General features: G+C 42.4%; 2 protein-coding genes and 3 non-coding genes across 5 annotated transcripts; 3 read left to right on the plus strand and 2 right to left on the minus strand.

Moving 5' to 3' along the window:
* Positions 1-14376: 14376 nt before the first annotated feature.
* TRNAG-CCC (transfer RNA glycine (anticodon CCC)) lies at positions 14377-14449 on the plus strand. Its single transcript has one exon. It is a non-coding gene; the product is annotated as a tRNA-Gly (tRNA).
* Positions 14450-31703: 17254 nt separating this feature from the next.
* TRNAK-UUU (transfer RNA lysine (anticodon UUU)) lies at positions 31704-31775 on the plus strand. The gene has a single exon. It is a non-coding gene; the product is annotated as a tRNA-Lys (tRNA).
* Positions 31776-38047: 6272 nt separating this feature from the next.
* Positions 38048-38119, plus strand: TRNAK-UUU (transfer RNA lysine (anticodon UUU)). The gene has a single exon. It is a non-coding gene; the product is annotated as a tRNA-Lys (tRNA).
* A 6664-nt stretch (positions 38120-44783) lies between these two features.
* Positions 44784-45113, minus strand: LOC112390645 (DNA polymerase epsilon subunit 4-like). Its single transcript, XM_024731673.1, has one exon. The coding sequence runs from the start codon at positions 45111-45113 to the stop codon at positions 44784-44786; it is 330 nt and encodes a 109-aa protein (XP_024587441.1).
* Positions 45114-46603: 1490 nt separating this feature from the next.
* UCHL1 (ubiquitin C-terminal hydrolase L1) lies at positions 46604-58797 on the minus strand. Its single transcript, XM_024731703.1, has 9 exons — positions 58443-58797; positions 58311-58322; positions 57744-57872; positions 54823-54973; positions 52750-52835; positions 52624-52671; positions 51704-51770; positions 50753-50811; positions 46604-47021 (listed from the first exon to the last, which is right to left on the minus strand). The coding sequence occupies exons 1-9, from the start codon at positions 58473-58475 to the stop codon at positions 46935-46937; spliced, it is 672 nt and encodes a 223-aa protein (XP_024587471.1). The 5' UTR covers positions 58476-58797; the 3' UTR covers positions 46604-46934.
* Positions 58798-67692: the final 8895 nt, after the last annotated feature.

Genomic DNA, 67692 nt, shown 5'->3' on the forward strand with positions numbered 1-67692 from the left:
TGGGGCTCAGGAGTCGCTGGTGCCCGAAGATGTACCCAGGGTGGTGGCTGGCACAGAGGGATGGGAGATGATTCTGAATTGGAGCTCTGGTGGTTGTTCTGCCTTTGTCACCTGAAGCAGTGTGGAATCTGGAGAAACCTGTCATTTCTCGGAGCCTCTCTTTTCTTTAAAATGGGGATAATAACTCATGCCTGGTTTATCTTGCAAAAGAGAGAAGGAACGTGAAAATAGTTTTGAACTTTACAATGCTTTGGGAAAGTCAAGTTCTTCCTCAACTGCTCAGCTGCTTGTATTAGTTACCAATCCTGGGCTGCCTAGAGATTACTGTAGCAATTCCATCCAAGAGGGTTTCTAACCTTCGTTCCATGTCTGGTTGGTGGGGTAGTCTATGGGGTTGCTCCCCAACTTTTCCTGGTTTCTCCCTTTTCTGGGCACATGGTAGGATTGCACTTTCCCGTCTTCTTGAAATCAGATATGGCCATGTGAGTTGGTGTCTCCAGTGAATTTTGAGCATTAAGTGATGTGTGTCCCTTCCAAGAAGAAACTTGAAGAGTGGTTTGGGGGGTCACCACCTCACTTTCCAACTGCAGGGTGATGTGGAAACACACGTGGTGATGCAGCCTCAGAACTCCTGTGTCTCTGAGTGACTGAGGTAAGCAGATATATACACACCTACAGTGGAGAGTAGCATGGATGAAAAATAAACTTGTTATAGTTAGGACATGAGATTTGGAGGCTATTTATAACCACAGCAAAACTAAGTCTAGCCTGATAGATGCAGCTGGCTAAAATTAGTGTAGTATGTGTATTAAAGAAAAGGATGGGTGACAACAACACGTCTTCATCAGAAATAAAAGTAACAGGGGTGTAACAGGATGTGGATTCAAGATTCCCCTTCAGCTACTCCCTCCATGACTCAGCAGAGACTTATACTTTCTCATTTAAGACCAGAAGGACAGCAATTTCCAGGCTCTTGGCTCTTTTTGACCCTTGCAAAGAAGTACTCCCATCTCTTTCAGAGAGGGTTTTACACCCAATAATAAATGGCCAAGTCAAGGATTGGCATGATAGCTATTAAAGCTGTGTGCCAAATATTTCTTGTTCTCCTCCTTTCCAGGAATATGGTAAGATTGTACCACCTATTCCTCTTGGGATTGGGTGGGGTCATGTAATTAGTTTGGGGCAATGAGTTATAACCAATTAATTGTCAGTGCAAAACCCTCCAGTTTTTCCCTCTGGTCTGATGACCCACAGTGTTAGAGATGATAGCTGCTCCTTCAGCAGGAGAGCTGGAGTTCCTAGATATGACTAGCCAATCCCCCCTGCCCAGTCCGAAATGGACATGTAATCTTACATGAAAAATTGTTTTAAGCCACTGAGATTGTGGCTTGTTTGTTACAGCAGCATAACCTAGCTTTTCCTGACTGATATAGAGAGAAATCCTGAAATAAAGTTACTGTTTCCTTTGAAATGATCACAACCATCACGAGCCTCAAGTGAAGTTATGCATTCCTCTCCATAATCTGGCTAACTGAGCAAAAACAAAATAAAATAGAAACAAAATAAAAAGAACACTGAGTCCTCAGAGGCTTTATTAATGGAGATAAAGTCCTCTGGGGAGGCACTTACATGTTCCTCCAGTAAGCGTTAAGTCTGGTTCTCAGGTACCGTCTCATCTGTGGCTTGATCACAGGAACATCTCTGAAGCTGGGAACACAGAGTTCCAGAAAGGATGTTGTTTTTCCTCCTGCTTGCAGTTCCAAGGTTGAGTTCCCAGAGGTGAGTTAACAAGTGAATTTTTCTTATTCTTTATTATTATTGAGATATAATTGACATATAACATATTAGTTCCAGGTGTACAACATAATGATTTGATATATGTATATATTGTGAAATGGTCACCACAAGTTCACTTAACATCTGTCACCATACTTAGTTACGACTTTGTGTGTGTGATGAGAACTTTTAAGACTTACTCTCGTAGCGACTGGTAAATATGCAATGCAGTATTTTTAACTATAGTCACCATGCTGTACATTACATCCCCATGACTTATTTATTTCATAACTAGCAGTTTGTACCTTTTGACCACCTTCACCCATTTTGCCCACACCTCTACCCCTGACTCTGGCAACCACCAATCTGCTCTCTATAAGCTGGGTTTTTGTTTTTGTTTTGTTTTGTTTCTTTAGATTCCACATATAAGTGAGACCATACAGTATTTGTCTTTGTCTATCTGACTATTTAACTTAGCATAATGCCCTCAAGGTCCATCCATGTTGGAATTCCCTTGTTATGGCTGAGTAATATTCCATTGTATACATGTACCACATCTTCTTTATCCATTCATCTGTTGATGGAAACTTAGATTGTGTACTTGCCTTGGCTATTGTAAATAATCCTTCAGTGAACATGGGGGTGCATATATCTTTTTGAGTTAGTGTTTTTGCTTTCTTCAGGTAAATACCTGGAAGTGGAATTTTTGGATCATACAGTAGTTCTATTTTTAATTTTTTGAGGAACCTCCATACTGCTTTCCATGGTGGCTACACCAATTTACATTCACACCAACAGTGCATAGGGTTCCCTTTTTTCCACATCCTTGTCAACAAGTGAATATTCAAGGTCTGTTAGCGTTCGTGAGCTTTTCTAATCGTTTTCACAGTGTTTACCGCTTACTCAGTATTCCATATGTGTGTGTTTTCTTTTAAATGTGTTTGTTCTTCTGAGAAATAAAAAGAAAAAAGCTGCCTTATGCAGTCAGGTGATCTCTAGCCAGTGATCAACTGTTATAACTTTGACCTTGGAATCCCCACAGAGGTTTTTTTCAGTTGCCTTGTGCAAAGTACTTTATTTCAGGTGCTTGGAAGAATACCTGAAGAATTACTCATCAACTGAGGTTCTCATCTCCATATGAAGCATTTTTACCTCAGCCTTTATTTGGTTTTGTTTCTGAGACAACATCTCTGAAATTCTCAATTCATTGCCAAGCACACTTAAACTTTACTTATTCAATGGACTGATCCCTGAATTTTTAGAAACATTTATTTATATGTGTTTTCATCTGATTAAGGAGAAGTTCAGAAGATAAAGAATGTAATTGCCAAAGAATATCCATCTATAGCGGGAGAAATGTTCTGCCGTGATGTTCAGATGTTGACACAAGTGGTGGAGGAAACTGTTTACAGATTCTTTGAAACTTAATTGAATAGCTGCTTTGAGAGAAAAGAGAGGCACCTTCAGATGAGGCTGTTATGGGCATACTCAGTTGTCAGAAGAAGCTAGGCTACTGAAATCTGGGATGCAAGTAGATTCACGGTTCTTTCTTCTGCCTTCCCTCCTTCCTTCAGCTGGGTTACTCCACTCAACCTCCTGGTCTCCAGCTAAATGTTTCTCCCTCAGCAAACCATCCCTGACACCCTAATAGGTCGGGCCCTTCATACACTCTCTACAGAACTCCATCTATTTCCATCCTAGCTCATCATGATCACTAGTAAGCATTTCTATAATTGTTCATTGTTTATTGTTCACCCAATAAATCATAAGCTCTGTGACAGCAGTGGTCACATTTGTATTGTCTGCCACTATTCCAGTACCAACTTACCAATTCAACAAATATTTATCAAGTGTCTTTTATGTGCCAGGCCACTGTACTAGTTCCTTGGGATGCTTGGTGAACAAAACAAAGTTTCCTGACCTGATGAAACTTACATGCAAAAGCAAGAACTCAAACAATAAATGATCAACATAAAGTACATGGTATGTTAAAAGATGAAAAGCGCCATCGAAAAAGGAAAAGGTAGAGCAAGGTCAAGAAGGGAAGCTGCTTGCAGTGTTAAATAAAGTGGTCAGCTTAAGCATCACTGAGAAGGTGGGATTTGAGCAAGACTTGGAGAAGGGAAGGAAGTTAGCCAAGCAGATACCTGGTTAATAGTGTTCTCGGCCCAGGATCAGGTAAAGCACATTCTTTAAGGCAGGGGGGTGCCCGCTTTGTTCTACTAACAGCAACGGGGCCAGTGTGGCTGGAATGGAGAAAGCAAGAGAGCAGAAGGGAAGGTCAGAGATGCTCAGTAAATGTTTGTCAAGGGAATGAATGAAAAAACAAACACTTGTGTTTAAAATGTGCTTTGCAGGATTTTCACATGCTTTGTGTATTTTCCCATAGGTGAGAAAAGTCTCTAGATTCATTCAGTCCACAAACTGTAATCTCATGTATATTAAGTGGCAACTCTAGAAGGCATTGTGCCCTTCTACTGCCAAAGAGGAAACATCTGGCTGTGTCAAGGGATGGCCATGCTCTCAACCCTAAGTCTCTGGGCCCTCCTAGACTGGATTCACACAGCAGAGGCTGAAGCTGAGGAGGATAAAGTTGATTCTGTGGCTCCACTCAGAAGCCCACGGTGCTGACAGTCCACTCCACCTTCAAGGCTGACGTGATGGGAACCAAACTGAGACCACACACAAAGCGTTCAAAGAGGCCAAGAAGCGTTATCTCACTCAGTACATTGAGCAGATGGAGGAAGAAAGGAAAATGGGCTCTTTGTGAACAAATGGCTTCCCCGCACTGAAACTCACTCTCTGGAAAGGTTCTGAAATTCCATACATTAATGGTATATATCAGTGGTTTCCAAGCGCCACTGCGGGATTTGTTGTGAGATGCTTAGCTAACTCAGAATCTCCTAAGAAGTTTTCTCAAAATATGGATCCTGGGAGCCTACCTTTGGAAGATCTGAATCAGTGGGTCTAGGTGGGCTCAGGAATTCGTACTTTTAACCTCTTCCCAAGGGATTATCATGGGCAGCCAAGACTGAGAAACACTGTTGTAATGTTCTGATCATGTACCTGCATCTGGCCAGAAAACAACATCTCTTGCTAATGGGGTAGGTTTCTACTGGTGGAATCTCAGCCATTGGTGATCAAAAGAAGTTATGTTGAGGTAACAGGGATGAGGAGGCCTGCTGGAACTTCTGTAATCACAGGCCTGAAAGGCCATCTTCACAGTGCAAATGTCCCATGGGACAGCAATGGGAGAATCTGTCCCCCTTCCCAGGTTTCTCTGAGCCTCTACCAGCAAGTTCTTCCAATGTGGTCACCAGTTTGAGCAGCTGGAGAATTTTATGCATATTGAAGAAATTGTAACAGGAGAAATAGGAAGTTTGGGAATCTTAGAATTTCTACAAATAATCTAGTAAGAGGTGGTGAGGAAGACGGGCAAGGGTGCCAGTCCCCAAGATGGCCCCCAAGGATCCCTACCTCCTGGCAGTCATGCCCTTGGGTAGTCTCCTTTCAACGTGCTAGGGTTGATCTATGTAGCCAACAGCATTCAGCAGCAGTGATGGTATGTCACTTCTACAATTAGGCTATAAAAAAAACAAAAAACAAAAAACACTGTGGTTTTCATCTTGGACTCTCTTTCTCCCTCACCTCTCTCACTCTGGAGGAAGCTAGCTGCCATGATGTTAAGACACTCAGGAAACCTATGGAAAGGGCCACATTATGAGGAACTGAGAACCCAGCCAACAGCTGACAAGGAACTGGGGCCTGCCAAAGAGGTGAATGAGGGGAGAAATGGATCCCCCAGACCCAGTCAAGCTTTCAGATGACTAAAGCCCCAGCCAACAGTTTGAGTGCAACCTCATGAGAGACTCTGAGCCAGAACTACCCCGCTAACCCACCCCCCGACTCTTGACCCTCAGAAACCATGTGAGAGAATGTTTGTTGTTTTAAGCTACTAAGTTTTGGAATAATTGTTATATAGCAGTACATAATACAATAGTGAGTTCAACAGTTCACCAGAAAATTATTCATGTAATCCCAACTTAGACTTTTCTTTCCAGTTAAGTCACATAGCATTTCAATAAACTTTTACTGAAGTATAACATATATGTTAAAATGTATACAAATCCTGGGGCTTCCCTGGTGGCACAGTGGTTAAGAATCCGCCTGCTAATGCAGGAGACAGGGGTTCGATCCCTGATCTGGGAAGATCCCACATGCCGCGGAGCAACTAAGCCCGTGCGCCATAACTACTGAGCCTGTGCTCTAGAGCCTGTGAGCCACAACTACTGAGCCCGCATGCCACAACTACTGAAGCCCGTGAGTCTGGAGCCTGGGCTCCGCAACAAGGAAAGTCACCACAATGAGAAGCCCACGCAGTGCAACAAAGAGTAACCCCCGCTCGCCGCAACTAGAGAAAGCCCACATGCAGCAATGAAGACCCAACACAGCCAAAAATTTAAAAAAAAAATTTTTTTTAAGTATACAAATCCTAAAAGAATACATCCCTTTATACAGCACTCATATCAGAAAATAAAATATTACCAAGATCCCAGAAGTCTCTTCCAGTTACATAGCCACCTTAAAGGTAACCAGCATGGCACACAGAATACTTTTGCCTGCTTTTGAACTTTAAAAATTAATTCATACAATATATACATTTTTTTGGTCTATCTTCTTGAACTCATTATGTTAGTGATATTCATCCATGTTACTCTGTGCATTGAAAGTATCTGTTGAATTATATTGATTTGTAAGAGTTAGTTTATATTCTGGATACCAATCCTTTGTCAGTTATATAAAATACAAGATGTCTTCTCTCATGTTATGGTTTTTTTAGTCTCTTAATGGGATATTCTTATTTACGTAATCCAATTTATCACATAATTTGTGGTTTGTGCTTTTTGTGCCTTGTTTGAGAAACACTTGCCTACACCAAGGTCATGAAAATATTTTCTTTGTTTTCTCTTAGAAGCTTTATTTTGTTTTCCCACAATTCATATAGCATTGATTGTTGCATATCATGTAGGATAGAGATCATAATTCATTTTCTTCTCTGTGGATATCCAATTTGATTCAGCACAATTTACTGAAGACCATTATTTTCCTTGTACTTTATTGTCCCTTTGGCATAAATCTAGTGACTTTATATGGTCTGTTTCTGAACTGTCTATTCTGTTCCAGTCTCTGTCTACCCTTGTATCATCACTGTCTTAGTAATGGTAAGTCTTGATATCTAGTATGTTCTCCTTAAAGATTGCCTTGGCTATCTTGGTCTTTTGCACTTCCATATAAATTAGAATCATCAATTTCCCATACACAAAATCTGCAGTGATTTGGGGGGATTACATCAAATCTACAGATCATTTTGGGGAAAATCGGTGTTTTTAAAATTTGAAGTCCATTGATTCATGAATATGGTATATTTCTCCATTTATTTCAGCCTCATTTATTTTATTTCAGTAATATTATATAGTTTCCAATGTACAGTGTCTAGCATTATTTTGGTTTTTTTACTTTTTATTTGGAAATAGTTTTAGACTTATGAAAGAGTTACAAAGATAGTACAGAGCTCCCACATATCCATCACTCAACTTTGCCTAATGTTAACATCACAGTACATTGATCAAAACTAAGAAAATTGGGCTTCCCTGGTGGCGCAGTGGTTGAGAGTCTGCCTGCCGATACAGGGGACACGGGTTCGCGCCCCGGTCCGGGAAGATCCCACATGCCGCAGAGCGGCTGGGCCTGTGAGCCATGGCCGCTGAGCCTGCGCGTCCGGAGCCTGTGCTCCGCAGTGGGAGAGGCCACAACAGTGAGAGGCCCGCGTACCGGAAAAAAAAAAAAAAAACCTAAGAAAATTAACATTGGTAAATATTATTAATTTAAACTGCAGACTTTATTCAGGTTCCCACCAATTATCCCACTGTCCTTTCTCTATTCCAGGATCCACTTCAGGTTACCACATAGCATTTAGGTGGCCAGCATGTTTAGAGAGCGGATTCCTGTCTGTGGTCAGCATCTGCTTATCTCCCTTCCTTCCCAGGCACTCCCATCACCACTGGAGCTTCTGCTCTTCTTCTGCAGGGCTTCCCCACATCCCATCTAGCAGAAGGATGGTGAGCCAGATAAAAGGTACAGCTGATGATACTCCACAGTAGTGGAAAAGTTGCTGCACAGAACACTTCTCTTCCAGAAAACTGCATACCTCACTCTGTTGCTCCATTTGGGTCTCTGTTCAAACGTCCTGCCTCAGAGATGTCTTCCTTGAACATTCCATCTAAAATAGCACTGCATCGCTCTCTAACACCCTTACCCTGCTTCGTTTTTAATCCATAGGACTTATTACCACCTGACGTGACATTACACATGTTGGCATGTTTATTGTCTGTCCTCCCCAGTGAGATGTAAGCGCTCTGAGGACTAGGAAAGTTTTCTCTCTTGTCTCTTTTGTATTCTCAGCATTTAAAACTATTCTTGGCACCTGGTAGGCACTCATTAATTTTTTCTTAAGTTACTGAATGAATGAATGTGCAGCTTTATTCTCATGGAGAACCTTCAAAGAGGTTTCAGGGTTGGGGAAAGTGTGTGCAAAAGTACCGTTGTAGAAAGCCTTGTATTCTCCTGGAAGGGAATAGAAAGAACAGAGTATATGGAGTCAGAACTCACTTTGAATCCTCTCACTTACCAGATTTTAGCTTTTTTTTCTGGGCAAGTTACTCTGAACTTAAATATTCTCATCCACAAGATGGATCCAGGAATACCTACCCTCTCTAAGAATTGAAGGCATTAATATATGTGAATTGATGGTCACTTGTGCAAGCATTCATAAATTACTGGTGAAACAGTCTGTGTGCATGGCTGTACCGTGGTAAGGTTTGGGGCACGCTTTGAGGTTAAATATCTGAAACGAGGCCAGAGACATGAAAACCGGGGTCTCATATTTGCAAAGGGCTTTGTCTCAAATCTTAGCTCCATCACTTGATTAGAGATTAAAAAGAAATGAGGGGGAAAAATATCCAAAGACTCAATAGAAACAAGGGAGCAAGTAGAGCAGCAGCATAGAAGTGCTTGAGAATTGAGTGGGCCACGTGACAAGCTGGATGCTGGACCAGCTGTCTCAGGGTGATTCTGTGGCAAGATCAGGATAAGAATCCATGTGTTTTCCTCCCCTACCGGCCAGTCTTCCTTCATTTCAGCCAACACTGTCTGCTCTTTATTTATAGTCTAGTTGAGAAGCTGCAGCCCTGCTTAAATGTCCATATAAACTCTTCATATCCACAGCACATGTTTGACAAACAGAAAGTAGATGTCTGAGTATAATAAACCAAGTAGTTCATTAAGAAAAAAAACCCCATGTGTTTTAGTTGGAGCTTAAGTCTCTTCTGGTAGAAAATGGCAGGACTGAACTCAAACCAGCTTTAAAAAAACTTTTAAAAAAATTAGTGGTTCATGTAGCCATAGAGTCCAGGCGCGGCTAGGAGCTCATGTGATTCAGTCAGGACCAGTTTGTCTGTTTCTTTGCTCTGTTTCCTCTGTGTTGACTCCCTTCGGCTTTGAGTCTCCCCTCACCAACAAACAATGGCTGCCAGTAGCTCCTGGAGTTACATACTTCCTGATTCACAACCACAGGAGAAAAGCAGGGAGCTCCCTCTCTGAGAACTCAAGGAAAAGCCATGAATCGAGTCTGATTGTCTCTGATTGGCCTGACTTGCGCTCTTTATCTGTGACCCAGTCATTGACTCCAGGTTCTGACTAGTTCATATCTAGTCTACATGCTCTCCTCTGAATCAGAAATGCAACCCCACCTGAAGACCAGGGAATAAGGAGGGGGGTGGTCGCTGTGGGGAGGAACCAGGCTATTTGCCAGAGAATGGATGGATGCTGAAGGACAAAAACAACAGATGTCTACTGGGCCATGTCTTCAAACTCATAGTCTGCATTCTTTGTCCACAGAACAACCATTACTTTATAAGACTGAGGTCATTTTTTTTAGGTTAAGCCTCACTTGTTGGCTTTACTTCTGTAAAGGCCGTATCTTTTGCAGATCTATTCAGGCTCACAGAAAGGATCATTTAAGCATTCTTAAATACATCTGTCCAGCTATGCCAAAAAAAAAAAAATCTGTAACTAAGAAGAAGGGAAACTAATTTATACGGGAGAAGACAAAAAGTAGAGAGAGAAGCATAAACTGAAAATAGACAGAGAAAATGCCATAACTAAGAAAGCATAGAGGAGCAAAGCCCATCAGAAATTCCAGTGTCTATTTGAATATTTTCTCCTTGCTTCTTAAGTTGGGTTTCCTAAAAGCAGGTCCAGGGAATGCTCTCAGGAGAAGGGGAGCGAGGGAAGTAACATAGGGCAGGGGGGCAGCTAAGCAAAGGTGCCATCTCACTTGAGACGAGCTTGAGTCTGATCCCACAGGAAAGCTCTGGTACACAAACTGTACCATTGTAACACCCAGAGGCAAGGGGTGGCCTTTTGCGCCTTGTGCCATTCAATCGTGGGGTGGAGTAGAAGACAGCTCCTGTTCAGCCAGGAGCAACTTTCCAGAGACAGGGCCAGCTGTGAGTTGCTATCAGCCAACACAGCAGCTAGGGGATGGGAGATTAGCAGATGAATAGGATGGGGGAGGGAGTACCGACAGCAACCACTACACCTGTGACCTGTTTTTCACTACACTTTGCCTGTAACTCTCATCTGAGCTTTAATACAATGTCCCACGGTACGACTAATTCTTATGTTTTCTAAGTATCTGCTCCTCTCCACTCACACAACTGCTAATTTACTTCAGCCCCTCACTGTCTATTCCCTATTCTCTAAAAATAACCTAGTTGTGTGGCCCCCAATAAACCATGCTTCCCTGTAGTCACATCTTTGTGCTGTCTCCTCCCACATGGCTTTGACCAGTCAACTGCAGCAGAAATGACATTGTGCAACCTTTGAGGTAGGCCTTGAGGAGATCTCAAGCTTCAGCTTCTGCCTTCTTGGAATGCTCTCGCCACTATGTACGAAAACATGGCCTAGACGCTAAATGATGACCAAGCACTCAGGATGAGAGAGAAAGGCCTTGAGACCATGTGGATAACGAGGCCTGTCCAGCCCTCTGCTGACCTATCGGCTAATTCTGCCATGTGAGTGAGCCCAGGTGAGGCTAGAAGAGCCACCCAAGTGACTCACAAGATTATGAGAAACAGATCATCATTGTTCGAATTCACAAAGTTTGGGGTCATTTGTTATAGTGATAATTAAAACACTCCTTGCTTTTGTCCCCTTACATCCTTTCTCCACACTGCTTCCCGGTTCTTTCCAAGCCTGTATCTGAACATATCTCTTCCCTGCTTAAGAAAACCCTGATGAACCTATCTTTACAAAATCAGGTCTCAGCTCCTTATCGTGGCATGTGGCGTATGCCACAGCTTAGCCCTCACTTACTGTTCCATCCTAGCCTTCAATCATGAAGCCTGCGCTCTAGGCACCATGAGCTTCTACCTTTACTCTGGTCCCACCATGTTGTCACATGCCATCCCTATCCAACCCCACTCGCCCCCCAACCCAGTTCCAAGAATAAACTCTCCTTCCAGCCCTCCTCAGCTCCTTCAGATAGAGTCCACCACTCTTGTCTCTTTGAGCCTTCTTACCTTCACTGCAGTTCTTATCACGTTTCACGTGTGCCCATCTCCTCCTACTGACAAACTCCTTCATTGCAGGGGCCATGCTGTATTCATTTGTGAACCCCCAGAACCTAGTTCAAATGCCTGCCATGTAGTTCAGCCATCAGTGGCGACTAACTGATTGTGAAGTATTCCTGAATATGTGCTTCTTGCGAGCAGGTGTTACTGAAACAGGTTCGTTTTGCCTGCTGCCCAACAAGCCAAAACGCTAAGAGGAGGGGTTTGCAGCAAAGAGCCGGTTTTGTTACAAGGCAGCCAAGTGAGAAGCAGGAAGAACAAGTTTCAGATCTGCCTCCCTGACGGCAAAGGGCTTGGGGTATTTACAGCACAAAGAATAAACAAACAGGGTGGTCTGACGTGTGGGGAGCGTGGGGAAAGGCGATTGGAAGAAAGTGTAGTAAATAGTCTTTCTGCGCAGGTGTAACTAAGCTACAAGCTACTGCCCATGAAAAAATGGAGGCACTTAGCAAGACCTGAGGGTGGAGTTTCCAGCCCTCTGACACCAAAAGGTCACTGAGCAGACACTCACACATGCCTAGTTGGAGGGCTAGTGGTCCTACCCAGTCTTAACCAGGTCAGCTTGAACTAGACACAGCTGACTCCAAGTTCCGGGAAAACAACTTGAGCAAACTTATTGTTTAGTCTACATGCTGCTTGGAGGACATGCAAGTCTTTTATAGCAGCAATTAAAATGACCCTGCTTAGTGAAGGTAGGTGAAATGGATTTGACTAACGATTACTCACGGTTTCACAGGCACTAAATCTCATTCATCTCATGGTGCTTGGTTCAGAGCCTGGAACGTGATAGGTATTCACGGAGGATTTGATTGAATTGAGCAATGGGAAATAGAAAAGTTAATAAGCAAGAAAGCAAAAGGATAGAAAACAACAAATTAGAAGGCAAGGAGGAGACAGAGTCTTAAGAAAGACAAAGTCAAGTAGAAGCTCTCAGGAAGGAAGAATCGTTACATTCTCTAAACACTGATTTTAGTTGGTTCTCAATTTATCCCTCTATTTCTTTTTTCAACATCTTTATTGGAGTATGATTGCTTTACAATGGTGCGTTAGCTTCTGCTGTATAACAAAGTGAATCAGCTATACATATACATATATCCCCACATCTCCTTCCTCTTGCCTCTCCCTCCCACCCTCCCTATCCCACCCCTCTAGGTAGTTACAGAGCACCGAGGTGATCTCCCTGTGCTATGTGGCTGCTTCCCATTAGCTATCCATTTTACATTTGGTAGTGGATATATGTCCATGCCACTCTCTCACTTCGTCCCAGCTTACCCTTCCCCCTCCCTGTGTTCTCAGGTCCACTCTCCACATCTGCATCTTTATTCCTGTCTGGCCCCTAAGTTCTTCAGAACCTTTTTTTTTCTTTTTTAGAGTCCATATATAATGTGTTAGCATACGATATTTGTTTTTCTCTTTCTGACTTACTTCACTCTGTATGACACACTCTAGGTCCATCTAACTCACTACAAATAACTCAATTTTGTTTCATTTTATGGCTGTGCAATATTCCATTGTATATATGTGCCACATCTTCTTTATCCATTCATCTATCAATGGACACTTAGGTTGCTTCCACGTCCTGGCTATTGTGAACAGAGCTGCAATGAACATTGTGGTACATGACTCTTTTAGAATTCTGGTTTTCCCAGGGAAAAAAAAAAAACTAAAAATAAAACTATCCCTCTATTTCTTTTTGAACCAAGTGGTAAGTTTGAATAGAGGATGAAGAGCCCTGCGATGGGGTTTGAGGGCCGATATCACTGACTTTTCTCAGACACCTCCCCTCAGAGGCTCTGGCACAGACCCTGCTCATAGACTGGGTTTTAGTGAGGTGGTGTCAAGATGGAGTCCAGGACGGCACAAACAACTATTCACACTTATTTCCATATGTTGTCTGCTCTGCCACGATAAACTGGAGCCACTTCAGACAGGCCTAGAGCACACACCTTCCTTTCTTGCTGGCCCTGGGGCAAGGAGAAGAGAGAATTCCCAGGGTTTCTACACGTGGCTTTATTGTTCAGAGAGCTCAGAGTGATTTCCATTTTCAATCATTTAAATCAGGGGTGAGGCACGGGTTTGCATTAACTATAGTTCAGGAGAGTCACAAATGGTGCCTTTAGTGAGAAGGAAGATGGGACACTCAGGTATATATAAACAAATCCTTGGACCAGTTGTTCTCAAACGTTAGCTACATCAGAATCATCGGGAGGGCTTGTTAAAACAGACTGCTGGGCTCACCTCCAGAGTCTGATCATTTGCCTTTCTAACAAGTTCCCAGGTGATGCTGAGTCTGCCAGCTCAAAGACCACACTTTGAGCATCACTTCCCTAGACCATGAACTTCTTGTACAGAAGGAACTGGCCTTTCATCTGCATGTGCAATGCCTAGCACATAGGAGGTGTTCTTGTATGCTTTTTTAATTTGAATTTCATGAAAGATAATTACAATTGTTAGAAAAGTTATTCAAAAAGTCATTCTAGGGCTTCCCTGGTGGCACAGTGGTTAAGAATCCGCCTGCCAATGCAAGGGACACAGGTTCGAGCCCTGGTCTGGGAGGATCCCACATGTCATGGAGCAGCTAGGCCCGTGAGCCACAACTACTGAGCCTGTGCTCTAGAGCCCGTGAGCCACAACTGCTGAGCCCACATGCCACAACTACTGAAGCCTCCGCTCCTAGAGCCTGTGCTCCGCAACAAGAGAAGCCACCACAATGAGAAGCCCACGCACCACAACAAAGAGTAGCCCCTGCTCGCCGCAACTAGAGAAAGCCCACGCACAGCAACAAAGACCCAACGCAGCCAAAGATAAATAAATAAAATAAATAAATTTTAAAAAAAGAGTGAAGGCTTAAACACATATAAGTGTACTTACAAATACTTTAAAAAAAAAAAAAGTCATTCTAGGGACTTCCCTGGTGGTCCAGTGGTTAAGACTCTGTGCTCCCAATGCAGCGGGCCCAGGTTCGATCCCTGGTCAGGGAACTAGATTCCTCATGCCTCAACTAAAAGAGCCCGCATGCCGCAGCGAAGATCCCATGTGCCGCAACTAAGACCTGGTTCAGCCAAATAAATATTGTTTTAAAAGCCATTCTATCATGTGTCCGTAATGCCATCTTTTTGTATCTCTTGGCTTAAGGAAAAAACACGTCTTCATAGAGCTTAGTTCTCTCCTTTTATCTCCACCAGCAATTTCTACTGAAGATATCAACTCAGATAACACTGTTTCCAGCAGTCAAATAGAGTCTAGAGATACAGATCATTCAAGTAAGTGCCGGAAAAAGCACTTTGCCTGGTGGTGACCATAAACTGTTCTTGATGTTGTATTGGGTTGGCCAAAAATTTCAATTTTTTTCTTCTTTATTATGCTTTATTATTTCAAGAAAGGTAAAAACGCAACTGAAACGCAGAAAAAGATTTGTGCAATGTACGGAGAAGGTGCTGTGACTGAGTGAACGTGTCAAAAGTCGTTTGTGAAGTTCCGTGCTGGAGATTTCTCACTGGACGTTGCCCCATGGTGGGGTAGACCAGTTGAAGTTGATAGCGATAAAATCAAGATGTTAATTGAGAACAATCAACGTTATACCACGCGGGAGATAGCTGACATACTGAAAATATCCAAATCAAGCTTTGAAAATCATTTGCACCAGCTTGGTTATGTTCATCACTTTGGTGTTTGGGTTCCACATAAGTTAAGTGAAAAAAACCTTCTTGACCATATTTCCACATGCAATTCACTACTTAAATGTAATGAAAACATTCCGTTTTTAAAACAAATTGTGATGGGCGATGAAAAGTGGATACTGTAACACAATGTGGAACAGAAGAGATCGTGGGGCAAGTGAAATGAACCACCACCAACCACACCAAAGGCCTGTCTTCATCCAAAGAAGGCGATGTTGTGTATATGGTGGGATTGGAAGGGAGTCCTCTATCATGAGCTCCTTCTGGAAAACCAAACGATTCATTCCAACAAGTACTGCTCCCAATTAGGCCAACTTGAAAGCAGCACTCGACGAAAAGCATCCGGAATTAGTCAACAGAAAATGCAGAATCTTCCATCAGGATAACGCAAGACTGCATGTTTCTTTGATGACCAGGCAAAAACTGTTACAGCTTGGCTGAGAAGTTCTGATTCATCTGCCGTATTCACCAGACATTGCACCTTTGGATTTCTATTTATTTCGGTCTTTACAAAATTCTCTTAATGGAAAAAATTTCAATTCCCTGGAAGACTGCAAAGGCACCTGGAACAGTTCTTTGCTCAAAAAGATAAAAAGTTTGGGGAAGATGGAATTATGAAGCTGCCTGAAAAATGGCAGAAGGTAGTGGAAGAAAAGGGTGAATACGTTGTTCAATAAACTTCTTGGTGGAAATGAAAAATGTATCTTTCATTTTTACTTTAAAAACCGAAGGAACCTTTTGGTCAACCCAATATTTGCTTGGTTTCAAGTGACAGAAACACTTCTCTAAGCAAAAGAGAGAGAAAGCAGAACTTATTGGTTTGCAGAACTCAAGAAGAGTTAGACCAAACCCAGCAGGGATGTGGCTGAGCCCAGGACTAGAACCAGGGTCCTAAAACCAGCCAGTGCTCCTTCCTCTCTTGGTCATTCTTCTTAGTCTCTCTATTTTGGCTCTGTTGGCTATCACTGTAGACTGGCTTTCTCCATATTACAATAAATTCAAGGAAGAGACCCAGCTCATCTTAGATTAAAGGCTGGGGTCACAGAAGAAAATGCATCTCCCACAGTGACCATGTGGGTGAGGAAGGGCACAGGTCTCACAGGCGTAGATATTAGAGATGTCAGTCACTGATGCTTTTGGACAATGAAAACCTATATAAGAGTTGATAAGTTGGGCTTCCCTGGTGGCGCAGTGGTTAAGAATCCGCCTGCTAATGCAGGGGACACGGGTTCGAGCCCTGGTCCGGGAAGATCCCACATACCGCGGAGTAACTAAGACCATGCGCCACAACTACTGAGCCTGCATTCTAGAGCCCACGAGCCACAACTACTGAGCCCACGTGCCACAACTACTGAAGCCCATGCGCCTAGAGCCCGTGCTCCGCAACAAGAGAAGCCACCGCAATGAGAAGCCCACGCACTGCAACGAAGAGTAGCCCCCGCTCACCGCAACTAGAGAAAGCCTACGCGCAGCAACAAAAGACCCAACTCAGCCAAAATAAATAAATAAATAGATAAATAAATAAATTAAATTTTTTAAAAAAGAGTTGATAAGTCTTTTTGTAAACATTCTTCTAAATCTTCAGTACCAACCAGATGTAATAACAGTCAGACACAAATACCATCAGATCACTAGAGAGCAGCTGAAGCCTGCAACCAAGAGGGAAGACCAGCCTGGAATTGAGATGTACTTGAGAAATATTCCAAACTACCAATGGGGTAGTACATCTTGGTGCTTCTTTAAATCTTACCCTCAAACTAGGGGGTTATGAAATGTAAGGTAGAAGTTCTCTAATATAGACCAGACTCACTAGCAAATCATGTTTTAAAGGATATCAGCATGGCTTTCCTAGATCTTTGCAAGAGAAGATTTTTCTCTTCCATCTCCACATGGACCCCAAAACAGGACAAAATAGTTCCTCTGCCTTTGGCTAACCCAAACCTGAATTTTTCATATTAAAAACTCCTAGCATGTGAGGAGATTCCCAAATAAAATCGCAGTCAGTATGATCCATTGTCTTTTAGACATACATGAAAATCAGCCCATTCTTTCTACGCTGTTCGTTCTGAACGTTTTACATTTTAAGTACTATAATGTCAGTTTTAGTTTAGATGAAGGCCCAGGGACAGAGATTCTTTAGGAAAAAATGAAACTGTAGCAAACACTATGATGCTGCTAGTATAAAAGCTCATAAAACACAAGGTCAAGCTTACTTTGAAAATGAGTGTTTGTTTTTTTTTTTCCAAAACGCTGACTCAAGTTCTATGTTGGGAGGATGCACCAACACAATGCTGTGTCTCCGCTAAAATAGGTCACCAGTGCTGGTTCCAGTGGACACTAACATTTCAGCTGGTGATTGCTGGGTGGTTTTCCTTTGTATGTGGCAATCATTCCGGCGAAAACTTCTGAGGTTTCCCACTGTGTTTTTAGGCTGAGATTTAATGTTTACTTTTCTATGTGCTCCACCTTCATGCTCTATTATTGTTGAAGGTGGAAATCCCGCAGGTAGATGAGTTCAGAACGTGTTACTCTGGTGAGAAAGCAAACTATGAATACATATAATTTGACAAATGAAAAATGTGGGGGGGAAACTGACAATCAAACTAAAGTACATTATGAAAGCGTGAATATTTTCTTCGAATCGCACAATGGAGAGTGGAACAAAAAAAAAGTAAAAGCTTAATTAAGCCATCTGAAGCAGATCTTAATACCTAACAACAGGAGTAGAAGTAGAAAGTGTTTATTTGGCGATGGCGAGGCCACTGGAACATAATTTGCATGGTGCAGATACGTACACATCAAAGTGCATGGGTTATTATCTGTGCAACCGTTTATATTTCTCTTATAAATTTAGACTTACCATCATTTTGTTATTTTCAAAGAGGCAGAGTCTATCCCGATCATTAATTTTATCAACAATTACAACTCTCCATTCTGTGCCAAACCCTTGAGGTAATTGCTGGAGATATAACAATAAATAAAGCTCCTGTCTCCAGAAGTTCGCCATCCAGCCGGGAGACAGACATGGAAATAAGTAATCTGAAGGAAGATTACTAATCCTTACAATATAATTGTCTCCTTATAGTTAAGCACATTCAATAAGCACTGAACTGTTGAACCCTATCTGACCATGGCCGCCAAGATTCTAGGGACCAGAACAGGAAAAGCTAGATAAGCAGCACTGTTATGGGTTACTGCTTTGGCTGGAATTCTGTCTGTCTGGATCCGGAATGCATTTGATCTGAGGACCATTCAAGGCGCTATGGGACAACAGGCCGTGCCTGTGTCTATTTTCCCCTACACTTTCGACATAAGAAAAGAGTATTTGGGGAATCCCCTGGCAGTCCGGTGGTTAGGTGCTTTCACTGCCGTGGCCTGGGTTCAATCCCTTGTCGGGGAACTAAGATCCTGCGAGACAGAGAGAATAAGCTCATATGACTGTGGAAGACTATATAAAACTCCTCACTTGGACAGGCAGAGTAATAGAGGATTGCCTTGTATAGATATAAAGATTACTAAAAGAAATAAATTCTGATTCACTCTAGTTTACTATCAGACTCTTGCATTATTCCTGTCAGCCCCAGGTACAACTATACCTTGGTCAGATTCAATTGTTGAGCTTCCTGGCTAGGAGGAAGGTAGAAGATACCTAACTTCCTAATTAGGGTGGGACCAGGCCGTAGGATGGACACAGCCTACCAGAACTGTCCCCCAAGACTGAGCCTTGGTCACTCTGCCAACTATGCCCTTTGGAGATGTCCAAGCTTACCAGGGGACTCTACTTCCCACCACATGACACCAAGTTGTCACTGGGGATCCTATTTCTTTAGTCTGGATACATCTTAATCCCTTTCTTCCTTCCTTTGTAACTGTTTCTCAGTCCTTTGAGCAGGCAGGTCCAGACCCCTTACCTTTTCAATTTTCAGCTTCTAGATATGGTACCTGATGAGTCAATATGTAACCATGAAACATGAGGGCAATTCGTTTTCCAAAAGAATAGACACAATATCTAATAAGGGATTAATATCGAAAATATTCAAGGAAATCATACAACTCAATAGCAATAAAACAACCCAATTTAAAAATGGTCAGGGACTTCCCTGGTGGCACAGTGGTTGGGAGTCCACCTGCCAGTGCAGGGGACACGGGTTCGAGCCCTGGTCCGGGAGGATCCCACATGTAGCAGAGCAGCTAGGCCTGTGAGCCACAACTACTGAGCCTGTGCTCTAGAGCCTGCAAGCCACAACTGCTGAGCCCACATGCCACACGACTGAAGCCCGCGCACCTAGAGGCTGTGCTCCACAACAAGAGAAGCCACTGCAACGAGAAGCCCGTGCACCACACAACGAAGAGTAGCCCCAGCTCACCGTAACTAGAGAATGCCCGCATGCAGCAGTGAAGACCCAAGGCAAAAAATAAATTAAAAAAAAATAAAAATATTAAACATAAAAATGGTCAAAGAACATTTTTCCAAAGACAACACACAAATGGCTAACAGGTAGATGAAAAGATGCTCAACATCGCTAACCACCAGGGAAATGCAAATCAAAACCACAATGAGATATCACCTCACACCTGTTAGGATGTTATTATCAAAAAGATAAGAGGAGCTTCCCTGGTGGCGCGGTGGTTGAGAGTCCGCCTGCCGATGCAGGGGACACGGGTTCGTGCCCCGGTCCGGGAAGATCCCACATGCCGCGGAGCGGCTGGGCCCGTGAGCCATGGCCGCTGAGCCTGCGCGTCCGGAGCCTGTGCTCCGTCCGCAACGGGAGAGGCCACAACAGTGAGAGGCCCGCGTACCGCAAAAAAAAAAGATAAGAGATAACAAATGCTGGAGTAGATGTGGAGAGAAACACTTGTGCACTGATTGTGGGAATGTAAACTGGTGCAGCCACTATGGAAAACAGTATAGAGGTTCCTCAAGAACAGAATTACCAGATGATCCAGCAATCTCACTCCTGGATATATCTCCAAAGGAAATGAAATAATTACCTCAAAGAGTTGTCTGCACTCCCATGTTCATAGCAGGATTATTCACAATGGCCAAGATATGGAAACAAGCGTCCATTGACAGAAGAATTGATAAAGAAGATGTGGTATATATAAATATACAATAGAATATACAGTTGTAAATATACAATAAGGCTTTTTTTCAGCCTTAAAAAAGAAGGAAATCCTCTCATTTGTGATAACATGGCTAAATCTGTAGGACATTATGCCACGTGAAGTAAGCCAGACAAAGAAATACTGCATGATATCACTTATATGAGGGGAAAAAAAGTCGAACTTGTAGAAACAGAGACTAGAAAAGTGGTTATCAGAGGCTCTGTGGTGGGGAAAATAGGGGAAGATTGGTAAAAAGGGTACAATTTTTTTGTTATAAGATAAACAAGGTCTGAGGATCTAATGTATAAGATAGGAACTATATTTGATAACACTCTATGCATAATTGAAATTTGCTAAGAGAGTAAAACGTAAGTGTTCTCTCCAAAAAAAAAAAATAAGTAAATACGTGAGGTAATGGATATGTTAATTCACTCGAGGGGAGGGGTCCTTTCACAGTGTATACACATAGCAAATCACCACACTGTACACTCTGAATATCTTATAATTTTGTCAATTATACCTCAGTAAAACTAGGAGAAGGGAGAAAATAGGGAAGTAGAAAGACAAAAAATGGATACAATTATAATTCACCCTAGTTATTCCTCAAACTCAGAGGTGGTACCTTAAAAAAAAAAGCTATAGATGTTTAGACATTGCCCCAGAATCAGCATCTCTAGAAGAGAACTTGACACTTTTTCAAGCCCTCAGAATTTTTTGTGGAAGAGCCAACCAATATCAAGGACTGAACAAAATGGTGCTTCTTAAATTTGCCTGGTCCAAAGAATCAGCCGGGTAGCTTGTTAAACCTTCTGAGTCCCATCTTTCTTCTGTAGACCCTTATTTAATAGGTCTGCGGTGATAGCCCCAGAATCTGAAAGCTTAAGAGAGCCCCCAAGTGTTTTTAGATTGAGCAAGTTTGGGAAGCACTAAACTAGGCTGGATTTCCCAAACTTCTCTTGTGATAAGAAGCACCTGGGGCTCTAGCTGGAAAGAAAATTTCTTTGCCCCCAACCAGACCAAAAGAATCAAAATTTCTAGCTCAGAGGTCTGGCAGCCTATTTATTTAATAAAGATCTCCACTTGATTCTTATTATCTGAGAAATGGTAATACAGGCTCATTGAGTCCCAGCTTTGGCTTGTCATTAATATTACCTGGGAACTCTGTGCGTGTATATGTGTGTGTGTGTGTGTGTGTGTGTGTGTGTCTGCACGTGTTCGGAGATGAGCACGTGCATGAGCGCACATGTATTAAAATACACAAACACGAAATTTATACATGTGTCACATTCGTGACATTTAATACATCCACAATTCTGTGCAATCATCACTACTATCTAGCTCCAGAACATTTTCATCACTCATCTAGGGATTTTTAAAACATCCAGATGCCTAGGCTGTACCCAAATCAAATAAATGAGAATCCCCAGGGTGGGACCCAGGCATCAGTACTCTTTAAAACATTCCAGCTGATTACAATGTGCAGTCAACTTTGGAACCACTCAGGATTCCTATGCTCTGAAAGCATTTGTTAATTTGTCCCACCAGGGTCTCTCTTCCTGGTCCTCTGCATTGCAAGTACATCCTTACTTTGCTTTATTCATTCTCTTTTTTACTAATTTGATTAATTTGATTCTCATACCCCATTAAGACCCTTAAATTCTTATGTCCTTCTCAGAAACGGTGACAAATTTCCTAAGGCTTTGGTACCCCTCCTGGGGGCCTAGTCATGGGCCTGATCCCAAAGGTTCACATTCAGTTGAATGAGTTTATTTAGAGTAACCTTACAAGGATATTTTTAGGATATTTTAACTCATTTGGTAAACATAGATGGAGCACCAATTACATGCCAGGTATTATGCTAACCCAGGCCCTACTCTCATGATGGGAACCGAGGGAAAAAGCAGATATAGGACAAGATGGCCTATACTGTGACATCCCATCACAGCAAGATGAAAATAGGAATACATAAAGAGAGGTATCTAAACCAGGATCCAAAGACTTTTCCTGTGAAGAGCCAAGAATAGGTTTCTTTGCCTTTTGGAGCCGTCTACAACTGTCACACCTAATTAATTCTGCAATTGCCGTTTTGTACAAGAGCAGCCATAGGAAATAATACATCTGTGACTGGGCATGGCAATGCTACAAATCAAGTGGTGGGCTGGATTTGATCTGAGGGCTGACATTCTCCATCTCCTGATCTAATACACACTGGAAAGGGAAGAGGGTGTTTCGGAAACACGGAACTGTTAAAAAATAAACTGAGACATGTTAAAAATTTTAATTATTTATTTGAGCAAGAATCTATTTGAATTGGTCAGCATCAAACCCGAAGTGGTTAGGAGTGCTCTACTCACAGGAGTTAGGGGCAAGAGAAGATGCAGAAGAGAAGCAAGGAAATCATTTGATTGCTATAGCTTAAGCAGTTGCCTTATTTAAGGGAAAGCCTCACTGGCTGTTTGTGATTGTCCTTAGATGTTGATTGAGGCTTTTACAGACATAGGCTTGGGTTTGCTTTTGTCGTCTGCTAAGGCATTAGAACACTTAGTCTAATGAGCTCCTTATTTAATTAATTTAAAAATACCAGGACACCACAGTGCATTATAGCACCCTGTGCTATACAGTATGTTCCCATCAGTTGTCTATGTTATACATAGTATCAATAATGTCTATGTGTCAATCCCAATCTCCCAATTCCTCCCACCCCACCCCTTTCCCCCTTGATATCCACACATTTGTTCTCTACCTCTGCATCTCTGTTTCTGCAAGGGAGGGAATATATGTATATGTATGGCTGATTCATGTTGCTGTGCAGTAGAAGCTAACACAACATTGTAAAGCAACTATACTCCGATAAAATTTTTTTTTAATTTAACAATATTGGAAGAGTTGAAGCGCTATTTGAAGCTTACTAGCAAAGATGGGGGGAGAAAGATTCCAGGCAGAGAGAAAATGTACTGCCAAATTTTTGGTTCAGTGTAGCTAACCCTGGGAAGTGGGGAGGGCTGAGACTGGAGAAGGCAGGCGCCAGATTATTAGGGCTATGTGTAGATTGTATGTGGAAGCAATAAACAGGGTTTTAAACATTTGTGAATGGTCACCCTGACCAGGGGACGAGGATGGTTTAGGTGGGTCAAGGTAAGGCAAGCCTATTAGTTAAAACGTTGCTGTGTTGTTGGGAAAATTGGATGTCCACACACAAAAGAATACCGTTGGACCCTGACCTAAAACCACGTATAAAAATTAAGTCAAAGTCGATCAAAAACCTAAAAGTAAGAGGTAAAGCTATATAACTCTTAAGAGAAAACAGGAAAAGCTTCATGGCATTGGATTTGGCGATGATTCCTCGTATGTGACGCTAAAAGCACAGACAACAAAAGAAAAAATAGATAATTGGGTGACATCAACATTTTTTAATTCTGGGACTTCCCTGGTGGTCCAGTGGTTGGGACCCCACGCTTCCACTGCAGCAGGCATGGGTTCGATCCCCAGTCGGGCAACTAAGATTTTTTTTTATTCTATATGTAAAGGACACAATCAACAGAGTAAAAAGGCAACCTACACAAGCCTCAAGGAGATTTCAACTGGGAAAACAGTTAACGTCCCAGATAAAAGCAGAGAGTGAGAGTGGTACGGGAGAAATGAAAGAGGATGATGTGGTGGTGATGGCGATACAGGTTGTCAAGGTGATAATTGAGTTGTGTCTTAAATGATGAGATAGAGTCTGTTTTTCAAAGATATGGAGGAAGAGTATATCAGATGGAAGAAACGTCACGCACAAAGAAGCCAAGGCGGGGATGATCTCAGTTGGTTTTAGGAACAGGAAGAACAAAAACAAGAAAAAAGGTGAATGGGGCTGCAATCTTTTGGACTTGCTATGTTTGAAGATTTTGATTAGCCATCTCTATTAGCATTCATTCTCAAACTATGTCAGGGAGGCAGCTGGAGACACTGTATTAAAAAATGCATCATGGGGGCGGAGGGATTCATAGGTGGAGCACAGAGAATTTTTAGGGCAGAGAAACTACTCTGTATGATACCATAATGGTAGATACATGTCATTATGTTTGTCCAAATTCATAGAATATACAACACTGAGTGAACGCTAATGTAAACTGGATTTTAGGTGATTATGATGTGTCAATGTAGGACCCTCAGCTGTAACGAACGCACCACTCTGGTGGAGGATGTTGATGACGGGGAAGGCTGTGCTTGGGGTGGGGGGCAGGAGAGATGTGGGCATCTCTGTATTTCCTCTCAGTTTTGCTGTGGACCTAAAACTGCTCTAAAATACAATCTTTTTAAAAGCAGATTGGAAACAAAAAAAACCCTGTAGGTAAAAAGGGACTTAAGAGACAGAATTTTTTTAAGACAAAATTATAGCATCTAGGGATGTACACTTCAGTGACAACAAGCAAGAAAGTGATTATCTTTAAAGTCAGGATAATGGTTCCTTTGTTGGGGGCAACAGGAGGTTGCGGCTGAGATGGGGCACACAGAGGACTCCTGGGTGGCTGGCAAAGTTCTATTTCTTCACCTGGGTGGTGATTCCAAGTGTGCTTGCCTTATAATAATTCATCAGTAATCACCCAAGGAGCAACCCTATCTTTAGGGGGTTAGGACGATTGGGACAATAAAAGATCCTGTTTTTTGACAGAGAGCTTAAAGCTGTGCAGGCAAGGTGTGGGGACCACTTGGCATTGCATTTAACAGAAAATCAAGGACTCTGATACTTGGTATCCAAAATATCTATTTCAAGGCCAACAAGAAGACTAAAAAATATCATCTGGTCAAGAGAGAAAAAGCAATCCCAGGTTCAGCAGCTAGACAGCTGGCCTTAGGAAGAAGCATGTAAGATGTTCACATGTAAGATGTTCTAAGGACGCCTGCACTGCCTGCCCAACCCTGATGCCTGGAGAGTTACGGAACTTGATCACAGACCATCTCACGAGCGGGTAACAATAAGGGAAGGACCACAGAAAGGGAAGTGAAAGCCATCCAAAATACTTGTTACATTTCAACTTTACCTTGAACCAGTGCTGAGCCAGGTAAGTAACATGTTAGAAGGGCAGATTTGCTGTGGGAAATAAAAGATTAGGAAACCACTCACTATTTAAAAATTTTTGTCATCAAGTTGGACAATTATTTTATAGGTCTTTCTGTGTTATATACTATAATTTGAAAGGTTTAAACAATAAAATATATTCATTCTAATTTTTTAAGCGCATTAAAAGCATTCTCTGCTTTAATCCTCATGACAGCCCTCCTAGGTAGGTATTTTCCTGTTTAGATAATGATCCTGAGACATTAAGCTGCTTGACCACAGAAGTGTATATATTTAGTGACAGAACCAAGATTCAAGTCCAAGTCTTCTGACTCTGAAATTCTTACTGACTTGCACTGCCTCTCACTGTAAATTCACAAGAGTAACAGAGAACATTTAAAAAGGAGGTCTTGAAGTGTGCTCCTTGAGAACTCCCAGGGACCATCAGTGGATTCTACTTTAGGGATCCTCATGCCTGAGGAGACCACTGCCACATATGGCGGCTCTGCCAATATCCGGTGATAAGACACTGACCTGTCCCTTCCACTCCCCTCCTTCTCTGCAGACACTTCACAAGGCAGTGGTTCCTGGATGGACACCATCAGACCAGCACCAGACTTCTCAAAGTCCTTCGATGAAGAGTCAGGACGAACCTCTGAATGCCGGGAAAGTGTGATAGGAAACACGTTGGAATTCTAACTTGGTCTTTTCCTCTACTGCCTCTTCCCCAGGAGAGGGTCTCCCAGGAATACCTTCTCCTTTCCCAAACCTGCTTTACACTCTCTGAGCCCCATATCAAATTCCTCAGCCCAGTGGCCCCAGTCACAAAACTTGGTCCCTCCCCTCAAGGAAAGGAGTTTCAGGCCCTGGGTCTCTCTGCACTTTGCAAACAAGAGCAATGGTTTGGACTCAACCAGATGTTCATTCAGGCTCTCCTCTGCTCAGTCAGCGAATACATCTGTTGAGTACCTACTGTAGACTCAAGGCTGAGGATGCTGAGGGTCTTAGTGTCAGCACAGGGCTGAGATTAGGGCTTGGGGCGGGGGGATGAGGGTGGGATCTCCCAGTGCCATGAACAAGGCCAGCTGTAAGTACCGTATTCAGTCTGCCCACCAGAGGGAGTTATAGATGATCCCTCCCAGGCACCCAAGGGGACCAAGCACGCCTCACCATGACACAGTCAGCATGCTATCCGTGCCTCGTGCAGAGGCAAGGATGATTCTCCTATCAACATGGCTTTGGCCTTTCCACCCCTTTTAAAAGAAATTTGTTTTTAAGTCTTGAATGTCTGTCTACTGAGCTCCAGACATAATCCTTGGTGTTGGGAGTACAGTATAAATATAGGACACTACTCCCTGCTCTTTCGCACGGAGTTTAGCGAACAGAAGGCAAAAACTGTTGGCTTTGCCCTTTTGGAGCAACATAGACTCTGCTGTTATTGAATGAAGGAGATTTACCTCTTTCCTGCCCTGCCGAGCCTGGCTTGCATTAGTGGAGAAACCACCCAGCTGTAAACGCTCACAGTAAAGGGCAATGGCGCCAGCGCCCATTAAATGAATTTGATTCCAAGTCGCCCCTGATGGAAAAGGGGCGGGGGCTGCCACCTCTGTGAGGATCACAGAGGTTACATGGAAAACCATTTGGGCTGCTTAAAACTCTGCTTAAAACTCATAACTCCTCTCTGCACAGAGACAGAAGCCAAAGTCCTGAGCACAGGCTCCCAAACCTTCGTATTCCCACTGCCGTCCCACTCCCCTCACCCAGCCCTCAACTGTCAGCAGTTTCTGAATCAGAAAAGCACGCTTTCTCTCTCCCCTGTGCCTGGGACTTCACTCTGCCCGGCCCACAGCACACTTTCCCCACTAACCAGGTTTTCCTGACATTCTCCTTCTCCTCCATTCTTACCTCAGCCCCCAGCCACCTGTGAGGCTCCACTGCCCCCTTAGCTCCTCCCCCCACCCCACAGAGTTAGAGACCTCACTCTCCCTGCACAAAGCACCCAGTCCGTGCCAGAGACCTATGAGCAGTTGGGTCATATCATCACCGTGCTCTTACTTGCCTCTTTCCTTCCCTCTGTCTCTGTCTCTCTCGGCGACTGTGTGCTGCTATTTCTGTGCCTCCAGAACCAGCACCATGTCCATGCATGATTTTACTGGAGATAAGAAAATCAGAACCGCGAGGTGGGCTTCCTATCACAATCCCAACTACACTACCACTCCTATCTGATGGGTGTGTATATTGAGGTGTGTTTGTGTTTTCTAAAAAGGGCAAGGAAAAGAGGCAGATGTGAAAGGGAAGGTGGGCAAGGACAGTGTAAACTCTCCATTCCCCTATCATTCAAACCTGGACAGTATTTACTTTGTACCTCTATTCTGTTTCTCTCTCATTTCCCTATAGTCCATTTTCCACCCAGCAGCCAGAGGGATTGTTTTGAAACAAAAATCATATCATGTCACCCCTTTGCTTAAAATCCTGGAATGGCTTCCCATCAATTGTCTCACACAGAATAAAGCCAAAGTCCTTACAGCAGCCCGCGAGGTCTCCTATGACCTGCCCCCGCCCATGACCTCTCTGCTCTCAGCTCTTACTTTTCTCCCCTTTCATTCACTCAAACCCCACTGGCCTCTCAGCACCAGCTCTTCCCTCTGTGGGGAATCCTCTTCCCCAGATGCATCAGTTTTGCTCAGAGTCATTTCCTCAATGAGATTGACCTTGACTGCCTCATTCAACACATTCAAGATTGACCTTGACATTTCCATTCAACCACTTGCCTCTCCCCCACCTCCTTACCTTGCTCTGCTGTTTTATTTTTTCTTTTTTCCATAGCTTTCATCACCTCCTACTATACCAGATACTTTACTTATATGTTTATTGTTTACCCAGAGATTTTTGTCTATTTTGTGGTTATATAGATGTCTTTCCCCTAGTCAGTTAGTTTCCTTTTTCACTACTATAATATTAAGAACATCTTACTACATAAATCTTCACATAGACCTTTGATTATTTCTAAGAATTCGAGTCACTTGATCAGATGCTGCATACTTACAAGACTTTTGATACCGATTACAAAGTTGATTTCCCATCATACTTTTTGAGTAGTATGTATTTGTTGAGAAGGAATGTTACCCTGTGTTGGGGGCAGTCTATAAACTTAATTATGTGCCCCAGCAATTCCACTGTAGGAGTCTACCCACAAGAAATGAAAACACATCCACACAAACACATGTACATGACTGTTCAGAGCAGCACTGTTCATCATAGCCCCAAACTGGGAATGACACAGATGTCTATCAGTTGATGAATGGATAAAAAAGACAAAATGTTTTCATACCATGGAATACTACTCAGCAATACAAAGGACAGAACCATTGGTACATGCTACAATACGAATGAGCTTGTGCTAAGCATACATTTGTATGCTTCTCTTTAAATGAAATGTCCAGAAAAAGCACATTGGTAGAGACAAAAAGCAGATCAGTCATTACGTGGGGCTGGGGTAGGAGCAGGGATTAACTGTAAACAGAAACAAGAAACTTGTGGGGGGGTGATGGAAATGTTCTAAAACTGGATTTGTGGGGATGACTTTACAACTCTATTTACGAAAATAATAGAATACTTACAATGGGTGGATTTTATGGTACGTAAAACTACACCTTAATAAAGTCATCAAGGGAATTGGGAATAAATGTAATCAGAGGGAAAGATTAGGAAGAAAATTCATATACAATGCATGCTGTGATTTTAAAAGGTTGAGGAATAAAAAGTATAGCGTAAGGCAGACAGAAAGGAAGGGGAGCAGGGAGGAAAGAAAGAGAAGGAGAGAAAGAAAGAAAGAAGGAAGGAAAAGGGAGAGAGAAATGTCATATATATATTTGAAGGCCCCTTTTGTGATGGCTCAAGACCATCAGAAGAGACCCCCACGGAAGATCCATGAAGTGAGTCGACTTGGCACAAATAATAATGAACTTATGGCCTCTATACTGTCAGCACGTGTCTTTGAAGAAGGGACATGGGCCCATAGCATCCCACAGAAGCAAATAAAGGCACGGAGGTTAAAAAAAAAAAAAAAAACTAGGCCTGGTCTCTGAGCCAACTGTTATTCTTCATTTATTTCAAAGAAGATGTTATGGGTCTTAAATAATTATTATAAAGCTCTCAAATGTAGCATCATGTTTTCAAAAGGAATAAAAAAGGGAGCCTTCCAGAGTGATGTGGCTCTGTTGGTGGCCTTTCTGAGTAGTACTGGGATGGGGAGGGGACCACAGGAGGAGCTATAGAAAAAATAGTCCCAGAGAGAAGCAGGCAGCAGCTCATACCTGAAGGCCTGGAATTCTTCACTACACGCAAAATATGACTTTTCAGTACCATGCCTTTTTTTTTTTTTTTTTGGCCACGAGGCACGGCTTGCAGAATTTCAGTTCCCCAACAAGGGACTGAACCTGGGCCAAAGCAGTGAAAGTACCAAATTCTAACCAGTAGACCACCAGGGAACTCCCAAGTACCATGCATCTTAAGGCCATTCTTTTTTAAATTATATTCATACAGTTTGGATTTATGTGACCTTCTGTAGCAATGAATCAAATGTGCAGGCCAGATTTCAGTAAGTGATTAAGGTTATACATCACCTTACCTGTTTACGTGTCACCCAGTTGGTGCCTGCTGAGGACAGGCACCGGCAGAGCTGGGAGGGTGCTCGTGAGGCAAACTCGGACCGCGGGTTGGACCAGGGCGCCGAGTGGCCTGACACACTCCAGCGGGAGACGCAGAATATAAGGGAGGGCTGTCTCCCGGAACGTCAGCAGATTCTTCACGCCCTCGCGCTCCGAGACGTGGGGAGGGCAAAGGGACTGAGAAGAACCAATGTGACTTATTCCCGGGGCAGCCGCGGGGGTCAGTGGTGGGGACCACATAGGGGTAGTTTAAAGAGGACGGTCAGGGCAGTCCAGTGACTCTTGAACATGTTGCATCGGCTTATTATGTCTGAGTTTCCTTTTGCTGCATAACAAATTACCACAAACTTAGAGGCTTGAATCAATACCCATTTCTTAGCCCACGGTGCTGTAGACCAGAAGTCCAGCTTGGCCTGGCTGGGTTGTCTTAACAAGGCTGAAATTAAGGTGTCGGCTGTGTTTCTTTCTGGAGGCTCTGGGGAAGAATCTGCTCCTGGTTGTTGGCCAGATTCAGTTCCTTCAGGCTCTGGAACTGAGACCTTCATTTCCCTGCTGTCAGCTGGGGGCCACTCTCACCTCCTAGAGGCTGCCCACATTCCTTTGCCAAGAAAGGCCTAGTCCTTTCTGAGGACTAGGTCAGGCCAACTGAGGATAATCTATCTTAATGCCAATTTATTGGGGACCTTAATTACATCTGCAAACTCCCTTTAGTGTTTGATTGAGTGCCCAGGAGAAGGTGTTTACACACCAGGACCTGGGAGGCTTGGGGGCCACTCTGGAATTCTACCTGCGACAAGTTACTTAGGAAAGCTTCTCCAGTACAGCTAAGTGATCCTTAGGGCGGGTGGTACCAAGCCCTAATGGATGTTTTGGAAATTCGTGGGCAAATATTTTGTTGTGGTAACGGGGATATGTTCCACCGGCATTTCGTATTCAGGGCCAGGTCGTAAAAAGACAGCCTCACACAGTGAGGAATTGTGCTGTATGTTACACAGCTTTCAAAGGTCCCTCGAGGCATTCGTGTCGATGAAAAATCTGTGTATAATTGTCTGAAACTCTATTTTGTTTGCATGCTGTTTGCACTGAAGTTTACATAAATACAATAGTGGATAAGTCAGGGGAAGAATGTAGTTACTTTGTTTGGGACTTTACCGAGATTTTCACCATTTGGGGAAAATTGCATGACCGATAACAAGGCCGCTCGTGGAATCTGAACTGTCAACGCACCACCCCCTGCTCCATCTGCAGCTGTCCCTGTCTTCGTGATTCTAAGTACAAGCCTCACCTCACTTTATGTCTTCTCATGTGACGATACCTGAGCACTTACCCATTGAAACATATTTTCTTTAAATTGATTTCTTAAGATTATGTATATAGGCAGGTTATATTAGCTATGAACTCTTTCAGGATTGTAAAGGGGGCATCTCAACCTAGTGCTTATAATGAGGGGCCATGGATCTGAAGAGCTGAGAGCCAAAGGTCTACTGTATACACCTCCTGAAGCTGGGATTGGCCAAGAGCGAGAATGGTGGAGCTTGTGGTATATAAACTTGTGGAGATGAGGCACTTCGATAAGCTTTGAGTTGATTTAATTATTTTATTTAAAAGAGAGGAAACTCAGGCCAGAAGAGGAATTGGTTAATGTCACCCAACTACTTATATGTTAATACTGGACCAGACCCAGTTTTCTTAATGGTAAAGGTCAAACCCATCCATATGAAACTACTTGAAAGGGAATTCCCTGGTGGTCCAGTGGTTAGGACTCAGCGCTTTTACTGTGGTGACCCAGGTTCAATCCCTGGTTGGGGAACTAAGATGTCATAAGCAGCCTGGTGCAGTCTTTAAAAAAAAAAAAAAAAGGAGAAAGAAACTACTTGAAAATAAAATTCACATTGTATAACTGAAGTGTTGAGAAAAACATTATCCTAAAGATCTGTCATAACAATTTAATATTATACAATTAAGTCTACTATTTTCTAATGTTAAGATGTTGAAAGCCAGATTCCACTAATGTAGAGTTGATTATAGAATTGATTATATCAAATCAATTGTATTTGGGATAACAGCTAACTCAACATCAGCAGAGGAAGCATTTATTTAATGAACTTGTGATTTGAAATTATTCCTACTCATTTCTATTTATTCTTCTGATAAAATAAATAGAACCTGGGCAAAATTTTGAATAGCCCAACATGCAATTCACAAGGCTGACTTTAGCCAATCTACACTAGGACTGGTTAGTCCAGTCCAAAACAGTGGGTCAAAATGAAGGCCCAAGCACTATCATACTTCTCCATCTTGCCCAGAAGGGCCAGTCACCAAAAGCTACTGGTTCTTCCTTCCCGGCTCAACTTTGTTCAAACCTAGCTTTGAAGTTGCCATAAGCTTTCCTTTGCTGCCACCTACTGGATGTAGTGAGTATAGTTAAATAAAGCTTTTGTCGTCCTACGTATTGTATTTTAATGTGAAATAGGGAATTCAGGTATTGGCCACTCAATTTGGACTCAAACATCCAAACACTGGACATTTAAAGTTGTTTCCTCTAATGACTAGAGCAACTTTAATGTCAAGCAAAGCAAATAAACCTATGAATCTCCGTTTTCAAAGCCCCTCTTCTGTCCTTATAAAGTTCAATCATATGATTCCCTTCTTAAAAATCAGTGGCCTACAAGAGGGTAAATACACTTGTATTACGCATGTCTTGATGTGAAACAGAACGTACCCCACTCACTGCAAAGAATGAGGCACTGACGGACTGGGAGCCATGAATTAGGATAATAACTTTTAGGAAAAGTTGCTTTGGAAATGGGCCCTTATCCCAGGAAATAGGGGACACTTGGTAGCTTGGAATTTCAGTTGGATAAAAAGGAGAGATGGGGCTTCCCTGCTGGCACAGTGGTTGAGAGTCCGCCTGCCGATGCAGGGGACACTGGTTCGTGCCCGGTCCGGGAAGATCCCACATGCCGCGGAGCGGCTGGGCCCGTGAGTCATGGCCGCTGAGCCTGCGTGTCCAGGAGCTTGTGCTCCGCGACGGGAGAGGCCACAACAGTGACAGGCCCAAGTACCGCAAAAAAAAAAAAAAGGAGAGATGAATGCAAAGAGATAGGTGGTGATGAAAATTAAAACCATAGCACTTGCTATTCTAGCACACCCCAAAGCACTTCACGAGTATTCTCATGTGCTTTCACAACAACCCTACAAGGCAGATACTGAACCACTTTACAGATGAGGAAATCGAGGCTCAGCAGGGGTTAAGTTGGCCAAGGCACCCATCTGGTAAGAGGCAGATATGATGGCACAACCCTCAGGTCTCAACCACAGCTGTGCTGCCTGCACTGGCCCCAGGAGACCACAAACAGTGGAATTGTCAAGAGCCAGAGCCAAAGCAGCACCTTGGATCAACGTAATTGGTTTTAGTTCAATAAATCACAGCCAAGAGGAGCCTAGGGAGACAGGACAACGACATATCATGTGGTATCCTAGATGGGATTCCGGAACAGAAAAAGGACATTAGGTGAAAACTAAAGAAATAAAGTCTGGACTTAAGTTAACAATAACGTATCATTGTTAGTTCATTCATTGTGACAAATGTACTACCATATTAAGGTAAGATTAAAAAAATAAAAAAGCCTGTTTTTTAGAGAATGATGAACACTGTGGAATGCATCTGATTCCTAAGAGTGAAGAGATGCATTACTATAAAATTTGATTTTGAATCAGGTTAAGGATATTAACATGACCAGGGAAAGGAAACCATCAGGTAACTTAAATTGTCCAAATCCAGGTATTTTGTACTAGGAGGGAACATTATCCATACTATTTCATCTGCTGAGACTTCTCTACTTCTCTTTCTCTTTTGTTCATAAATATTCACACACACACACACACTCCACTCCTATAACAGTTTATGTTACATTAATAAAAATGCTCAAGGCATGGCCACGATGTGCTGAGCTCTACGTGCCTTATCTTAGCTCCAACCTCCTAATCCTGGGAGAGGTCCAGTAATGCTCATTCTACAGGATTATACCAGACAACCCAACCACACAGGCAATCCACAGCACCCCACTCCTTGCCGCTACACCAAGCCAGGTCAAGAATGAAAAGGATGAACAACTTAACACTATAATACAAATGAATTAATAAGATCACATCATTCAAGGGACACAGAAAGTAACTCCCAAATGTCAAGCCATTATTGAACATGTCAGGATGTGCAGGAAACTGAACAGGTTCCAAGTAACTTGGGCTTTAGGAGAACATAAAGATGATCATTCAAAGTTCTAAAGTAGCCTTGTAATGAAGCCCATTTCATCTTAGAAGACTCAGTTGCACGGACTTCAGTTCTAAACTGAAGAAACTTGGGAGGTAAGCTAAACTAACCAGCAGCAGCTCAGACAGAGTTCATTCCGTAATTCATTCATTACAGTCCTAGACAAAAACTTAAGCTTTTTTACTATAAAAGTAATATAGCAATTTTAGAAAGCTTGGAAAATGAGGATATAAAGTTAAAATCACTCATAATCTCAACATCCAGAGGCAGGAGCAGACCCACGTTTTTTAAGGATCTGTAAATTTCACAAGGACACAAAAGCCAGGATGCTGGAAGGAGCCATTAAAGTGTGAGGCCCTAAAGCTTAAACTTCATTCACCTTAAGGTAGGTCCACCTCTGCCCAGCAATGATCATTAATATCGTGGGCTCCTAGAGCCAGTCTGCTTGAGTTTGAATGTCAGCAACATTCCTCACTAGCTGAGTAAGATTGGGCAAGTTGCTTAAGCTTCGCTGTGACTAAGTTTAATTTAGAATATAGTAAACATCTAGCAATTATGGTCCTGTCTTTTCTAAACACATATGCATACACAGTTTACAAAACTATCTCACTAGTTTCATGCATAAACATTTTTTCATGATCATGGGTCTTTAAGACAGACCATATTATACTGAATAGATGTGTAACCTAAATATACCTCAATTGGACATTCTGGGTATTAGTTAAAAAGGGGGGAAACCTAGCATCAGGTGGCTTTATCTACTGAAAGCACAACAAGTCACCTTCATTACATTCTCTAACACCATATACAAAAATAAACTCAAAATGGATTAAAGACCTCAATGCAAGACTGGATACTATAAAACTCCTGGAGGAAAACATAGGCATAACACTCTTCAACATAAATCGCAGCACTTTTTTTTATCTGTCTCCTAAAGCGAAGGAAATAAAAGCAAAAATAAACAAATGGAACCTAATTAAACTTAAATGCTTTAGCACAGCAAAGAAAAACATCCACAAAACAAAAAGACAACCTACTGAATGGGAGAAAACATTTGCAAACGATATGACCAATAAGGGATTAATATCCAACATATATAAACAGCTCATATAAGTCGACATCAAAAAACAAAAACTCGATTAGGAAGCAGGCAGAAGGGGGCTTCTCCTGGACTTCCCCTGGGCTTCCCCTGTGGCGCAGTGGTTGAGAGTCTGCCTGCCGATGCAGGGGACACAGGTACGTGCCCCGGTCTGGGAAGATCCCACATGCCACGGAGCGGCTGGGCCCGTGAGCCATGGCCGCTGAGCCTGCGCGTCTGGAGCCTGTGCTCCGCAACGGGAGAGGCCACAACAGTGAGAGGCCCGCATATAGCAACAAAAAGAACACAAATAACAAATGTTGGCAAGGATGTGGAGAAAAGGGAACCTTCGTACACCGCTGGTGGGAACGTAAATTGGTGTAGCCACTATGGAGGTTTCTCAAAAAACTAAAATTAGAACTACCATATGACCCAACAATTCCACTCCTGGGTATATATACAGGGAAAAAAAACCAACAACAACACTAATTCAAAAAGATACATGCACCCCAATGTTCACAGCAGCATTATTTACAATTGCCTAAGTATGGAAGCAACCTAGGTGTCCAGCAGATGAATGGATAAAGAAGATGTGGTACATATATATATTTATACAATGGAATATTACTCAGCCATTAAAAAATGAAATTCTGCCATCTGCAACAACATGGATGAACCTAGAGTGTATTATGCTAAGTGAAATAAGTCAGACAGAGAAAGACAAATACTGTATGATATCACTTATATGCGGAATCTAAAAAAGTACAACAAACTAGTGACTGTAACAAAAAAGCAGCAGACTCACAGATATAAACAAACTAGTGGTTACCACTGGGGAGAGGGAAGCGGGGGACAACATGGGGTAGGGGCTTAAGTGGTACAAACTATTAGGTATAAAATAAGCTAAAAGGCTATGTTGTAGGAACTTCCCTGGTGGCACAGTGGTTAAGAATCAGCCTGCCAACGCAGGGGACATGGGTTCCAGCCCTGGTCCAGGAAGATCCCACATGCCGTGGAGCAACTAAGCCCATGCGCCACAACTACTGAGCCCACGTGCCACAACTACTGAAGCCCATGCACCTAGAGCCAATGCTCTGCAACAAGAGAAGCCACTGCAGTGAGAAGCCCACGCACTGCAACAGAGTAGCCCCTGCTCGCCACAGCTAGAGAAAGCCCACACACAGCAATGAAGACCCAACACAGCCAAAAATAAATAAACAAAGGATATGTTGTACAACAAGGGGAATGTAGGCAATATTTTATAACTATAAATGGAATATAACCTTTAAAAATTATGAATCGCTATATTGTACACCTGTACTTACATAATATTGTACAGCAAACTATACTTCAATTAAAAAAACCAAAATTACCTTCATTGCCAAAGATTAGTAACATTCTAAAGAATAAGCCAACTGGACATGATCTTTGATAAATCCAAGATGTCAGTTAATAGGGTTTATTGGAGAAACAAGAACCTCTTGAGTTGCACAACTCCAGGGGGGTGCTGCCCTCACATAGAATACAAAGTTGACGTTACCCCATGGGGTTACACATGGCTGAGGTCTCAGGGAGAGCAGTAGGGAAGATGCTGATACTAGAGGGAAACTTCTAGAAGCCAGGCCCTTCCCAGACATCTTCACTTTTTTTTTTTTTTTTTGGGGGTACTCGGGCCTCTCACTGTTGGGGCCAAACTCCCTTTAGTGTTTGATTGAGTGCCCAGGAGAAGGTGTTTACACACCAGGACCTGGGAGGCTTGGGGGCCACTCTGGAATTCTACCTGCGACAAGTTACTTAGGAAAGCTTCTCCAGTACAGCTAAGTGATCCTTAGGGCGGGTGGTACCAAGCCCTAATGGATGTTTTGGAAATTCGTGGGCAAATATTTTGTTGTGGTAACGGGGATATGTTCCACCGGCATTTCGTATTCAGGGCCAGGTCGTAAAAAGACAGCCTCACACAGTGAGGAATTGTGCTGTATGTTACACAGCTTTCAAAGGTCCCTCGAGGCATTCGTGTCGATGAAAAATCTGTGTATAATTGTCTGAAACTCTATTTTGTTTGCATGCTGTTTGCACTGAAGTTTACATAAATACAATAGTGGATAAGTCAGGGGAAGAATGTAGTTACTTTGTTTGGGACTTTACCGAGATTTTCACCATTTGGGGAAAATTGCATGACCGATAACAAGGCCGCTCGTGGAATCTGAACTGTCAACGCACCACCCCCTGCTCCATCTGCAGCTGTCCCTGTCTTCGTGATTCTAAGTACAAGCCTCACCTCACTTTATGTCTTCTCATGTGACGATACCTGAGCACTTACCCATTGAAACATATTTTCTTTAAATTGATTTCTTAAGATTATGTATATAGGCAGGTTATATTAGCTATGAACTCTTTCAGGATTGTAAAGGGGGCATCTCAACCTAGTGCTTATAATGAGGGGCCATGGATCTGAAGAGCTGAGAGCCAAAGGTCTACTGTATACACCTCCTGAAGCTGGGATTGGCCAAGAGCGAGAATGGTGGAGCTTGTGGTATATAAACTTGTGGAGATGAGGCACTTCGATAAGCTTTGAGTTGATTTAATTATTTTATTTAAAAGAGAGGAAACTCAGGCCAGAAGAGGAATTGGTTAATGTCACCCAACTACTTATATGTTAATACTGGACCAGACCCAGTTTTCTTAATGGTAAAGGTCAAACCCATCCATATGAAACTACTTGAAAGGGAATTCCCTGGTGGTCCAGTGGTTAGGACTCAGCGCTTTTACTGTGGTGACCCAGGTTCAATCCCTGGTTGGGGAACTAAGATGTCATAAGCAGCCTGGTGCAGTCTTTAAAAAAAAAAAAAAAAGGAGAAAGAAACTACTTGAAAATAAAATTCACATTGTATAACTGAAGTGTTGAGAAAAACATTATCCTAAAGATCTGTCATAACAATTTAATATTATACAATTAAGTCTACTATTTTCTAATGTTAAGATGTTGAAAGCCAGATTCCACTAATGTAGAGTTGATTATAGAATTGATTATATCAAATCAATTGTATTTGGGATAACAGCTAACTCAACATCAGCAGAGGAAGCATTTATTTAATGAACTTGTGATTTGAAATTATTCCTACTCATTTCTATTTATTCTTCTGATAAAATAAATAGAACCTGGGCAAAATTTTGAATAGCCCAACATGCAATTCACAAGGCTGACTTTAGCCAATCTACACTAGGACTGGTTAGTCCAGTCCAAAACAGTGGGTCAAAATGAAGGCCCAAGCACTATCATACTTCTCCATCTTGCCCAGAAGGGCCAGTCACCAAAAGCTACTGGTTCTTCCTTCCCGGCTCAACTTTGTTCAAACCTAGCTTTGAAGTTGCCATAAGCTTTCCTTTGCTGCCACCTACTGGATGTAGTGAGTATAGTTAAATAAAGCTTTTGTCGTCCTACGTATTGTATTTTAATGTGAAATAGGGAATTCAGGTATTGGCCACTCAATTTGGACTCAAACATCCAAACACTGGACATTTAAAGTTGTTTCCTCTAATGACTAGAGCAACTTTAATGTCAAGCAAAGCAAATAAACCTATGAATCTCCGTTTTCAAAGCCCCTCTTCTGTCCTTATAAAGTTCAATCATATGATTCCCTTCTTAAAAATCAGTGGCCTACAAGAGGGTAAATACACTTGTATTACGCATGTCTTGATGTGAAACAGAACGTACCCCACTCACTGCAAAGAATGAGGCACTGACGGACTGGGAGCCATGAATTAGGATAATAACTTTTAGGAAAAGTTGCTTTGGAAATGGGCCCTTATCCCAGGAAATAGGGGACACTTGGTAGCTTGGAATTTCAGTTGGATAAAAAGGAGAGATGGGGCTTCCCTGCTGGCACAGTGGTTGAGAGTCCGCCTGCCGATGCAGGGGACACTGGTTCGTGCCCGGTCCGGGAAGATCCCACATGCCGCGGAGCGGCTGGGCCCGTGAGTCATGGCCGCTGAGCCTGCGTGTCCAGGAGCTTGTGCTCCGCGACGGGAGAGGCCACAACAGTGACAGGCCCAAGTACCCCAAAAAAAAAAAAAAGGAGAGATGAATGCAAAGAGATAGGTGGTGATGAAAATTAAAACCATAGCACTTGCTATTCTAGCACACCCCAAAGCACTTCACGAGTATTCTCATGTGCTTTCACAACAACCCTACAAGGCAGATACTGAACCACTTTACAGATGAGGAAATCGAGGCTCAGCAGGGGTTAAGTTGGCCAAGGCACCCATCTGGTAAGAGGCAGATATGATGGCACAACCCTCAGGTCTCAACCACAGCTGTGCTGCCTGCACTGGCCCCAGGAGACCACAAACAGTGGAATTGTCAAGAGCCAGAGCCAAAGCAGCACCTTGGATCAACGTAATTGGTTTTAGTTCAATAAATCACAGCCAAGAGGAGCCTAGGGAGACAGGACAACGACATATCATGTGGTATCCTAGATGGGATTCCGGAACAGAAAAAGGACATTAGGTGAAAACTAAAGAAATAAAGTCTGGACTTAAGTTAACAATAACGTATCATTGTTAGTTCATTCATTGTGACAAATGTACTACCATATTAAGGTAAGATTAAAAAAATAAAAAAGCCTGTTTTTTAGAGAATGATGAACACTGTGGAATGCATCTGATTCCTAAGAGTGAAGAGATGCATTACTATAAAATTTGATTTTGAATCAGGTTAAGGATATTAACATGACCAGGGAAAGGAAACCATCAGGTAACTTAAATTGTCCAAATCCAGGTATTTTGTACTAGGAGGGAACATTATCCATACTATTTCATCTGCTGAGACTTCTCTACTTCTCTTTCTCTTTTGTTCATAAATATTCACACACACACACACACTCCACTCCTATAACAGTTTATGTTACATTAATAAAAATGCTCAAGGCATGGCCACGATGTGCTGAGCTCTACGTGCCTTATCTTAGCTCCAACCTCCTAATCCTGGGAGAGGTCCAGTAATGCTCATTCTACAGGATTATACCAGACAACCCAACCACACAGGCAATCCACAGCACCCCACTCCTTGCCGCTACACCAAGCCAGGTCAAGAATGAAAAGGATGAACAACTTAACACTATAATACAAATGAATTAATAAGATCACATCATTCAAGGGACACAGAAAGTAACTCCCAAATGTCAAGCCATTATTGAACATGTCAGGATGTGCAGGAAACTGAACAGGTTCCAAGTAACTTGGGCTTTAGGAGAACATAAAGATGATCATTCAAAGTTCTAAAGTAGCCTTGTAATGAAGCCCATTTCATCTTAGAAGACTCAGTTGCACGGACTTCAGTTCTAAACTGAAGAAACTTGGGAGGTAAGCTAAACTAACCAGCAGCAGCTCAGACAGAGTTCATTCCGTAATTCATTCATTACAGTCCTAGACAAAAACTTAAGCTTTTTTACTATAAAAGTAATATAGCAATTTTAGAAAGCTTGGAAAATGAGGATATAAAGTTAAAATCACTCATAATCTCAACATCCAGAGGCAGGAGCAGACCCACGTTTTTTAAGGATCTGTAAATTTCACAAGGACACAAAAGCCAGGATGCTGGAAGGAGCCATTAAAGTGTGAGGCCCTAAAGCTTAAACTTCATTCACCTTAAGGTAGGTCCACCTCTGCCCAGCAATGATCATTAATATCGTGGGCTCCTAGAGCCAGTCTGCTTGAGTTTGAATGTCAGCAACATTCCTCACTAGCTGAGTAAGATTGGGCAAGTTGCTTAAGCTTCGCTGTGACTAAGTTTAATTTAGAATATAGTAAACATCTAGCAATTATGGTCCTGTCTTTTCTAAACACATATGCATACACAGTTTACAAAACTATCTCACTAGTTTCATGCATAAACATTTTTTCATGATCATGGGTCTTTAAGACAGACCATATTATACTGAATAGATGTGTAACCTAAATATACCTCAATTGGACATTCTGGGTATTAGTTAAAAAGGGGGGAAACCTAGCATCAGGTGGCTTTATCTACTGAAAGCACAACAAGTCACCTTCATTACATTCTCTAACACCATATACAAAAATAAACTCAAAATGGATTAAAGACCTCAATGCAAGACTGGATACTATAAAACTCCTGGAGGAAAACATAGGCATAACACTCTTCAACATAAATCGCAGCACTTTTTTTTATCTGTCTCCTAAAGCGAAGGAAATAAAAGCAAAAATAAACAAATGGAACCTAATTAAACTTAAATGCTTTAGCACAGCAAAGAAAAACATCCACAAAACAAAAAGACAACCTACTGAATGGGAGAAAACATTTGCAAACGATATGACCAATAAGGGATTAATATCCAACATATATAAACAGCTCATATAAGTCGACATCAAAAAACAAAAACTCGATTAGGAAGCAGGCAGAAGGGGGCTTCTCCTGGACTTCCCCTGGGCTTCCCCTGTGGCGCAGTGGTTGAGAGTCTGCCTGCCGATGCAGGGGACACAGGTACGTGCCCCGGTCTGGGAAGATCCCACATGCCACGGAGCGGCTGGGCCCGTGAGCCATGGCCGCTGAGCCTGCGCGTCTGGAGCCTGTGCTCCGCAACGGGAGAGGCCACAACAGTGAGAGGCCCGCATATAGCAACAAAAAGAACACAAATAACAAATGTTGGCAAGGATGTGGAGAAAAGGGAACCTTCGTACACCGCTGGTGGGAACGTAAATTGGTGTAGCCACTATGGAGGTTTCTCAAAAAACTAAAATTAGAACTACCATATGACCCAACAATTCCACTCCTGGGTATATATACAGGGAAAAAAAACCAACAACAACACTAATTCAAAAAGATACATGCACCCCAATGTTCACAGCAGCATTATTTACAATTGCCTAAGTATGGAAGCAACCTAGGTGTCCAGCAGATGAATGGATAAAGAAGATGTGGTACATATATATATTTATACAATGGAATATTACTCAGCCATTAAAAAATGAAATTCTGCCATCTGCAACAACATGGATGAACCTAGAGTGTATTATGCTAAGTGAAATAAGTCAGACAGAGAAAGACAAATACTGTATGATATCACTTATATGCGGAATCTAAAAAAGTACAACAAACTAGTGACTGTAACAAAAAAGCAGCAGACTCACAGATATAAACAAACTAGTGGTTACCACTGGGGAGAGGGAAGCGGGGGACAACATGGGGTAGGGGCTTAAGTGGTACAAACTATTAGGTATAAAATAAGCTAAAAGGCTATGTTGTAGGAACTTCCCTGGTGGCACAGTGGTTAAGAATCAGCCTGCCAACGCAGGGGACATGGGTTCCAGCCCTGGTCCAGGAAGATCCCACATGCCGTGGAGCAACTAAGCCCATGCGCCACAACTACTGAGCCTGTGCTCTAAAGCCTGTGAACCACAACTACTGAGCCCACGTGCCACAACTACTGAAGCCCATGCACCTAGAGCCAATGCTCTGCAACAAGAGAAGCCACTGCAGTGAGAAGCCCACGCACTGCAACAGAGTAGCCCCTGCTCGCCACAGCTAGAGAAAGCCCACACACAGCAATGAAGACCCAACACAGCCAAAAATAAATAAACAAAGGATATGTTGTACAACAAGGGGAATGTAGGCAATATTTTATAACTATAAATGGAATATAACCTTTAAAAATTATGAATCGCTATATTGTACACCTGTACTTACATAATATTGTACAGCAAACTATACTTCAATTAAAAAAACCAAAATTACCTTCATTGCCAAAGATTAGTAACATTCTAAAGAATAAGCCAACTGGACATGATCTTTGATAAATCCAAGATGTCAGTTAATAGGGTTTATTGGAGAAACAAGAACCTCTTGAGTTGCACAACTCCAGGGGGGTGCTGCCCTCACATAGAATACAAAGTTGACGTTACCCCATGGGGTTACACATGGCTGAGGTCTCAGGGAGAGCAGTAGGGAAGATGCTGATACTAGAGGGAAACTTCTAGAAGCCAGGCCCTTCCCAGACATCTTCACTTTTTTTTTTTTTTTTTGGCGGTACTCGGGCCTCTCACTGTTGTGGCCTCTCCCATTGCCTCCTGACGCACAGGCTCAGCGGCCATGGCTCACGGGCCCAGCCGCTCCGCGGCGTGCAAGATCTTCCCGGACTGGGGCATGAACCCGCATCCCCTGCATCGGAAGGCGGACTCTCAACCACTGCGCCACCAGGGAAGCCCTGTGTTGTCCATTTTAACGTGAAACAATGAAGACGTGGGAGAGGGTAATTTCTTTGCCCGAAGTTACTGAGAGGCAGAGTGCAGGTCAAAGACATTTGATAAGCCCTGAAGTCTATAATATTGACTCCCAACCGAGGACAGCTACCTCTATTTCCCTAGTAATTAGCAGTGAGAATTTGGGCATGTAAACTAACTTGTGTTTCCTCAGTAAAACAAATTTCTCTGCACCTCCAGGGTTGCAATCTCCCACATACAACAGCCATTACATGACCCTCCATGGTGTGACATGCTAAGGTGTGTTAGTTTGTGAGCATTTTAATAATGCTTCTCATGCATAAAGTCTTACAGCTACATTTAGTGGTGTAATTGGACTCCTGAGACCAAAAGCAGTATTTCCACCAGCTCTTATTAGCAGGAAGGAGGCTTTTCTGTTTTTCCCCTAAGTCAATCTCCAAGGTGACTGCATGAAAGTCACACTCCAAATTAGAACTGAAAATGCATCCCTCTGGCTTCAACTCCAAGCAATTAGAATCACCTGAGTCACCATGTATTTAATTTTCTACATTAGAAGGAATAGTAGTGATCACTTTCCCCCTAGGAACCAAAATATCCTTCACTTCAAAGTTGGAATCAGAAGTATTATCACCATAGAATAATCAAGAGTTGAAAACTTTAAGGCAGCTGAAACCCAAGCTACCTGGGCTCCTGGCAACAGACAGGATAAAGCTCTTCTGTGAGGATCACACTAAGAGCAGGAGGTCTGGGGATTTCTTCCCCACAGGGCTTAATGCCTATAACTAGAGAGTAACTGTTATATTCAAGTATCAATTGTTGAGAACAAATGTCATTTAACATTTAATGCAAGCCTGTAAGTTACATATTAGTGTATCCTAATCTATAAAATAGTTAAGGTTTAACAAATGGCAAAGACATTTTTTTTTGAGGTTGATCAGAAACTTTTATTTGGTCCTTATCATTTATTAAGCAACCTACAAAATCATTTTCTCTATCTCTACCGCAAGCAGCAGCAGCTGCATCCAGGCCAGAAATGGAAGACACAAGTAGTGGAAGACCTTACAGAGAAAAGCTAACAGGTGAGATCTCTGCCTATCCAGGCTTAGGCGAAGGCAGAACAGGAAAAGTGTAAGTTCAGTATTCCAAAGACTCTTCTTCAAAGCTGAGGCCTGCAGAGGGCTTAGCTGAAGGATGCAGGTACAGGCTCACAAAACTGCCCAGCTCAGCAATCAATCCAAAGTACCTTCCAGAAAAGCAAATTCATCCACAGCTTCTATTGCATTACCCACATCTCTCCTCTGAAGGGTTTTCCTCTTCCCTTGTTGAGCACAACAGTAGGCATCTTTTGCTATGGTTTCCACAAACAGTTCCACGGTTCGTGCCAAAATGAAGCTGGCTTCCTGTCCCGCGAGCATCACGTTGGGGTCCGCCTTCACCAAGGCCTTCACTTGCACCAGAGGCAGCCTTAAGAGATGAGCCGCAGGCGCACTCGTCAGGGATTGGGGCTGTGGAGCTGCTGCATCCCCACCGTTGCCCTCCTCCTCCCAGGAAAGCCCCATTTCCAGCCACCATCCAGGCCCCACTGACACTGATTTTTAAAAAACAAATTTCTGGAAAGTAAACTATCGCTTAAAAAAAAAAAAAAGCAAAACCCACATTGATTGGAGTATGTCATAGGGACACAGGAGACAACTGAAATAGCTCTCAATGGCCAAAGCTAAAACAATCTGAACAAAATGTAGTACTAGATTATAACCCAGAGTATAAAATAGCCATGAGTTCATACTGATATAAACGAATAGGGGATAAGAGACATATATCCCTTGCAAAAGATTTCCAAATAATTTATATACTCTACCTTCAAGAAGGTAGAGCTTAATTCAACCTACTCCTATAGGGTCAGCTGTGCATAGACTTCTTTCCAGTATACAAGAGGGCTGTAGGGTGGGGAAAGTAGCTTTACTCAGAGAAACCCGACAAACGCCATCCAGCCAGGTGATCAAGGTTAACATTAACCGTACGGAATGTTGACACTATGTACCCTGATATGACGTGATGAGACCAGCACTTTACCTGTGGTTCTCCTCCCCCAAAACTCATAACACTTGTCTAATGAGAAAACATTAGGCAAATTCCAAAAGAGGGGCATCCTACAAAACACTTGATCAGTACTCCTTGAAACTGTCAAAATCATCTAAAGAAAAGCCTGAGAAACTGTCACAGCCAAGAAGAGCCTAAAGTGTATTCTGGATGGGATTCTGCAAAAGAAAAAAGACATTAGGTAATAACCAAGGTAATGTGAATAAGGTATGGACTTTAGTCAAAAGAACTGTCAATAATGGTTCATCAATTGTTACAAATGTATCATACTAATATAAGATGTAATGGGGGAGGGCTTCCCTGGTGGTGCAGTGGTTGAGAGTCCGCCCGCCAATGCAGGGGACACGGGTTCGTGCCCCGGTCCGGGAAGATCCCACGTGCTGCGGAGCGGCTGGGCCCGTGAGCCGTGGCCACTGAGCCTGTGCTCCGCAACGGGAGAGGCCACAGCGGTGAGAGGCCTGTGTACCGCAAAAAAAAAAAAAAGAAAAAAAAAAGATGTAATGGGGGAAACGAATGAAAGGTACATGGGAACTCTAGTATCTTCTCAATTTTTCTGTAAATCTAAAATCATTCTTATAGCATAAGGAATATGGTCACTAATACTGCGATAACTTTGTAAGGGGACAGATGGTTACTAGCCTTATCGTGGTGATCATTTCATGATGTACTTAAATGTCGAATCACTATGTTGTACATCTGAAATTAATATTATCAACTACATTTCAATAAAAATAATTATTCCAAAATATATTTAATTTTTTTTAAGTCTACAGGTACACACAGTAACATAAATGTATAGAAAAAAGTGTAGAAACTCACTAAACCGATAATATTTTTATGGTAATTTTCTTACCTGTACTTTATAAGTTCTTATATGGAAGATATATATGTAATTACTATAATTTGGGATATACTGGGACGGAAAAATGAAAACCAGTTTAGGCTCATCTCTTATCAGCAGAAAAATTTTATTCCTTTTAAGGACAAACCACATCCAAGGCCTTAGCTAACAGACACAAACCAAAGTAGCCATTAAAGCACTAGATATTGAGGTATAAGACATACAATGAGGGGAATGCTTTGCCATCAGGGTGACACCAAACTTGCTCGATGGAGCTCTGCTAGTGCTTGGGCGAAGTTGAGGGTAAGTGCGTATCTGTGGAACCGAAGGAGAACAGCTGTGCTCTACAAGTACTGAAGCATTTCAGACCACATAGGTAGGGATATACTTTCACGATGAAGGGAAGGGGGGAGAAAACGAAGTGCCCCCCCATGAGGCATTAGGCTGCCTTGCAGAGGGCCACGGCGGAGAAGCGGACCTCCCCTTGCTCACGCTCAGTGAATTCTCTGCAGACCTTGGCGGCGTCCTGAGGAGGAGGAATGTCATGAATTAAGGTCTAAACAGCAACAGCTCAAAATGAAAGCTTCAAGGGGAAAGTATTAGTAAGGTCTATTAATGCCCAAAGTTCACCCTGACCCACTTTAAACCTCCCAATAAACTTGAAAACCAGGGCTTAAGGCAAGAGGAAAAAAATCAGGTGATGAGGGCTTCCCTGGTGGCGCAGTGGTTGAGAGTCCGCCTGCCGATGCAGGGGACACGGGTTCGTGCCCCGGTCCGGGAAGATCCCACATGCTGCGGAGCGGCTGGGCCCGTGAGCCATGGCTGCTGAGCCTGCGCGTACGGAGCCTGTGCTCCGCAACGGGAGAGGCCGCAACAGTGAGGGGCCCGCGTATTGCAAAAAAAAAAAAAAAAAAAAAAATCAGGTGATAGGAAAGACAAGGACCCACATCACAAATCCAGCTCCAGAAGCTTTGATTCCTTTATTCTTTCTACCAAATGCTCTGTGCTTCTGCCACCTTGTGCCTGGTTTTGACAAGAAAACTATACTCTTGGTGCTCTTTCCCTCAAATCCAAAGACAGAAAATTGATTTCTCTTCCGTAAGGAAAAAGTTCTAACTCAGAAATTCCCAGAGTAAAGACAGATTTATTTCAAGTAAACATTTTACAAAACAGGCTTTAAGTTTAAATACCTGGTATTCCAAGTACAGATAAGTGATGGATTCCTACATATTTAGGGAATGACATGTGTTACTAATTCTAAGACCTAGATTACAAAGATTGGGAACAGAAAACTGACCCCAATGTTACTTGAGAAATTCTGGGGTTTAAATGCCTTGGGATCAGATTATCAATCACTGTTCAATTTGTAAAAAGTCCAGTGCAAAGCCCCACCAACAATGTTAAATACGAGACCTTCAAGAGGACAGTGGATATGCTATGACAGAGAACAGTCACAGAACATCAGCTCCCAAGGCCTAAAAATCACCAACCTGATAATGAGTTGTGGTCCTAAAAAAGCATCAACCCCACCCCGGTTTTGTTTCTGCTTTGGAACCACTTAGAAAAACTGAAGAGGATCTAGAGTAACAGCTACATTTTATTCTATCAGAATTTTTAATATATTGATATCCCAGACCTGCCTTCCCCAAAGCCACTTTCCTTTAGGACCAATGCTGTTGATTAATGTTAAGGGTGTGCCTGTAAAGACAACAGCCATCTCCTACATAGACAATAAGCAGTGGCCTAATTCACTCAAGTTTAGGATACTTGGGTTAAGTTTATGGACTTTCTCACCAATTTAACAAGTTAATTCGGGGTATAGTTTAGACAACCTAAAACATCTCTAACCATATAGAACCAGCCTTACTTAGGATAAGAATTTCCATTAATTAAGATGCTATTTTCCACAGGGAGATCAGCTCAGTGTTTTGTGACTGCCTGGAGGGGTGGGATAAGGAGGGTGGGAGGGAGGGAGGGAAGAGATATGGGAACATATGTATAACTGATTCACTCTGTTATAAAGCAGAAACTAACACACCATTGTAAAGCAATTAACCTCCAATAAGGATGTAAAAAAAAAAAAAGATGCTATTTTCTAGTCAATTAATTTAAAATGTGATTCTGGTGTTTTTTTTTTTTTAAACAAAACAAGTTTTACCTTCCCCACACCTCATAAATTCTACTCACATAACAGTTTTAAGTGTCCCATGCAGAGCACATTTTATGGTACAGGCATACCTCATTTTATTTCACTTCACTTTATTGTGCTTTGCAGATACTGCAATTTTTTTTTTTTTTTTTTTTGGCAAATTGAAGGTTTGTGGCAATCCTGCATGGAGCAAGTCTATCAGCATCACTTTTCCAGCAGCACTGGCTCACTTCATGTCTGTGTCACATTTTGGTAATTCTCATAAATCCAAACTTTTCATTATTATTATATTTGTTACGGTGATCTGTGATCAGTGATCTCTGATGTTACTATTGCAAAAAGACTGACTCACTCAGATGATGGTTAGCATTGTTTTAACAATATTTTAAATTAAGATATGTACATTGGTTTTTTATACATAATGCTATTGCACACTTAACAGACTACAGTATAGTGTAAACGTAACTTTTATATGCAGTAGGAAGCAAAAAAACTCAAAACTTCTCTTTATTGTGATATCTGCTTCACTGCAGTGGTCTGTAACTGAATCCACAATGTGAGGTGTGCCTGTATTAGGATAGTGTTTGTTAAGAGCTGGTATGTACCTAGGAAGCTTTATTAGATGGACCAGAATCTTTCCTCCCAATAGGTCATACCCAGAAATTCTGCCCCTGTTCTTATTCTCTCCCATAAGTGAATCCTGACTCTCATGCAAATCCCCATTCTGTTTCTCTAGGTCTAGTTCTCATTCCATGTCACTGTTCTCATTTACCCCTGGTATATCCAAGAATTAGCTCTGACTGATCTCAGGTGTATATGACGGCAGGCTAGAGAAAGTGACTGTCCCTCCTAGGACTGCATAATTTGGTCCACTAGTACCTTGAGGTCATCAGGTCTATGATGTTCCAAAGACAGGTCTACTATAAAGGTAGTATTGTACAGTGGCTAAGAGCAGACTCTAGAGACAGACTGTCTAGATTTGAACCATGATTCTGTAGTTTGCCACTGACCTTGGGCATCACTTACCTCTGCACCTCCGTTTCCTCATCTGTAAAATGTAATACTAACTACCTCAGAGCATCATTAAAAGGAGTCCATAAAAGAGGTAACTAACTTAGAACAGCATCTAGCATGGGGTCAGCAAACTGCAGCCTGTGGGCCAAATCCAACCTGCTGCCTGTTTTTGTTAATAAAGTTTTAATGGAACACAGCCATACACATTCATTTAGACACTGCCTATGGGGCTGCTTTGGAGCTGTCCCAGCAGAAATGAATACCTGCAACAGAGCCCATATGCTAATACAAAGCCTAAAATATCTCCTGGCTCTTCACAGAAAAAGTGCCACCCCCCGTCTACACACAAGAAGCACGCAAAAAAGTTTAGCTGTTATTACAGCAAATGAAGTAATTATACCTTAACATCATTTTAAATTTTATCACAATTAAGCCATTTTCCTTTCTAACAGCAAATTGACTAAACTCTAGAGATTCATTTTTTAGAGGGCAGAGGACTAGTCTACCAACTCGTGTTCAGAATTAAGAGATATCTGCCGTCACTTTTACCAGGACGGTTACACAGTTACCCTGGATCTTAAAGTTCTGGTCAGGCATGTTTTGAATTTTCTTCCTTTGACCTGTTAACAGTGGACCGACCGTGTGGGAAGAAAATCACAGAGGTAACTGCCTAACCAGAATCCATAGTATGCTACCCACAAGACTGACCCAAAGCCAGCAATCAGAGAGGGATTAGGAAAGGCTTGGGTTGCTGTTCCATGAGTCTGAGTCATTGGCTATGATGCATTCTGACAAGAGGACAAGAGTCACCTTAACCCCACAAGGAAATAAACAATGGCTTTCAGGCTAAATCTAACTGTGGGCTAAAGACAGCACACAATACAGATTAGGCAGGGCTGCTCTAAAGGATGCTGTTTAAAAACTATTTGCTAAAAAATAAAGCAAACAGAATTACTGAGATGATCTTTAAGCCCTAAAGACTGCTCTCATCCCAGATGACTGACGCTATCTGTACCGAAAACTGTTTGTACTTTAGAACAGACAAACTGGCTAAAGAAATATGGGCCCTAGTGGAAATGGATTCCAAAGACTACCTGCAGCAGTGAGCCCTCTGAACTGGTGCCATGGTTCACCGGAAAAGGCATCCGTCCATCTGTAACGAAAAAGCCAGGCATGTCAATTTTCTCTGCACATTTTCTGTCTACTGTGCTTGTCCAGCTTAAAGGCAAGTTTTAGATTCTTCCAAATACCACTGCCACTCCCACAAAGGTTAGGCTGGTTATGAAGCAACAGGCTGGAAATGAGGTTCAAGTGTTCCTAGATATCCACCCCAGGCAATTCTAATCTAAAGCACCAAGACCACAAGACCACACAAGGCCAAACTAGCTACCCTACTAGAAGGGCTTGTGCCCATCTCTTGGGAAGGACCACAAAGCAAGTCAGAAGCAGTCTATGACGTACACAGAAGGTGGAGGGAAGAAAAAGGATCCTTGAGATTTCATCTGCCCCTCAATGACTGCTGAGCGGCCCCAAGTTTTCTTTGCCCTTGCTTGCCATAGGTAGTATCTTGGCTTGAGATGACACAGCTGCAAGTCTTTCTCCATTAAAAGGAGATGACTCTTCTTAATACAGAGATGGACATGTCTGAATTCTTTTTACACAAACCAGGTTGTGTTTAGGCATTTACCTCCTTCCAAAAGTATTCCTTGCCTGGAAAGGATGGCGGTGGAGACCTTATACTGGTGATGCTATTATAGTGGAAGGTGGAAAGAGAAAATCTGAACGTGTATACTTTGAACTGGCTGATCAGTTCTCTTTACTGGTTTGTGACTAAAGCCATTCATCCCGCAGGCCAGGTTCCTGAGGGAGGTGCTCTGGGTATGATAAAGGGTTAAGTGCCCCCTTGAGAATACCTCGGTGTTCTGGCTTCATAAACGGATAATACTAAGTGCCGCCATAAAGTCACACACCAGTACTGTAAGAGGAATTATGTCTGAGAGAATGCATGCATCTATGTTAGATTCCAAAACTGGAGTGAAACGTACCGAGTTCATAGAGGTGGCCATCCACGTTGTTAAACAGAATAAAATGAAAGTTCACTTTGTCATCTACCTGCAGAGAGTCAAGATATTTTTTTGAAAATGAGTATTTTTTTATTGTAGTATAAACTGCATTTAAAAATAAAGCTGAAAGAAAAAAGTTAAGATATAAATGACATAACATTGTGTAAGTTTAAGGTCTACAACCTGTTGATTTGATACACATATTTTGCAATATGATTATTTTATAAGCAGAACTTAATTTGTTAAAAATAAATTCTCTAAGTAAATATGCTTGAACCAACCTGCCTACATATTAAATGATTATAGCGAATATTTCTTTCTTATATACTAGGTACTATTCTAAGACCATTCAAGTAGACATACTGTAACTCTCAGAACTCTAACACTTGCTTTTTACTGAGGAGGAAATTAAGGCTTAGGGAGGATAAGTACTTCACCCAAGGTCAAGACTAGAATGTGACAGAGTCAACTGCAGTTATACAGACACTATCACTGACTTCAATCTAATCAACAGTTGACTTGAAGGCTGTGTTCAGATTAATGGTACATTTAAGTCATCTAGAAACTTTTAGTCCTTGTTGGTCCAGCTTGCTCTCCAATAGACTGAGAAGAGTATGTGAAATGTTCAGTTATTAAGATGGGTGCTACTCAATTAGACCCATTTGGATCTATATAAAACACTACCAGCCTGAATTTACTCAAGACTGTGTCAACTGCCAATCAGATATTTTGAAGAGCCATTTCTATGAACAGGTCTGGTCAAAGCATTATTCTGGTAGAATTTTCTGGCATTCATCAGCCTTGGGTGGAAACATGTGCTGTGTTCCAGTAAGAGGTTCTTGCACATATTTCTGGGGAAACACGGGTGACACCTGGACAGCCTGGCTCTAACTTGTATTTACCCGACACTGGCCTTCCTGTGCCACGGCATCATGGGCTGCCTGGATGGCCTGCAGAAAACAGAGAAGAGTTAGCACGAAAACCTCCAGAGTTATTGAAAATCGATGCTCTAGAAGTTGTCTTCCTACCTCATTCTTTTCAAAGCATTTTGCTCTGTCTTCAGGGGACAACTTCTCTGTTTCAGAAAGAAACTGTTTCAGAACTGACCCATCCTCTTTAAAAAGAAAAAGAGAGAGAAAAGAAAATAAAATCATATGTTAGTACCGGTCTAATGCAAATGGTTGCAATTTATTGCTGACTTAAGCCACTGCAATAGTCTGTCACGTGTGGAAACCTGACTTTTTACCATGGCCTCTGAGGATGTGGATGAGCGAGGTGCCTCTTCCCCAGCCTCTTTTTCCAACCACTCCCCTCTCACTGCATTCAAGCCAGAGAACTCTCAGTTCCTCCAGCAGGCCAAGCTCTTCCTCACATCCTCCCTGTCCCCTGACCCCTCCCCACCTTCCACCTCACCCTCACCTCTCAGATCTCCTACCACCTCTGTTACAGCACTGATCCACTGGTAACATGTATTTGTGAGACTTTCAGTGCCATAAAGGCAGGAACTGTCTTGTCTATTGCTCTTATCTACAGCACTTAGCAATGCACAATTAATGTTTATTGCATACGTGATGTAACCATAACATTCTAATCTATCAATATCAACAGTTCTCAAACCAAGACTTTTATTTCAGGGTAGAAAATGCAATCTTAGTAATATGGTTATCCAGAAAGACTTCAACCTACAGATCTTAAATAGAAATACAAAGACCCTAACAGTCTGGCCTAGAGACAGCTAACTAGCTGATGGTTGGCGTAAGCATTTTGTCATTGCTCAGTGTGGATGAGTCTAGGACGCAAGAGCAACTTGTATTTCAAAAGACCTCAGTCTGAACTTTCAGCTCTAAACTTAAACAAATGTGTTAAATGGGGACCACTGAAAATCTGGAAATTATAGGAATCCTCTCAACTTTATGAGGAGGGCTGTGACTCAGATTAAGCCGATGGCACCGTCATGACCATGTTTATGGAAGAGTTACAGTATCTGTGACCTCAGGAACACAGTATTCTAAAAGAAGTGACACTTACTGCAGAAGAAATAAAAAGGATCAAACTACGACTTTTTAATGACTCACTCAAGTCAATATTTGAAAAAAGCAACTTCTAGAAGATCTGGACCTTTGTGGCCAGACGAGCCTTTTTTTTTTTTTAAATTTCAGAAGTATACCAGGAGTAGAATCTTGGCCACAATTCCCTTGTTTAAATTTAAAAAAAAAAAGGTATTTGACCTGCTACAAGCAACAGCATGGACTGTTAGTTGAACTTATTCAATTCTCAGCCACCCCCATCCATTGTCTAAATCAGGAGTTGGCCGACTACTGCCACCTAATAAAGTTTTATTGGAACACAGCCACATCCACCGCTCTACATCTTGTCTATGGCTGCTCATGCTCTACAAGGGCAGAGATTATATGGCCCTCAGAGCCTAAAAGATCTACTCTCTGGGCTTTTAAGAAAGTTTGCTGACCCTTGGCCAAAATGATACACAATGCCATGTAATTTAACATATTTCAATGCTGTTACTTGCGCTTCTGACAACTTAAGGGCTGAGACTCATCTCTTCTCTATCCTCCATGGCATCCACTGGAGGCGAGCTAAAACTCCTGACCCAGCTTTGTTCACAGATGGATCTCTCAAGGTGCCAGCCTGCGGCTATGCCTCCCTGCAGGACCTCGCCCTGTGTCCTGCTGCTTTAGGCTGTTTTGGTTCTCCTGTTGCTTATGAGAGACAGCACCATTAAAGAAAGGTCCTGAAGGTTGGCATTTTATGCCTTAACAGCATCTCTAATTCTTTAGAATTGTCAAGACCAGCAGGAGGATCTGCACATGAAGAGCCCAGGCAGAGAGGCAAGTACAAAACTGCACTGTCACCCGCCCCGCCTCCCCAGGTGGAGGAAACCACACTATGCTTCTTGGATGCGCTTCCCTTCCTCAAAAGGGAGGAACGATGAGAATTCACCCACTGATTCTATCTGCATAAGTAGATTTTCAAAAAAATCTAAGGCAATGGCTTTGCCAAACAGAGGCTTGGGGGTGTTGGAAGGAAGCATTACAGTTAATTAAAGGTCAACCAGAGGATGACTGGCCTCAAAATCCACTCACCGAACTCCAGTTTGTCCTGATTATTGGCCACTGCATGAATGAGTCCGATGGTTCCACAGGAGTTGCCAATGGTCTGCTTCATGAAGTACACCTTAGGACTTACTTCCTGTCCCTTCAGCTCTTCAATCTGTTTTTTCCTGAAGTTCTCATGCTGTGAGTGCAAAAAAAAACATTTTTACATCTCAAAATGAAAATGCAAAGAACAGACAGCAGCACAGCGGGTTCTACCACCTAAATGGAAACAGAAGTGGGAAATGTGACCAGGAGGCCTTGGATCTAGGTGCTGGCTGGTGCCCAGAGAATGGCCCGTCTGCCACCCATGCCCACGCCAGCCCGTGGGGTTCTGACACTCCACCCTGATGCTGCAGTGCAGTAGCGGCCTTGGATATTGCCCAAGACTTTGTCTAGACACCACTGCAACCTTTTAGCTTGAAATGGATGGCGTGCTGAAGTCAGAAAAACAGACAAATGCGTTATTTTCTTCCTTTAACACTAAACACTTTCACACAGGCATTCCAATCAAGCGCTGGGCAGTTGAATGCCCAAGAACACCAGCTAGTTTATATCTCACTATTCTTTGAAGTTCTACTTCTATTCTGCCCAAATACATGTCTCTTTAAAAACAAAACAATACAAAACTTAACTAAAGAAAGGAGCAATTTAAAGAAATTAACTATTCCCTCATCCTTTTTTAGGAAGGAAAGACAACTGGTCTGGGGTGTTGGACTGTGATTTCACAAAACTTTCTCATCCTACAAGAAGATGTAACTCTTGTTTGTCCTTGACAACTATACAATTTGAGGAGACTGGTTTCCTCAAAGCATTATCCCTTTGTACAGTAATATAGTGGGCTTGTCTGGCCCTTTCACTAACAAGTTCTAAAGACCTTAAAGGTATGACTGCTCAGTTAAAAGCAGGGTGCTGATGCTACAGAAACACTAATTTCTTACTACTGGTATAAACCGTTCGGAACCGAGAAGTACGTACATTTCTAGTTCTAGCAGCCTTGCACTACTGTGCACAGAACTGAAGTACGCCTCGCCTGTGGTACCATCAGAGGAATAAGCTCTCTTGTCCCACGAGATCAACTTAAACTCCAACTCGTAGGAAGTTCTAGCATCATGTATCTACCTACTGGATCCTTGAACTGAGCTACTCATTGACTGTTAAGGATTTTCACTTTTCTAAAAAAGGTTTAATTTTTTTGTAATGGGATAGTGTCATCCTTTAGGGTTGTTTGAGCTCTTGCATGCAGACATTTCTGTAAGTATTTCATGATCCCTTAAAATGTGTTAAAAGTAGTCCATTTAGGATTTCATAATATTCTTAGACAAAATTAGATGCTTTCTAAGTTAACATTAGCTTGTTTGGAAGTCAACCTATAAACCTCGACTCTTCTTTGAATTTGCTTCAGTATTTAGCCCAATAGGTGTTTTGTGCCACGTAACAGGCATTCCGTAAATCTGATAGAACTGGAGCGAAAAGACAAAGTATCGAGCTCTTTCAAACATAAAACGTCCTACCCAGAATGTTCTACTAACCAAGATCTGCTTGATCCAGCAAAATGAGAGCAGTGGGCTTTTGCAAGACAAACACGCTGCACCACTGCCTCCCCAAGGCCTTGTCTTTGAGTGCTGCTGCTCAAAAACCTCCGAGTCATCATGGTTCCTCTAATAAGAAACCTCTGGGAGAGGCTCAAATGAGAGAGAGAACATTGCATTTGATTTGATCAATAGGGAAGCTAATTTGACTTGCAATTATTTGGGAACTCCATTTTCACCAAGTAAAGGCTTTGGCAATAACAAACGTGTCAGTGGGACTATCCTAATAGCTTTAATAAGTGTTTTTAACCCACAATACTTAGCCCATTTACTAGGACGAATGCCTGGAACTTCCCATAGGGCTTAGTTTATGCTGAGGATGCTTCTAGAACCCCCGGCATTAGGATGGTGCTTCAGTTTAGCTCACTCTGTTTGAAACGATGCCGTATATACTAATGCCCCAAGTTTCACTAAAGCAAAATTCAACCACTCCTCAATCAGGGGTCGAGTGGCAGCAAAAGGAGATAGACAAAACCATGCCAATTAGTGGGATTCCACACATCCAAGACAACAATTACCCCAGCTACCTTTTTATATCTGATGCTCAGCCTTTGAGGTACATATATACTTGCACACTTGCAGGCGGAAGACCATCTAAAGGGAAATGAAAAAGCATTCCCAAGACTGGTCTAATGCCCACCTATTCACTTAACTACAAGGTCAGAGAGGAAAGAGGTTGAGAAGTAGAAGGAGGTTCTCACACAGGAACCACACACAAATGATTAAGCTTTAGAAAAACACATTGGAGAAACTAAAGACCAAGTGTGTACGTTGTAGGGAGTGGAGGGTTGGGAAGAAACCCCTGAACCCACTGAAGACCCAGGCAGCAGAGGTGGAAAATTAAAGAACCTATTGTTTTCTTGTGGTTTAGGCAAGCCCATCCCCCTCCATTTTACAGCAAGGTGGGAGTCTGAGAACCAAACAATAAAACGACACGTCACAGCCATTAAAGGAGAACCAGCCAGCCATTCCTTGGCTCAAACTGCCAAAAAGCCTAGGTTCAAACGGCACTCATGAGTAGGGTGAACTGTCTTCCTGGATAATTGGGATGATGGAACTGAGATACTGCTTCTCCTCCAAATTCAAGGCAATACTCGATGGATGAACGACCAGGCAATAAACTCTGTTACAACAGAAGCCCAGTGAGTAGGTACCATGAAGGTGCGAGTTCCTCCCTCCATCCGCCACAAGGAAGGGGCAGTGTGCCAGCTCTGGGCGCCCAAGCCAGGACGGGAGGAGGGCCTGCACCGTCCTCAACGCCTCACTCCGGTCTAGGGGAAGAGCGCGCAGCGCCTGCGCATCCCGGGCCCCACGCCCTACCTGGGCCGTGAGAGGAAAGAGCAGCAGCAGCGCGCAGGCAGGCGCCGGCACCGAGCCCAGAGACTCCTCTTCCAGTCCCAGCACGTCCTCGAAGCGCCACTGGCCCGCAACCCCCAGCCGGGCCAGCACCTGCGGGGAAAAAACATGGCGGCCAGGCGCGGAGACAGGCAAGTGGCGGGCACCTACCGGGAAGCGGGGGAGGCGGGGCGGGCTCTGCGTCCTCGCACCTCTCCCCGGGCCTGGGAGGAGCCCGGCCCCGCCCTGCCCCCCACCCACCCAGGCCGAGCGCAATGACACAGCACAAAGCGCGGCCCACACGTGGCTCCCGCGACGCCCGGGGCTAGCATCTGGGCGTAGCCTCCTCCATCCCACCTCTGACCGGTTTCGCAGTCACCGCCGCCCCCGAGGCAGGGGCAGAGTGAGGGCACCCCGGCCTAGCCCCAGCCCCGCCGCCTCCGGAGCGCGCAGGGCGCCGCTCGGTCCCTGAGAAACAGCCGGAGCCGGTGGGCGCCTCCGCCTCAGTGCTCCCGCGGGAGGGAGACAGAGGCAGCCCGAGACGTCACTCACTTTGTTCAGCATCTGGAAGGCAAATGCAAAGAAAAAAAAATGCAAAGATAAAAGCAGTCATTGATACCGCTAGCTGGTGAGGGCTGACCCTCGGCCCTGCGCTCCCCGAGTAAAAGTACACCTGATGCTCACCTCCGGGTTAATCTCCATCGGCTTCAGCTGCATCTTCGCGAACAACGGCAAGAAGCACAACCCAGAGAAGAGGAAAAACAGAGAGCGGAGACGCCCAGGCTGCAGCTATAAAGCACCGGCCTGACGCACTTTGGATGCCTGCGCAGGGGGAGCAGAGGCAAAACCAAGCGAAGAGAAACGGTCAGTCGCAGCCAAATGGGCACGAACCCCCCCCCCTTGCGCAGCGCTGAGTGGTACGGCCAAGCCCCCAAACCTTGCAGTCTCACTTGCTGGTGAGATAATCTGGTGGTTGTGGAGATGGGTTTTGTTGGTGGGTGTTCCTTGAGCGTGTGGAGCAGTCCTTTTGATGGAGTCTGATTTTTTGTGAAGTTTCTGGAAACCCACACTTAAGACCATCCCAGTTACCTGAAAGCTTAGAGTCTGAAGCATTGAGAAAAAGCCCAAATTCAACAGGTATATATTTAATATGAATATAAATCTAGCAGCAGTTTGCATTTGACCTTAGATAATTCATCCTCCATGTTAAAGCAAACCAGCACCGAGGTTCGTTTTTAATTGACCGCCTAGAATAAAACATAGTCTGTAATATAGCACATATTGCATTAGTGATGCTGATGTAATGTGACTCCCAGGGAAGAATTGGTTGGTCTTGGGGAAGCGGTAGAGACCTGGGGGATGTGGCTGTAATACGACACACAGAGAAGGCAGGTTGTCGGAGACTTTAGGAAATATATCCAGGGAAAAAGACAGGTATAATTTCAAGATGAGAGGCTGTAAAAGGAAACGCACTTTTTTCAAGGAATGGGAGGCTTTGAAAAAGAAAACATTAAGTTCACAATAGAATACTCCCAGTGAAGAAGAAAGGTAATGGCAACTTTAAAAACCAGTGTTCTCTAATGATCTCAGGTGGGGTTTGGGTTTTTTTCTACCAGCATATTCAAAAGATGGAGACAAATAGCATATGCCTAAGAATGAATAAAAAGTGGAACAAAATCTGTAAGAATAGTGCAGGAAAACAAAACCTCAGAATGAAGTGGGGCTTGCTGAATCCTAAGAAAAGAAGAAGGTTGGGTATTTTTTCACTTATGCTCAGAACAAGATAATGATGATGGTGAAAGAATAGACTTGCTGTTTAGGGGATCCAACGTTAAAAGATGACATAGAGAAGGGAGGGGATCTGCTGTTTTTGAGTTATTACCTCTACTGTGGATCAGATTTTTTGCATGTCATCTCACAACCCTTAGAGAAGCCAATGAAGAAACTCTTCGTAGTGCATTTTTACAGCTCAGAATCTGTGGCTTAGAGAGGTTAGTTTGCTTTAAGGTCACAACTGACCTTCCACTTCTATTTTCTTCCCATTTTTACCATCAGAAAAATGACCTTCACACAGAACATGAGAGAGGAAAAGACATTAGTAAGGAGAACTTAATGGATGAATTTTGTGGTATGTAAATTATGCCTCACTAAAGTTGCTTCTTTAAAAATAGAAGACTTGGGCTTCCCTGGTGGCGCAGTGGTTGAGAATCTGCCTGCTAATGCAGGGGACACGGGTTCGAGCCCTGGTCTGGGAGGATCCCACATGCCGCGGAGCAACTAGGCCCGTGAGCCACAACTACTGAGCCTGCGCATTTGGAGCCTGTGCTCCGCAAAAAGAGGCCGCAATAGTGAGAAGCTGGCGCACCGCGATGAAGAGTGGCCTCGGCGTGCCACAACTAGAGAAAGCCCCTGCACAGAAACAAAGACCCAACACAGGCAAAAAATTAATTAATTAATTTTTTAAAAAATCCGAAGCACCGCTCTCTGAAAAAAAAGAAAATAGAAGACTTGAAAGTCTTGACAAGTGAATAGTAGTACGAGAATACCTGGCTATGTTGAATGATTTCTTGCCTTTAAGACTGAGACAAATTACATCCTAATTTACTTCATTTTTTCAACAAATACCGATTAAGCACCTACTGTGTAATGGGGATACAAAGGTGAACAAAGTAACTTCTGTCATTGAACTCTTATCAGTAATAAGAGTGGTGTGAGAGGGAGTAGAGTTCGGGAACGCTTAGCGTAGAGAATCAGAAGGACTTCCTGAAGGAAGTGACATTTAATATAAGGCCTGTTGGACCTGTAGAAGTTAGCAGTTTACAGTTATTGCCAAAATAAATAGTAAAAGAAATAATGATAACTAACATAATATTGTAGATCAACTATACTTCAATAAAATTTTTTAAAAAGAAGTAATGAGGGACTTCCCTGGTGGCACAGTGGTTAGGAATCCACCTGCCAATGTAGGGGACACAGGTTCCAGCCCTGGTCTGGGAAGATCCCACATGCCACGGAGCAACTAAGCCCATGGGCCACAACTACTGCGCCTGCACTCTAGAGCCCATGAGACACAACTACTGAGCCCACATGCCACAACTACTGAAGCCTGCATGCCTAGAGCCCATGCTCCGCAACAAGAGAAGCCACCACACTGAGAAGTCTGCGTACTGCAACGAAGAGTAGCCCCTGCTCGCCACAACTAGAGAAAGCCCGTGCGTAGCCACAAAGACCCAACATGGCCAAAGATTAATTAATTAAAAAAGAAGTAATGATAACACTTTCAGAAATCTTTGTTAAAGGTAGTCACTCATTCACTCAACTAATATATATATATTGAGGGCCTACTATGTGCCAGGAAGCATCAGAGCAATGAATAAAACAGCTCCCTGCTTACAAGAAGATGCCAGAGACTAGACATGAACAAACTGTATCCTGATCTTTTTTTAATTTTATTTATTTATTTTTTTGCGGTACGTGGGCCTCTCACTGTTGTGGCCTCTCCCGTTGCGGAGCACAGGCTCCGCGGCCATGGCTCACGGACTTAGCCGCTCCGCGGCATGTGGGATCTTCCCAGACTGGGGCATGAACCCGTGTCCCCTGCATCGGCAGGCGGACTCTCAACCACTGCGCCACCAGGGAAGCCCTGATCTTTTTTTAAAAAAAGAGGGGAGAGCCAGGGGAGAATGTATCACTGAAACTGTAGACCAGGAGATTCGATATCAATCATTAGCCAAATTCTAGGACTCATAAGTAGTGAATTCTTTGAAAAAATAGAACGCTTGCATTTTGAAGAAGTTATGTCTGCCAACACTTACCTCCTTTTCTTTTGGGCTTACTAGCTAGATGGACTGGTAGAACACTTCTCATTGTTTTCTTTCTTCACGCTGCCTGGGTTGACATCAATTGATATTAAAGTTGAGGTGGTTTTATAGCTTATTTAAGTTACTCTACCTTTAAAAAAGAAGTGCTGCTGAATGAAGTAATCTCAACCTGTAGCCACCCAACAATGGTTCTAATCCTGTCTTGTGCAGTTTTATTGGAGCAGAGAGAGAGAGGGAGAGAGCACATGCAAGCGAGAATAAGCAAACTAAATGGCAGAGTCATGAGACTCCGAAAAATGAGTTAAAAATTAAATGATGAAATTTAATAGAGATTTTGGTGATAGTTGTACACCCCTATGAATATACCAAAAAACTTTAAATGCGTGAATGTTCGTAGCAAAGGTGTTAAAAATTCAGTAGGGACATGTATGAAGCTCTGCACTCAATTGTAGTACAGTTGGTCTTTATAGTCACTTTTTTCTTGATTCTGTGGTTGTAAAGGTATGTAATAATGTGGACAATATCAAGTGAAAAACAAGTCCACAACATTTTGTTTATAAACATTAAGAATGAATACACAAAGATCAGAAGGAAAACCATTTTTTAAAAAATCAAATACACAGGGTAAATATGGAGTAGACCTGTTAGAGGTGGAAAAACAAAATCAATGAGTGGATAAGTTGTCCTTCATAAATAAAGATGCCATTTCTGATTCACCAGGAATAGGATTTTTATCATAAGTGGTTTTTTTGTTTTGTTTTTTAGCAATAAAATTTGGGATTGACCCTTTAGAAACCAACCTTTTTTTGATTCTGATAATTAATAAGACAGATATATTCAAACGTCCTTGGTAGAACAGTCCTACAGTATATGGGAGTCAATCCTGAAGGCTCAGCCCACAAAGTTTTTTCTCTAGCACTCCCAGTGGTTTTGTAAGCACCTAATTCCCTGTATTAAATTCCATTCTACTTAAAATGCCTAAAGTAGTTGTGGACTCCTGCATTGCTATACTGCAGGCATACCAGCAGAAGTACATGAGATGATTTTAGGTGAATCACAAACATGTAATAGTTATTTGTTTTAATGCACATCATAAAAGCTGTGTGTTCTTGTACGTGTGTATAATTAAAACAAGTTTGTGATTTCACAGCTGTTAAATCTTTGGGCAGGTCTAACATATACTAAGCAAATAGTATTATTGGTCTATAAGGATATTGCAAAAAAATAGGAGTCATTCATAAATCTCAAAGATAGGAAACCTCTAATGACAAAAGACTGTTACTAGTTGAAGGGGTAGAGTATACAGTGTCTTTGTGAAGACAGGCGACTCAAGCACTGAAGCAGTGCTCCCCAAATATTTTGAGAAGTGGGTATTTCTGCCTGAAATCAGAAGTTACCCAAGGAGGGAGATGAGGATGGAAAGAGCACTAGCCTTTTTTGTTATACAAAGGACATTGTATTTGTCATCCCCATTGAATCCTCAGACAAATCCTCTGATATTCATACTTCTACCTTGATTTTGCGGGTAAGTAAACTGAGGCCTCAGAGAGACTGTTTAAATTGCTAAAGTCACACAGCTACTAAGTGTCTGAGTCTGGGTTTCAACCCAAGTTTATTTGATTCAAAAACTTGTGCATGTTCAACTGTCCTGCCTACTTCCATCTAAGGGCCAGCCTTACCGCCTTAGTCATAGTAAGTCATAATAAGTATGAAGATCAACCTCTGAGAAAAAGGACCTTAAATGACTTCCCCAGTGTCCAGGGCCAGAGCAGGTCACCCAACTCTGATAAGCGTGGCTCACTTTGAGGTCTGAGAGTCTAGTTTGAATTTATAATTAGCATAAATTATTGACAGAGTACTTCCTCACCATTTAAAAAAATTACTTGGCAATTCTCCTGTCAATAAAGTTTCCCCAGAAGCAAGGTTCTGACATCCAGATGTTTTAAAGTTAAAAATAACACAATAAAAAATTACATATAATGCAGAGAAATTACTGCACTTAGTTCCCATGGTAAAGTCAATTTTCTTACTGTTTCCTAAAAGTGGTTCATTAACTGGGTATCTACAAATATGTCGGAAGGAAGAAACATAATTGTGAGAGAGGAGAGTGCATGTCCTCATTGCTTTATACCTTCATATAGTCATGTATTTATTCAACACATATTTTTGAGCACCTACTATGTGTCAGACACTATACTACGCTTACCTGGGTTGGGGGTGAGGTTAGCAGATGTCAGCTATAAGGCATAGACCATGTTTCCTGGGCTTTTAAATGTCGTCAATTTTAAGATAAATGTTCAAATTAAGAGCTTCTTTTGTGGGGGGAAGGGAGCAGATCCTGTGCATCAAATGTATTTATCAGTTGTAAGGCATCTCTCTTTTCAAAAATGTTTAAATGTGAAAAACAGGTGCATCTTAGACACAAGGAAACACTGGTTCTGTTTTTTATCAAGCTCTTCACAGTCAACTCCTGTTCAGGACAGCTAGCAGCATGCACTGTCCACAGTGAAAAATAAATGCCTTATGTTTCTAAGGTATAGAGAAAGGGCTTGAGGACATAGGAGAAATATGACACAGCTGGCAACTGGTAGCAGATAATGAGAGGTGTTCTCAGGACAGGTGAAATAGAGATCCTGCCCTACTGTCCCTCAGTTACTATTTCTTGTGGAGCTGTGAAATTGGAAATCAGAGGGCTTTGGTGGACCCAGATCAGCCATCCAAAATGTGAACACAGGCAGTTTAATTAACTTCTTTACAACCCAGTTTCCTCAACAGTGAAATGAGTGTTACAGGAACACTACAATTTCTCCCAATTCTAGCGTCCCAAGGACCTTAAGCAGCAGAAAATAAAAGATATATAGACCAAATCATATAAAAATTTGGGTTACGTCTACTTTCATCTCTAATTCCTTAATTTTAGCCATTAGCCCTATTTGATGTAACTAGGATATAATAAACAAGATTTATCAGTTAAAATTGGTTTCTGAAGTGTGCTTCTGAGCTGTTTGTTACATATATCCTTTTACCAGGAGATTAGTATATGAGGAATATGATAAGCAGAAAAAATTTAAATCTATAAACATACCAGGAAATGTCTTCTCGAGAACACTGCTGAGTTCTAAGACCTAACCAAGCATTTTTCCAGAATCCTTTGAGTAAACAGATCAATTTATAGATGTCTAGTGTCTTGGTCTTACCTGGACATTTAGCTTCAGTGGCCTAAGAACATGAAGCAATTAAAAAAATAAACTCAACCCATACATAAATTCACTACCCTAAGAAATTTACCTTTTCATTTCTCCGCATATTCCTTCTAGTACTTGGCCATCTGTATAGCAAACCCTGTTGCTATCGACATTTATTATCCTTTTCCTTCTAACTTGGCTGCCCACTGTTCCAGTCCCAACTCCATACTGCTTTCTTAGATCCCAGCTCGAGTCTATTTTCTTTTGGGGGATAGTTGAGGGCGAGGAGGAGGAAGGGAGGTTGTCACTGGAGAAGTCCTTTGCTTCTTGTGAGACAGACAGCATTTCAAACAGTGTCCTATGCACTGTATTAGTAGACCTTCCATGGAAGAGCCCCTTAGAGCACTGGGTCAGCCATAATGCCAGAAGCAGATACCCTGGTTTTTTCTTTTTTCTTTTATATTGGAGTATAGTTGATATACAATGTTGTGTTAGTTTCCAGTATACAGCAAAGTGATTCAGTTATACATACACATATATCTATTCTTTTTCAGATTCTTTTCCCATTTAGGTTATTACAGAATATTGAGTAGAGTTCCCTGTGCTATAGAGTAGGTCCTTGTTGATTATCTATTTTATATATAGTAGTGTGTATACGTTAATACCAAACTCCTAATTTATACCTCTTCCAACCTTTCCCCTTTGGTAACCGTAAGTTTGTTTTCTAAGTCTGTGAGTCTGTTTTTGTTTTGTAAATTAGTTCATTTGTATCATTTTTTTAGACTCCACATATAAATGGTATCATATGATATTTGTCTTTCTCTATCTGACTTGACTTAGTATGATAATCTCTAGGTCCATCCATGTTGCTGCAAATGGCATTATTTCATTCTTTTTATGGCTGAGTAATATTCCATTGTATATATGTACCACATCTTCTGTATCCATTCATCTGTCAATGGATGTTTAATTTGCTTCCACGTCTTGGCTATTGTAAATAGTGCTGCTATGAACATTGGGGTGTATGTATCTTTCCAAAGTATGGTTTTCTGCAGATATATGCCCAGGAATGGGATTGCTAGATCATATGGTAGCTCTATTTATAAGTTTTTTAAAAATATTCTATTTATTTATTTATTTGGCTGTGTTGGGTCTTAGTTGCTGCATGTGGGATCTTTCATTGTAGCTCGCAGGCTCTTCCTTGCAGCATGCAGCCTTCTCTAGTTGCAGCACGTGGGCTTTCCAGTTGTGGCACACGGGCTCCAGAGCACATGGGCTCAGTAGTTGTAGCGCACAGGCTCTCTAGTTGCAGCACGCACCAATTTACATTGGTGGTTGCACCAATTTACATTCCCACCAGCAGTGTAGGAGGGTTCCCTTTTCTCTACACCCTCTCCAGCATTTCTTGTTTGTAGACTTTTTGATGATGGCTATTCTGACTGGTGTGAGGTGATACCTCATTGTAGCTTTGATTTGCATTTCTCTAATAATTAGTAATATTGAGCAGCTCTTCATGTGCTTTTCGGCCATTTGTATGTCTTTTTTGGAGAAATGTCTGTTTAGATCTTCTGCCCATTTTTTGATTGGGTTCTTTGTTTTCTGATATTGAGCTGCATGAGCTGTTTGTATATTTTGGAGATTAATCCCTTGTCGGTCAGATCATTAGCAAATATTTTCTCCCATTCTATGGGTTGTCTTTTCGTTTTGTGGATGGTTTCCTTTGCTGTGCAAAACCTTTTAAGTTTAATTAGGCCCCGTTTGTTTGTTTTTGTTTTTATTTTCATTACTCTAGGAGGTGGATCCAAAAAGATAATTGCTGCGATTTATGTCAAAAAGTGTTCTACCCGTGTTTTCATCTAAGGGTTTTATAGTATCTGGTCTTACATTTAGGTCTTTAATCCATTTTGAGTTTATACCCTGTTTGTTTCTTTTTATCAGCTACCAAACTTTCACCAGCAGCCCACTACTCCTTAAAAACTGCCCTTGTGAAAACTGACCAGAACGGAGCCTTATGCCTATCTCAGTAAGAGGACCTCAATCATTTAAGCAGAGTGGGCAGTACATTGTATCTCAGAAAGGGCAAATTAAAGAAACACAATGTATCCCTAAAAGGAAAACGAAATCCATGCTTAGATATAAGTAGTGAAACTGCAGAACACCAAGAACAAACAAAGATTTTAGAATCAGCCACAAAGAAAGCATAAATGAAAATGATATCCGTCTCCTCAATAGCAACCAAGGAAGCCAGGAGACAATGGAATAATACCTCCAATGTGTTGAGAGAAAATAACTGTCATCCTTGAATTTCGTATTCAGCAAAACTATCTTTCAAAAGCAAAGGTGAAAAAAATTTACATATAAACATAAGCTGAGTTTACTACTTAGAGAGTTGTACAGAAGTAACTTCTACAAGATGTAATTAAAGAAGAAAAAGTGATTAAAATAATATTCAATGGGGCTTCCCTGGTGGCACAGTGGTTGAGAGTCCGCCTGCTGATGCAGGGGATACGGGTTCGTGCCCCGGTCTGGGAAGATCCCACATGCCGCGGAGCGGCTGGGCCCGTGAGCCATGGCCACTGAGCCTGTGCGTCCGGAGCCTGTGCTCCGCAACGGGAGAGGCCACAACAGTGAGAGGCCCGCGTATGGAAAAAAAAAAAATAATAATAATAATAATATTCAGTGGAAGCATATATGTAAATCCAAATAAATAGAATAGTGCTAAAATACGATTTTGCATAATAATATATATGATGTGAGGAAGTGCAAGGAGAGTGAATGTATTCACAATTTATTGTTCTGGCAGAGGTTAAGTAATTATTTAACTTTAGGCTTTGTTAAGTTGTCTCAAGGGCAATTGATAAAAGGAAAAAACATGTAAATCCAAACAATTAGAGCTAAATAGAAGAAGGGAAGAAACACAATCAAACA

This window comes from Neophocaena asiaeorientalis, unplaced genomic scaffold (genome assembly GCF_003031525.2).
Source record: "Neophocaena asiaeorientalis asiaeorientalis breed wild unplaced genomic scaffold, Neophocaena_asiaeorientalis_V1.1 scaffold39, whole genome shotgun sequence".
Lineage (NCBI taxonomy): Eukaryota > Metazoa > Chordata > Mammalia > Artiodactyla > Phocoenidae > Neophocaena > Neophocaena asiaeorientalis.

What these genes read in the sequence shown, in the direction of transcription:
- LOC112390645 (XM_024731673.1), bottom strand. Translation starts at nt 45,113, where the DNA reads ATGGGGCTTTCCTGGGAGGAGGAGGGCAACGGTGGGGATGCAGCAGCT.
- UCHL1 (XM_024731703.1), bottom strand. Translation starts at nt 58,475, where the DNA reads ATGCAGCTGAAGCCGATGGAGATTAACCCGGAG. An exon ending in AATGCTTTGAAAAGAATGAG is followed by an intron (nt 52,672 to 52,749) that starts GTAGGAAGACAA and finishes TGTTTTCTGCAG; the next exon opens with GCCATCCAGGCAGCCCATGA. An exon ending in CACAGGAAGGCCAGTGTCGG is followed by an intron (nt 51,771 to 52,623) that starts GTAAATACAAGT and finishes GACTCTCTGCAG; the next exon opens with GTAGATGACAAAGTGAACTT.